Source organism: Alligator mississippiensis, chromosome 4 (assembly GCF_030867095.1).
Source record: "Alligator mississippiensis isolate rAllMis1 chromosome 4, rAllMis1, whole genome shotgun sequence".
Taxonomy (NCBI): domain Eukaryota; kingdom Metazoa; phylum Chordata; order Crocodylia; family Alligatoridae; genus Alligator; species Alligator mississippiensis.
The window spans coordinates 185,796,704-185,868,792 of record NC_081827.1 but is presented as its reverse complement, the minus strand read 5'-3'; the positions used below and the strand labels follow the sequence as shown (position 1 = coordinate 185,868,792).

At 45.0% G+C, this 72,089-nt stretch overlaps 1 protein-coding gene across 3 annotated transcripts; it reads right to left on the bottom strand.

Moving 5' to 3' along the window:
* Positions 1 to 43,228: 43,228 nt before the first annotated feature.
* ACKR3 (atypical chemokine receptor 3) lies at positions 43,229 to 71,784 on the bottom strand. Of its 3 annotated transcripts, none has more exons than XM_019492028.2 (2): positions 71,692 to 71,784; positions 43,229 to 45,212 (listed from the first exon to the last, which is right to left on the bottom strand). In XM_019492028.2, exon 2 carries the CDS (start codon positions 45,170 to 45,172, stop codon positions 44,078 to 44,080), a length of 1,095 nt encoding a protein of 364 aa, XP_019347573.1. In that variant the 5' UTR covers positions 45,173 to 45,212; positions 71,692 to 71,784; the 3' UTR covers positions 43,229 to 44,077. The 3 variants fall into 3 exon arrangements, with proteins under 3 accessions (XP_019347573.1, XP_014449743.1, XP_019347574.1); XM_014594257.3 differs by lacking the exon at positions 71,692 to 71,784 and adding an exon at positions 54,319 to 54,457; XM_019492029.2 differs by lacking the exon at positions 71,692 to 71,784 and adding an exon at positions 53,649 to 53,744.
* Between the last annotated feature and the right edge of the window lie 305 nt (positions 71,785 to 72,089).

The window sequence follows — 72,089 nt, the reverse complement described above, 5'->3', positions numbered from 1 at the left end:
ACTGGAAATCACACCTAGCATGCTTAAGCTACACAATCTCCCAGAAGAGGGAGATGTTGAAGATCAAGTGAAGTTTGTGTCAGAGAATGCCACCCCATTCATGGAGCTTCTAATGTGGTTTGAAGGCCAGCAGGCTGTAATCCACCCTGCATGCAACAAGCTGATAGATTTGACAAACTGGGTCGAAGACATGGCATCACAAGAACTGTCAAGCTCTCCTTGTAAAAACCAGCAAAGGCTGGTTCCAGGCAATGGCTGTGAAGTTGAACCAGTACTACAAGTACAGCTCACCACTGCCACCTCAGTTCAAACAACTCACTGCCTCCTTTCTTAGTGCTGTTCACATTTTTACCCCAATTGGGTACCTTTGCTGAGGTTTGACCCTCAGCTACTGATATCAATCCCTGGATGGCAGAAAAAGCATGACAAGGAAATTGCTGCTTACACAAACTTTGTCAGCATGCCAGATACCAGTAACTGTGTTTTGGGAATCTGTTTCCAATTGGCTTCCACATCTGTACACCCTAGCAAAACAGTGCCTCACTATTCCAACCAACTCAGTGGATGCTGAACATGCAATCTAAGTATACAGACAAGTGTTCAACCCACAGAGACAGAAGATGTCAGCAGCAACTGCTGGTGGATAATGCATGCTAGCATTTAACAGCTAACATGAATTGCCTGTCTCAAAGTTAGCACTGAGTATTGCTAAACTCCTTTTTACAATGTTAATAATAAAGTACAGTGATGGCATTAGTTATAACTCATGGTGTGTACAGCTTCAATTTCATAAGACATTTCAATTTAGAATTTAATTGAATGTTTAGATTACTTAACACATCAATTAATGGCTTCTACCAGCTTATCAGGGTAATTATGCTGTGGTTTTGGTCCCTTGGCCAATCAGTGGCAATGGGAGGGACCACCATGAAAGACTGTGAAAGACTAGTGCCATGATCCAGCCACGAATTTTGGATTCTTCAGCCATGATTTAGGTAGACCACTAAACATATGACAGCAAGGCTCTCTTAGAATATCTGAAACAAAATGGTAGAAACTGTTGGCACGTAACATTACAAAAATTGGTAAAGTTACCAGTATGGGCTAGGGGGCACACTACAGTTTAGCCACAATTGCCTTCAACATTCCCCAGTTAAGTTTTTGCTCAGGCAGTGCAAGGACTGCATTGGAGGCTACTGGCTTTGGATTCCTTTGTCTTTTACTTTAATACATTTCTACACTGCCCCCTTTCTTAGTTTTCCCTCCTGTTTCAAAAAGTCTCAAATTCATTGCTAAACTGAATCCTGTGCCAGTTTATAAGAGATACAGCTCTGGAAGCTGTCACAGTGGTTATTGGTGGCAGTGATCCCACAACCTTTTAATCATATTTAGTAGGAAATTGGCCTCCGTGTCACTAACAGAAATTAAAGCTTTACTTAACAGAGCCTATAACTAAGAGTGTAATAAAAAGGAATCTAAATGAGATGCCGGCTCACTGTCATTAAAGTGAATGGTAACAGAGGCCAAAGATTTGCCTCAGGCATAGGTCCTGCTTCCAATCCTAGAAGTTTCCTCCCAGGGCGCACAGCTACAAGTGTGCAATAAACACAGTGGCAGTTGAGTGACTGCCCTGCAGTATAGCAATACCATAGGCACCTTCACTTCAAAGAGCTATAGCTATCAGAGTACAAACTTAGCCATTACAGAGGAGCTTTAAGACAAAGACAGAAAAAGGCCATTCATCTGCAGGTAGTATCTACCATTTGTTTCAAGCTCTAAAGCAGACATGAATGTAGAAATGGTCCAAACTATAACATTTGGATTTGGGTTTAGGTACTTAGCACCATAAAACTATCATCACAAGTTTTTGTTTCTGCCTAATCTAAGCAAGTCAGAGTCCACCCTGTTCCCAACATAAGCTTTATAAAGTACAACTACTATGAAAAAGGCTTTGTAGAATTTACAACTAATTGTTTTCACCAGGACCAGCAGGGCTCAAAAATCTGTACCCATCAAGTCTGCAGTAGCCACCAATCCCATGCACCAGCTTGAAACATCTCGGTACTAGCCCTGTTGTGCCTTGCTCCAGCAGTGAAGAAAGGGTTTTTTTAAAGGAATGGAAACAAAGAACCTCCAGAGGGAGGATAAAGAAAAAATAATAAAAACATGCAGAGACAGGACAGTTATTACCTGACACTCCAATACACACAAACCAGCTCCTACAAAGCACTTGCATTCCTAAAATTCCTTAATGTGCACTTAGAGTCTTTCAAGTATGAGGTTCCACCTTTATTTCCCTTTCTAGTGCCCACCTCTTTCTTTAACACACCTTTCCTCACACTGACAGAGTCTGCTTTACATAGGACCACAGGCTCCTTTTCTTCCCAACATGTTTTGCTAAAAGAGCTTAATAATTAGCTGCTACTTTGTTGTTGTGCCATATCAGCACTCCAAATTCACTATTCAGAGGAGCAGTCGTCTAAGAATCAGCATCTTTATCCTGGAACCCAACAATCCCAGTATGGTGACACAGGGAGTCCTTGTCTGCAGACTCCATCTTTTGTTGGCTGTGACTAACAAATATGGCTCTTATTTTCCATTAAACTTATGCCTACCCTCACCCCCATCACTGTTACTGTGAGGTCATTTGGTAGTAGTATTAATGACGATGCAGTAACAGCATCACTGCAGGGGCATGTGTAGACACACCCAGTAAGGGTTTTTGGATAGATGTCTACAGATGCAGGGATTAGGGAGCAGATTTGCTCCTAGGCTCCTGCAGCCCTGTAATGGGCCTCCACTGCCACCAGAAAGAGCTCCAGGCTCCTCCTGGGTGTTAGTGCGGGGGCTGGCAGGGAGCACTGGACCAGGAGACAACCATCTCCTGGCCCTGAGGGGTTGCCTGCTGATGGTGTGGGGAAAATGCCCCAGCAGCAGGGAACTCCTGGCCCTGGCTCCCCAGTCAGGGGCGGAGGGCTTGGAAAGAGCTATAGGGGAGGGTCAGGACCCGGCCTCCTGCCCCAATCCACTGGTGGGGCAGCTAGCAAGGGACTTGAACCTACCCCACCCATTCAGCTCTTTCCAAGCCCCATGCCTCAGTCACCCAATCCTGTCTTCCCCCCCCCCCCCCCCCCAAGCTCTGTGCTTGCAGAGATGACTGGCTCCCCTACCCCCACCAGCAGAGAACTCGCAGCACCAGCTCCATGGTCATGGGGCTGGAAACCCTTATATCCCAACAGCAATTCCATGACCACTGGGCTGATGCTGGGAGATGCTGATCTCCCAGTCTGAGCTCCAGGGTCACAGGGCTCGGGCTGCGAGACCCTTACCTCCCAGCAGTGGCTCCACTGAGACAAGAGTCTTCCAGCCCCCTGCTCCCCTATTGTGATAGTGAAGCATGGGCTGGGAGATAAGGATCTCCCAGCCCCTGGTTCCCAATTGTGATATGGGAGCAGGGGGCTTGGAGCTCCCTGATGCTGGGGCAGGGGGACATAGCCCACACACCAGCTCCTGTGGCAGAGACTGCCCCAGCAGCAGGCAGCTCTAAGGGGCAGAGAACTATCTCCCACCCCCTGGTTGATGACTGACCAGAAGCAAATTTTGCTCCTGGTCAGGCATCTACACAAGCGCTATGGCGCCATTACTAATCTCTAGCAAATTTACTACTTGCATTTGTAGGTAGCAAATTTACTCAGTATTAGGTAAGTTTACTGTGAAGTAAGCATGTGCATCTGTAGACACACATGTTTACTTCACAGTAAACTATGCTAATACAAAGTTAACCGTCTTGTGTAGACTTGCCCACTGACTCCCTCTCAGACAGTTTCTCTATTGTGCTGGGGAAATGAGGTTAAATTGATCTTGGCAAGCTCCCTTCAGAAGGCAACTGCTTTACCTAGATCCATTGCTACAATAATTGACTGCCTGGGTATAAAAGTGATACACCCACCTCATGCTCAACATTATGTGGAGGGCAGTCCCCACAGCTCTGCCTGTAGAAGCAGCAGGGACCGATCCACAGCTCCGGATTGGTTTACTGCTTCGATCTGGCCAAAGCGGCTCTGAAGCTTCGGAGTTGCCTTGGAGATTTGACCATAGGGTATAATGGGGAATCAATTAAATATCTATAACTTTGTTGTTGTTTGTCTGATTTTGATTAATCTTGCAGGAGTGGTAGCCTCTGCTAGGAGCATGAAGCCTGTCAAGTTTCAAGAAGATCAGTGCAGGGGTTTGGGGGAACTGCATCCCAAATTCTTGAAAACTAAACTCATGTCACGTCTTTGTGTTACACCACAGGGGGGGTGAAAACTGCAAGGGTGGTAGCCCGTGGTGAGGCCACAAATCCTGCCTAGTTTCAAGGTGATAGGTGCAGGGGTTTGGGGGAAATTGCACCTCAAGCTGCTGACAGGCAAAACTCGTGACATAGATGATCCTGTGTGTGTTAAGGTGCCGCAGGCTGAAAGCTGCAGGGATGGTAGTGCCTGCTGAGGCCACAAAGCCTGCCAAGTTTCAAGGAGATGGGTGCAGGGGTTTGGGGGAAACTGCACCTTAAGCTGCGGACAAGCAAAACTCATGACATGGGTGACACTGTGTGTGTTAAGGCACAGCAGGGTGAAAGCTGCAGGGATGGTAGCCCCTGCTGCAGCCACAACACCTGCCAGCTGTCAAGGAGATAGGTCCAGGTGTTCTGAGTTCTGCAGCCTTGCACCCATAGCTGCTGACAGGCAAAACTCATGTTATGGGTGCTTGTGCAACTGTGTCTGTCTTGGGGCACTGGGTTGAGGGGGAAACTACTGCAGGCCTGACTGCTAAACTACTGTGTTACCAGTTACCAATCAATCATGATTCACTCAGGGACCAGCTCAATACACAGTAGCTAGCTAGTAGATAATTAGTTAATTAGCAACAATTAACACCTACAAAACCACAGGCTAAGGAGAGGAAATAATCAGTACAGACAATCAACTGCGCCAAGACAGAGACAGTCAGTCTCACAAGCACCCATGTCATGAGTTTAGCCTGTCAGCAGCTAGGGGTGCAGGGCCCCACAAGCCCTACACTGATCTCCTTGACAGCTGGCAGGCTTCATGGCCTCAGCTGGGGCGACCATCCCTGCAGCTTTCACCCCACTGCACCTTAACACACACACTGTCACCCACAACATGAGTTTTGCTTGTCCGCAGCTTGAGGTGCAGTTCCCCCCAAACCCCTGCACCTATCACCTTGAAACTTGGCAGGCTTTGTGGCCTCACCAGGGGCCACCACCTCTGCAGTTTTCACCCCCCTGTGGTGTAACGCACACACATGAAATGAGTTTTGCTTTCAAGAATTTGTGGTGCAGTTCCCCCCAAACCCCTGCACCTATCTTTTTAAATCTTTGTAGACTTCATGCTCTCAGCAGAGGCTACCATCCCTGCAAGATTAATCAAAATCTGACAAAAAACAGCAAAGTTATAGATATTTCATTGATTCCCCATTATACCCTACGGCTGGATCTCCAAAGTGGCTCCAAAGCATTTCCAAAGCATTTTGGAAGCTCCGATCCACTTCTGAAAGCCTAACAAAGCCAACACTTCAATCTGGACATGCTGCTTCAGATGCTGAAGCGTCTGAAGCTTCTCCGGATCCGAAGCACGGTCTGAAGCCTCACACAGCCCTAATATTCACCAAAAGCAAAGTGTATGGCATTATGGGTTAAATGCCCTTATGGTATATACATTCACATTTTCCTTTGAGCATTAAGAGCTACAAATCATACAGTTAAAGCAACCCTTTTACCATTAACCTGAATGATCCAGATCTGGTTGCTATTGAATAAACAGCTGTCAAAAAGAGATCATGGGCTTAGCATCATTCATGCAAATGCTGAAAAATGCCTCTAAACTGGTTTCATATGCTACCCACTGAAAAACTACAGACAGTACAGCCATTCATCTCAGTCTGCCACAAAGCGGGTTCTGGGTGTGCTGTAAATGTTACACTTTGTTTACTTTTCAGAGTTAGATAATTAAATGTGATGGTATTTCAGCAGGTCTGGTGAGTAAACAGAGAGGAAAGACATGCCTTGGACTGTCAACACACAGAGTACCTATTCATGGGAATAACTCAGTGCAATATTTTCAATTTCATTTCTCTTTAATCACGCTCAGGCACCAGGCTATGCTTGGGGAGTGATGACATTCTGGTGCCGTCTTTCAAGTGAATAGGGAAAAAAATTGCAGGAGAGAAAAGAAAGAGAAGTTCATGAATAACAACTTGTTAAGTTTACTGAGCTGGAACTTGTTTCGTGGACTTCCTGAAATGAGTCCTGCAGACTTTCTGAGGCCTATGAGTCACTGCTGGGCTCCATGCTGAAAGGTGCTGAGTTCCAGCAGTTCCCAGGGATAGCTGACAATTAATGGGTGCTTTGCTCCATGGGCAAACACCCCCCACCAACTGTCTGCCTATCACCGACTGGCAAACTGGGCTGGCATGATATGCTCTGGCAGCATGTAGCTCTAGCTGCTGTTCTCCTATGATACCAAAGTGGGTATCAAACTCTACCAACGCTCTTTATCTATGAAAAACGAGGCAAGACCTTCAGCTAAACATGCCTACTGTGGAGTTATCACGGAGTCCTGCTCCTCCACACCCACTGACAGGACTATACTAGGGGGACAGTAATAAGGATCAGGCAAACCCTGCAGGATGGCCAGATCACAACCCTCACTGTGGCTGCACATGTCTGTCTCTCCCCCTCACACTACTTGGTGTCAGAAGTTCTTACAATCCAGGAGCACCATGAACAGCATGTGTGCCTGGCAGCTGGGGGGGCACAGCTGTGCTGGCAGCCGTGGGAGTGCAGCAGTGGTGGCAGTGAGCAGGGAGCTACCGCAGACACTGCCAGCACTGTCAGCGGTGGGGAGTGGCAAGTGCCGACCACCTGCAGGTACCGCTGGCAGTGTCAGCAGCAGCCAGCATGGATTGCTGACTGCCTGCAGACACCACCAGTGGTGTCAGCAGCGGGTGGCAAGCAGCGACCGCCCACAGGTGCCGGCGTCGGTGGCGCCTTTTTGCAGGGGGTGCACCACCATAGCTGTGGACACTCTATCCAGAGCGCCCGTTAGGCAGCCACCGCACAAGAAGAAATATTTTCGAAGAAAGATGTTAAAATATATATTGACCTTGCTGTGACAGCAATGCCAGTATCTGCCACTCCAGCAAATTAAAAAGAACGATGCTTGCTAGAAGCTGGTTCATTTCTCTCAGAATGGATGGGGCCACAAGAGGCAGCTTCTGAAAGACCTAAAACTGTGTGGGCAAGACTGAAATGATTTACGCAGCGCAGATGGTCTATTTCTTGAAGGAAGGTGCATTGCAATCCCTCAGGTGCTTCAAGAAAGAGAAGCTCTCAAAGATCCATGGGACACATCAGCATATAAACAAATACAGAGCAAGACCACAGCAATCTATGTGGTGTCCCAGGCTGAGTAAGCAAATTCAAAATATTACAGAAAGCTGTGAGAAATATAACTAAGAAAAAAAAAGACAGTGCCCCAAACCATTACATTTTACAAAGATACAAGACAGATCTTGACAGCAGGTAACAACTGATTTTTTTCCTGGAAAGGATGTGTGTTTTTGTAGTCTATTAGTTTTCCAGATATATATACCTTAGTCTACTTACACAGACCTCATTGGCACAGGTCATTCGAAAATTGAAGTTCATATCTGCAAAACACAGAGTTCCTGAAGTCCTGAACAAGAGCTGGTTCAGACAGTAAGTTTTTTTCTAACAAGTACTGAAGAATTTCTGCTTGATTTTTATTCCTGAATTCATTTTTTAAAATGAACTAAACATTTTTGTAATTTTCTCTAGCCCATCTCTCTTCTCTAGCTCATCAGACAAAGGACCTCCATTTACCTCCAATTTATTCTTACAGTTGCAGAGAACTTTGATTTTAATCATCGTACTAGAAGTTTTTATTATCTCCAGAGCAACAGAGAAGCTGAGACAGTAGCACAGACCCTGAAACAGCTTCTGCATAAATCAAGAGATCCTTGTCTAGCACTCCTGACATCCATCTACATCATTTGCATAGGGACGTTTTCCAGATCAGCTGCTTGTGGGAAGATGACTTAAGATGTTATCCCTATGGCACCGATACAGCTTAAACCTAGATGGCACAATCTGAAAGAATTTAAGAAATTAGATGCTGAACTACAACTTCAGCAGCAAAAAAAGGTATTCAATGCTGTATGTACAGCAAAGCCACTATCAGAGGGGCTGCCAGGGGACAAGAGTTTGGCTCAAAAGTTCCCAAACTTTTAGAACTGTTCAAAACATGGCAAACACGCTGGGATCCTACTTAGTGGAGGCTCCAAAAGGCCTTCTCTGGCAGAATAAGGTTCATCCTCAATATTTTCCACCTTGACAAATAGAGGATCAGACCTCTACATGGACAGGATAGGAAAATGAAAATGAGTCGCCTCCTCAAGGAAGTCAGTTAGAGAAGCAAGCTCTAGAACACAAGAAGACAGCAGAACACCTCTGATTTTATAGTTATATATGTATATATTGCTAGGCTGGTATAGCAATGGTAAACAGTTTTAGGAATTACAATTTATTGTTACTCCTGTATAATGAGCTGTAATCTAATCTAATCTTGCTATTTGTAAAGAAAGGGAGATGTGGAGTGACTATCATAGAGTCCTGGTCCTCCACACCCACTAGAGACAGTTCAAAGGCTGTGCTAGGGGGATAATAATAGAGGTTGGACAGCACCTTGCAGGGGAGCCAAATTACAACCACACTATAGCTGTATGCGTCTCAACTCTACAGTTGCAGCCATCTTGAGACCTTTTCAGTTACTATTTCTCCCGTTTCTCCCCCATGCAGCTGACCAAGGAATTTGGGTTTCCGGTGAAGGCACAAGGCTGGAACTTTGCAGATGGACATTCAGTCCCTTGCTCCATTATTATTTCCCTGTGCAATCACACTTGCATGTAACTTAACTGGAGAAACAGTGTCCATAACAAACAGCATATTTTGCATTCTCTCTACCCAACCTTTGTCTTGTCAACTAAAACTGGATGCTTTTTAGGGCAGCAACAGTTTCTTACTTTGTATTTGCAGAGCATCAGAACAGTGGGGCTCTGATTGGAGAAGAAATGAGTTATAATTCCCAGCAGACACCATTTTTTATCCCCTTCCTTTGCCAGATTACATGCTTGAAGCCCCTTCACTGTTCTTCATTTGATTCCTTTTCTTCCCAGTTACAGTATCTCTGTCCTTGCACAGTTATAAATATTATCCTGAGAAAAATGAGAAACCGAAGTAACATTATTATTCAAAAGTAATATTATTATTTTCTTATTCTGCACCCTAGAAACCAGCTGGCAGGTCAGAGGGGTCTGATGAACTAAGGAATCTTAACTGACATGACACCAAAAAAAAGATTCAAGTCCCTTTTTGCAGGAGACCAATTTAAAAATCTCCTGTGTCCATTCTAAGTCACAAGAAATTTGAGTTTTGGATTTCAGTGTCACACTTTATTTAAATACAAAATAGAAGTTAATGGGAGGAAATGGGATGGCTTATTAATCGCACTATTGGGTTGGCAATGCTGAATGCTTCTAAAAAACAAGGTTCAGAACCTCATAAATCTGATTTTATCCTTCTGTCTCTCTTAGCAGTACTGGCACTTTTGTCTTTCTGGGTAAGTATATCCTGGCCCCATTCTAATAGCATCTGAGCACTTCAAGAAAAGCTCGCAGCGAACCAGTACCAGCTTCTCCAGTCCGACTGGTGAACAGGTACGAGGCCCTGGCAACCCTGCAGGAGATGGAAGGGGAGGAGGAAACCCTTGGGCAAGAAGAAACACCACGTTCTCCACACTCTGAACAGATCAAGAGATCCACGAGGGCCCAGAGGAGGAGGCGACGAGTGCTCGTCATAGGCGACTCCATCCTGAGAGGTACGGAAGGACCCATCTGTTGCCAGGACCCCTCGACACGAGAGGTATGCTGCCTCCCTGGAGCAAAGATTCGGGATGTGACAGAGGTAATCCAGGCCAGGATCAAGCCCACCGATTATTACCCCATGGTCCTAGTCCATGTGGGTACTAATGATGCGGCCAGGAGAACCCCCGATCACCTGATGGTGGACTACAGTGCTCTGGGTGGCGTGCTGAAGGAGTTCGGTGCACAGGTGGTTTTCTCTTCCATCCTACCAGTGACCAGACGAGGAAGACGGCAGGAGAACTGCATCAGAGAGACCAACTGGCAGCTTCGGCAGTGGTGTCTCGAGGCAGGCTTCGGCTTCCTGGACAATGACCCGCACATCACGACGAGGGACATGCTCAGCTGGGATGGGCTTCACCTGTCCCCCAAAGGTAAGCGTGTGTTTTCTACTAGGTTGGCGGATCTCCTCCGGCAGGCTTTAAACTAGGCTCGTCGGGGGGAGGGGAGTATGAGGGCAGGGGAAGCTGTGGACCACCAAACCATGTGGCACCCACAAGGACAGCCCAGCCTGAAGAAGGAGAACATTGGGAACCTGAAAGCCATGGGGAGGCCAGCACTACAGAACAGGTAAGAAATGAGAAGGTAAGAAACAATGGGCCCCATGGGACTCGGAGCGGGGGGGCAGCAAAGGCACCAGTCGCAGGGCTCAAGTGCCTATATACTAATGCTAGGAGCATGGGGAACAAGCAGGATGAATTAGTGCTCCTGCTTGCACTAAACACCTATGACTTAGTGGGGCTAACAGAGACCTGGTGGGATTCATCCCATGACTGGGCGGTACATATTGAGGGCTATAGATTGTATAGAAAGGACAGGTCGGGGAAGAAAGGGGGGGGGGGTTGCACTTTATGTCAGTGAGCAATTTACATCAACCCTCATCAAGACAGAATCCGAGGTTGAGGAAGTAGAAGGATTGTGGGTTAGGCTACATGGGGGGCAAGGAGAAAGGGATTTGGTGGTAGGGGTCTGCTACAGACCCCCACACCAAGGGGAAGAAATAGATGCGGGGCTCCTGAGGCAACTCTCCGAGACCATACAAGCTAAAGAGGCAGTAGTCATGGGGGACCTAAACTACCCGGACATCTGCTGGGAGACGCAGACAGCAAGGTCCCATCGCTCACACAGGTTTCTAACCTGTATACAGGACCTCCACCTGACACAGGAGGTGCATGGTCCCACTAGGGGGAATGCCATACTGGATCTGGTATTGGCAACAGGAGATGACATGATAGGGGACCTCCAGATCGGTAGCCATTTGGGAGACAGTGATCACCTTATAATAGAATTCAACATAAGACGGCGAGTGGGTAAGGTAACTAGTAGGGTGAAAGTGCTAGACTTTAGGAAAGCTGATCTCAATGAGCTCAGGCGATTAGTCAAGGAAGCACTGCAGAGTAGGAGTTTTGAACGGATGGGAGCCCAAGAAGGGTGGCTGTGCCTTAAGGAAACGATCCTTCGGGCACAAAGCAAGACGATCCCCGAGCGAGGCAAAAAAGGGAAAGGGGCCAGGAGCCTTCCATGGCTGACCAGAGAAATCCAGGGCAGCCTAAGGGCCAAAAGGGGAGCACATAAAAAGTGGAAACAGGGTGAGATCACTAAAGATGAATATACCTCCTCTGCTCGTGCTTGTAGGGAGGCAGTTAGGCGGGCCAAAGCTACCATGGAGCTGAGGATGGCAACCCAAGTAAAAGACAACAAGAAATTGTTTTTTAGATATATTGGGAGTACAAGGAAGGCCCAGGGAGGAATAGGACCACTGCTAAATGGGCAGAAACAATTGGTGACAGATAGGGGGGACAAGGCTGAACTCCTCAATGAGTTCTTTGCCTCAGTGTTCCTAAGTGAGGGGCACGACAAGTCTCTCACTGGGGTTGTAGAGAGGCAGCAGCAAGGCGCCGGACTTCCATACGTAGATCCTGAGGTGGTGCAGAGTCATTTGGAAGAACTGGATGCCTTTAAGTCGGCAGGCCCGGATGGGCTCCATCCGAGGGTGCTGAAGGCACTGGCCAACATCATTGCAGAGCCACTGGCAGGAATATTCGAATGCTCGTGGCGCACGGGCCAAGTCCCGGAGGACTGGAAAAGGGCTAACGTGGTCCCCATTTTCAAAAAGGGGAGGAAGGAGGACCCAGGCAACTATAGGCCAGTCAGTCTCACCTCCATCCTTGGTAAAGTCTTTGAAAAAATTATCAAGGCTCACATTTGTGAGAGCCCGGCAGGGCAAATTATGCTGAGGGGAAACCAGCACAGGTTTGTGGCGGGCAGATCGTGCCTGACCAACCTAGTATCTTTCTATGACCAGGTTACGAAACGCCTGGACACAGGAGGAGGGGTGGATGTCATATACTTAGACTTCAGGAAGGCCTTCGATACGGTATCCCACCCCATACTGGTGAACAAGTTAAGAGGCTGTGATGTGGATGACTGCACAGTCCGGTGGGTGGCGAATTGGCTAGAGGGTCGCACCCAAAGAGTCGTGGTAGATGGGTCGGTCTCAACCTGGAAGGGTGTGGGCAGTGGGGTCCCGCAGGGCTCGGTCCTTGGACCGATACTCTTTAATGTCTTCATCAGTGACTTGGACGAGGGAGTCAAATGTACTCTGTCCAAGTTTGCAGATGACACAAAGCTATGGGGAGAAGTGAACACGCCGGAGGGCAGGGAACAGCTGCAGGCAGACCTGGATAGGTTGCACAAGTGGGCAGAAAACAACAGGATGCAGTTCAACAAGGAGAAATGCAAAGTGCTGCACCTAGGGAGGAAAAATGTCCAGCACACCTACAGCCTAGGGAATGACCTGCTGGGTGGCACAGAGATGGAAAGGGATCTTGGAGTCCTAGTGGACTCCAAGATGAACATGAGTCGGCAGTGTGACGAAGCCATCAGAAAAGCCAATGGCACTTTATCGTGCATCAGCAGATGCATGACGAATAGGTCCAGGGAGGTGATACTTCCCCTCTATTGGGCGCTGGTCAGACCGCAGCTGGAGTACTGCATGCAATTCTGGGCGCCACACTTGAAGAAGGATGCGGATAACCTGGAGAGGGTCCAGAGAAGGGCAACTCCTGTGGTCAAGGGCCTGCAGACCAAGCCCTACGAGGAGAGACTAGAGAAACTGGACCTTTTCAGCCTCCGCAAGAGAAGGTTGAGAGGCGACCTTGTGGCTGCCTATAAGTTCATCACGGGGGCACAGAAGGGAATTGGTGAGGATTTATTCACCGAGGCGCCCCGGGGGTTACAAGAAACAATGGCCACAAGCTAGCAGAGAGCAGATTTAGACTGGACATTAGGAAGAACTTCTTCACAGTTAGAGTGGCCAAGGTCTGGAACGGGCTCCCAAGGGAGGTGGTGCTCTCCCCTACCCTGGGGGTCTTCAAGAGGAGGTTAGATGAGTATCTAGCTGGGGTCATCTAGACCCAGCACTCTTTCCTGCTTATGCAGGGGGTCGGACTCGATGATTTATTGAGGTCCCTTCCGACCCTAACATCTATGAATCTATGAATCTATAAACCTTTTCCTATGGCATAGGCTAGTCTCTGTACTACTGGATCATCCTTTCCCTTGCAGAATTCACATCTCTTTAACGCTTCTTGCACCATAACAACATACTGGATAGAAAAAACCAAGACCTGCAGGAAAAAGCAGGATGTTCCTGTTTATGATGGCAAGGGGAGAGGAAGAGAGGTGGGTGGGGGAGAGATGGGCTAGAGAGGGAGAAAGAGAGATGAGCTAGAGAAAATTACAAAAATGATTAGTTCGTTGAGTTTCATTTTTAAAAACAAATCCAGGAATAAAAGTTAAGCAGAAATTTTTCAGTACTTGTTAGAAAAAGACTTACCATCTAAGCCAGCTCTGGTAATAACTATCTTATTGACCTATGCACACATGCTATTCAGCTAATCACATTGTTTTTATAACTGCTGTTATCTAGACTGTGTGGTGAATTGCTTCAGATGAATGTCATATTCACTTCTGTGCTGCAGAGTGGGTATCTGATGGTTTTACTGGTGAAACACGTGAAATTGTATACCTGTTTGCATTGCAGACCCAATCTATGGCAGCTCTCCCCTGGGAGCCCTGTGAAAATGAGCTTTTGCACTGCAGAAGGCTATCCCCATGAACTCTTTAAAATAAATAACTCAGAGGAAGTAGCATATTGATAGTCTAATTCACCCCAGTGTCCAAAAATATGTTTTTGCTCCATGACTTGATTAACCCAGGTATCAAAATATCAGTGACACATCAAGTTAGCGATAACCCAATGAACTGCTAAAGGAGGAGTGAAAAACTTTCCCCCTCCTCTTCAGTTTGCAAAAGAGAAAAAATACTCAGATAATAGAGAAAGTTAGTGATCACACAGGAATGCATGGAGCATCTTAACTGCTGCTATTCAAATCTCTCATCTGGAATTCATTAAATATTAATATTATTAAGCTGTGGGGAGTTAAGAAAAGACATATTCATAGGAGGCATGAGGGTATTAAAGTGCTTGCTACCTGGATCTACAAAGGGGACAAACATCATTTGTATAAGTAAAATTACTGCTCTTGCAGACCAGCACTTCTGGTGAATAAATGTCATTCCCATGAGCATCATCACCTAGAAATACTGTTCTACAAATACAGTTGCATACATACGGGTTGCTCCCCAAAGGGAGGGTATTTTTGCCTCTCCTCCACAAACTCTTTAGCACTAGGACAAATGCAAAGCATCTGCATTTCACTACAAATTGCAGAGAACCAAAAACTCATCCATAGAGCAGAGAGAAATCAACCTCAGGGTGCTTGCTTTCCTGGTTGTGGGGTTCTCCTGTCTTCACTTTATTAATGAAGTAATAAAGTCTGCTGAAAGCCATGAGGGTTTCACCAAACTCCCTGGTTGGGAATACTTCATAGTAGTTTGAGGATGTGTTTGGAGTTTTATGTCAGTAAAACTGCTGATACAAAACTCCCAGCTGCTAATGCCCACAAAGGACTTCAAGCTACATTTTGTTTAAAGTTATATTCAAAATTTTAAACCTCAATAGAAAGCCAGTGTTGCTAAGACATTTTTAAGCTCCCTTTTAGATATGGTCTGGAGTCTGGTGGAAAATATAGAATCCTATTTGCATATTCAATACAATTGTTACCAATACAATTATGTATATTTGGGAATGCAACAAGTTTCTTCCACTCCTAGCTGCTACAGCTCTGAAAGACAGCAGGTATGTTCCTATATCTAGCTTCTCTAAACTATTTGCTAAGATCTACTTTCCCTACTTGTCCCATGGGATTAATTAAATACAGGAGCTATCTAGCAAGAATCCAAGTGTCTTTCAAGAACCACTCAGTGAAACTGTTGCTAACTCTACCACAATCATCTCTGGTAAACTCCCAGGATAGGATTTCAGTCATAAATGCTGTAGGAGTGGACCACACATATTAAGGCTGAGGGAAAAAGCACATGTAGGGATCATGGAAGTCTTGGGGCAAGTAAATTACTGTTAATTGTGAAACCTTTGATTGTAAGAGAGTCCGGATGGCCAGTCATATGTTTTGTATTATAAAATTAAATGGGATTAATAAAAACAGGGTTTCCTTAGCATGCCTCTTGATCTAGTTCAGGAATATATTCTTAACACCTTACTTGGCTACAGGTTTAGTCAGATATTCTTTCTTTCTTTTCTAGTTCTTCTTGGGCCAAATTCTGTGCTGATTTACACTCTATGATTAGAGGCATGGGAAGATTTCCAAAGGTGGTGTTTAAAAGATGGTTTACTTTGGAGAGGAGATCAATAAAGAGACACATCAAAGATTTATGAAATGCATGCAAATGAAGAGTGCACCTTTTTACTGTCTTACAACCCAAGACGAAGGGGATGGAAATTGTAAAACAACACATTTAAAACCAGTGAATTAGACTCATTTTCTATACAATGTCCAACTACCCTGTGGGACACCTTACTACACAAACCTATTGAAGCCAAGAGTTTGGCACATTTTTAAAAGAAGGATTTCAGGCTAGAGTTGACTGCCTGCTGATGGGATTACTGTAGTTAGGTATTTAAACAGATGTCAGACTTCGAACATCTCAGGCAATGCTTAGAGTGAGACATACGCTTAAAAACTTTGCTGAATGAAACCAAGATTTCTAAGCAGCTCTCTTAATGACAGATACACCACATAGATATGTAAATCTGGTTAAAATATAGCTGAGAATTGTACTGTCACTAAGAGGGGGTTGGTTGTCATTTAACAAGTACACTTGCAGCCCATGGCATTCACTTTTTCCTTTATGCAACATTCAGTTTTTAAGAGTTCTCTGTCACTGAAACTCAGTCACCTCCTTCCTTTCAATTTCCATGCTGGACAAAGAATGTTTTGGCAGTTTCAGTTTTGCCTCTTAGGATTACTAATCATAAACACAGAACAGGCCAGGCCTGTCCCTGCAAGGTGCTAATTACTCCCATTTCCTGTTGGCTTACGCCAATTCAGGGGCTAGTAGAAGTGAAACAATGGCTTGCTGGAAAATGCACGTAGACAGAATTGGCTCAGGAAGGGAGTTCTGCAAATCAGTTCAGAAAAGGGCAGGTCCAGTAATTGCAGGGTTTGTAAAATCAACTGCTAAACCTACTATTGCAATCAGCTGTCATTTATGCTTTACCAGAAGGTTAGAGGACAGCCAAAATACAACCACCTAGAGTCCACTCTGCTTCTATATGCACACATACCCATCACAACCTATAATCTCACAGCTGAAATTGGAATGTCACGTGTCTATTTACAAACTTTTATCACAGATAATGCCAGAATTCATTGGCTTAAAGCAAACAGATTATAAATATGTATTAAGGTATACATCACTGTGGCGGAGCACAGAGTGCTCCTGCCACTTTAAGGGCCTGGAACCGGCAGCCTCCAGGTGCCTGATTGCAGCAGCCATTTTGAGGCCTATATAAACCAGGCAGTTTGGCTGCAGGAGGGCAGGCAGCAACATCATCTGGCTTTAGGGTTGCTGTGAACACCTGGAGGTAAGGGGGAGCTGCAAGGGGATGGTAGGAGGCTCCTGGTCCTGGGTATGACCTGAAACTGCACCCTGCTGGGAGTGGGTGGTCTGGTGGGGCTCTCAGTGGCGTGGGAGCCCCCAGGAAATGCCAGGCCAGTTATCACCCCAGTGAAAGGTGAGTTGGGGTGCCTTAACCCCTAGCTCCCACCACCACCAGGTGGGTGACCCCTGAGTTGGATGAGGGCTGAGAGGGCCTGTGTTTGTGAGGGGCCCAGAGAGGGCGGACCCCGAGAGTGGGAGTAATGTGGGCGAGGTGCCGCGGTTGCTCCTCGGAGGAAAGGAGTAGTGGCACGGTAAGGCCCAGTGTTACGGAGTGGCTAGAGACCCAGCCCGAAGGGGAGAGTCCCCTCGACTGGCCCATGCTGGGGCCAGGACCAGTGAGGGTCAAAAGGGCCGGGGGCCCACCACAAGGGATGCCCAAGAGCCGGGGGCCTGGGGTCCCGACTGGCCTTGAGGTGGGCCAGGGCTAGGTAGCCAAAGGTTCCGGGGGAACCACACCCGAGAGGGGAACAAGGCTTCGGGTGGGTGAGAGAGCCCAGATGTCGGCGGAGTGGCCGCCTGAGTAGGGAAGACCGTAGTGGGGTTGCGTAGAAGATTCTGGGGCCCAGTGTGGGGCCGGTGAGATGTTGAACATCATGATGCCATCTGCGAGGCTTGGGCTGCAGTATGAGGGGAGGTCGGAGCTGCAGAGCGCCCCTGGGCATCGGGGCAGTCAAAGGGCAGCCTCCTGCTTAATTAACATCCTAACTGAACTCATTATCATCAAAGGCGTGGCGGGCGAGATGAGCAGGTGGTTGCCCAGAGACAAGTGGGCGGGCCATGAAGAGCTCGGCCCTGAGTAGGCCTGCTGTCACGGTGACAGGCGGGCGGGCCACCGAGTTCGGCCCTGGGAGGCCCCCCCGTCACAATCACCTATTGTGCTGTTCCCTTTGTATGAATGTCCATGGTCTGTTTCCAAATATGTTCTGAATGTATCAGTTATATTCAACTCCCATCTGAACTGTCTTCTCATTCCCAGTTAGCTGATGCAAAAAAAAGTGAGAGTCCCAAGCAGCTATGCATAGTCAACTAGATCTTCAACTCATGAAAACTAGAATAGCAATCTGAAATTAGCTTTGAATGTCTCTGTCTTTCTCTTACTTAATTAGCATCCTCTTACACAGGTGGCTCACTGACCCATACCCAAAACCAGGGGTTCTTGTTTGTTTCCTTTATTCCAGACAATAGGGGCAGACAGAAGAAGAAGAAAAGGTAAGAATAGGAGGAAAAAAGGAGTCATTGTCCCTGCCCTGGCAACAGGCAGCCCCCCAGAGACCTATAAGAGATGAGGGCAGAAATATCCATACTAGTCAACGGCAACACATAGTGAGGTGCATATGTACCCCCTGAGAGTGCCAGTGCACCCCCTGATCAGCCACACCTGCTGCTTAGGCAGTGGGCAGGGGGGGCAGGTGGAAGCGCCGGTGCCCCACCTCAAGCAGCAGCTGATCGCTGCAGCCACTCCCAGAAGCCGCTGCAGCAATCGGCTGCAATGATTGGCCACAGGGGAACTCCCTTGGGGGGGGGGGGGGCATCCCCCACAGCGAGATCAGCTGCAGGGGACCTCACCCCTGGCAGTGAGATTGGTTGCATGGGGGGCACATGCCCCCCCGACTAAGGCAGCACCAGTCGCCCATGATACCAGTGATTCTCCCCCAGGATGCTGCAGTTAAGAGGATCATTGTAGGCACTTCCCTTCAAGTCATTCCTCCTCTTGTAGTAGTAAGGATTAACTCCCGCTCCCCTGCTCCTCGGGGTAAGGTTGAGGCTTTCCTGCCCCTTTTGCAAACAGTTCTTGCAGGCTGGAACTCAGCCACTCCTGCAGGATGCTGCACATGGAGGCATGGAGGCTGCTCGAGCTGATGGCAGCAGCTCTCATACTCCCCCCCCCCCCCCACTGTCAATACACCTGCCTACAAACACCACACTCAAGCCCACCCCCACAAACCCCACATCCAATCATATATTGTTATATTTATTTTAATTTATATTTTTTTTAAGAAAGCAATTAATTTTGCATAATGTTGTTGAGGGCTGGGGGGATGCAGTGGGGGGAAAAGGGGGCATCAGCAGGGCTGGGAAGGCCATGGGGGTGGGGAGTGAAGGGCACCATCAGGGCTGGAGGACTGGGGGGGACCTTTAATTTCAATCAAGGATTTTGGGGGGTTTATCAGAGAAAACCAGGATCCCTGGATATCCTTCACAGGAAGGGGTCAGTTGACCATTTTGAGTCAGGGGAAGAGGTTACAATAAAAGCTTAATAAGGATAAAGAGTCTTCCTGCTTCTTCCTAAGATCCAGAATAACACCCCCAACACAAACACACACTCAGTGCAGTACAGGCTGTTTTCTGCCAGCTGTCCCTCTTCCTTCCCAACCTGCTTTCAAACAGATAAGCACCATACTAAATAAATTAGGCTTTGAAAAGGGATGCCATTCAATTTCCAAAAGTTATGGAGAGGTGCCTTAAGTCTAAAAAGGTTGACAACCACTGGTCTATACTTATTAGAGCACAGACCTCTTTCAAAGCTAGACTAGAACCCAAGGTTCCTCTGTCCCAACGTTCCTCTGTAAACAGCCCCAATGCCCACCAGTAAAGTAAGACGTTTCTTAACCTAGTGGCTGGCCCACCTAAAGGATAACAACCTACTATTATTACCAGTTGTTGTTAACTCAAATGGTCAAAATCTGTTCTGTGGTTGTGAAAATTTATATTCCTACTTTTGACCCCCAAATGACTAAAAGATGGTTCCACATAAAATAATTTCTTATTAGGTTGGCATTTTTAAAAAATTAGGAAGCTACATCCAAAAAAATCAGTAACATCTGGATCAAGATGTAACCATGTTAGAAGATCATTCGGCTTGCAAAAAAAAAAATCAAGCACCAAAAGTTTTGGAATGCAAGGCCATCTTAATTCATCCCTGTTTTATTTATATATATATATATATATGCATTATATTATATGTTCAGGTATATAAATACATACTATTTCTCTTCCTGAGAACTCTACATCTTATCGTAGTAATCTGATCTTTCTTTTACATTGGCTTTACACTACTCTGACTCCATTCACTCCAGTAGAATTACTTTAGATTTGCACAACCATGGGAAAGGGAGTAGACCAAGGGTGTTTAATATTGGTTGTTACACTGGCCATCCCCACTATGCAGAACCTACCTTACAAAAGAATATAACCTGATTATCTCCATTCATATAGTCTAGTGGTTGGCACAAGGGAATGGGATGGGGAGGGGGCTGGGAGTCAAGGCTCCTAGATTTTGTGGAGAGATCTGGGATTGATCTGCTGCACAACCAAGCCATCATAGCTGTTTATTCATATATAAAACTGTCATAAAATCATAACCCCATCCCCCTCTCTGGAACATGAAATAAGTTGATTTTTTTTTTTTCATGTTTGTAAACCTCTTTGAGCTCAACATGAATGTATACAAAGCATAGTTAGTATTGTGAGTCCATAGGCTGAGCTGCATAACTGCTGCTATGACCCAATCCCAGTAGTTGAAGAGCAGAATCAGTGATGCTGGTAGCTTTTGCTCATCTAACACCTGAACCCATGCTCACTCCAATCCAGGTGATTCTTCCCTTAAATGTCATTAGACATTGGTTTAATAGCTATTCCAAACAGGTCATGCCAGGGTCCTGGAAGAAATTCTAGACTAGCTTTAACTCACTACTCGCCAACATACTGAAGAACAGCTTTATGCATTTTGTCTCAGGTATTTTCCCATGATTACATGGTGCAGAATTTCCTGGAAAAGAATTCTAAGGCTGGCTGGAAGCACGCTGTGTTCATCCCCTTCACTCCCACTTCACATCTCCCCACTGGTCACCATGGCATTCCACTCCAAAGCAGGAATCCACCTACAATGAAACCCAAACTCCGGCAGCTCTTTTTAGTCCTCAGACTCTTCTTGGGCCTGATCCCCAGCTAGTCTATCAGCTTTAACTCCAATGATCCCACACTAATTTTCAATGTCCAGGAACTTGCATTAAAATTAATGTATTCATCAAGCAGTTCATCCCAACTGGTGGCTACAATGATTGCTGCTCCCAGGTGTAACTCAGAATGTGTTCTGCAAAGCATTCTGAGTTACAGCTTACCCCAGACCAAACAGAAGTTCACAATTGGTTTCAGGGAGGAAGGGAATCTAACTGCTGGCTGGGAACCTGCAGCCAGGTTCCCACAGCAATACCCAGGTTCTCTGACAGCTCACTATTTTCAGAATGGGGCGGGGGGAAGAAGGTAGTGGAGGGAGCTCATTCTTGGGGCTCCCCAGCTGGTGCTAAAGGGTGGGGTAGATAAATTGGGGGGGCTCCAATATACCCACCCTACTCTCCAGGGATGACTGAAAACCCCCCAAACTGAACTCCCTCTGCTCCCTTTTTCCCCCTCCCATTCTGAAAACAGCCTCAGGCTGAGAGCTCCCAGAAACAAGTTACAGAAGATGCTACATTTTGAAACAACTTTAGCTGACACTTCATGCACTGAGGGGTCAGATTTTCTCTGGATCAGCCATTTTCACAGCTGTCTGCAGCCCTGCACTTGTGTTTGATCACAGCTATAGATTACTTTCTGTTGCTGGATCAGGTGAAAATTGTCACTTCTCTCTGCACCCACTCATCTGGCAGCTCATCTGTTTGTCCAGCAGCTCCTGCTGCTGCTCCTGCCACTCGTCTGGGAGGGCATGGGGGGTAGTGCTCCCAGATCTATATGGGGCAGGGCAGGTTGGGGAGAGGGCTGCATGGGGCTCTTGCCAGCAGGGGCTGTGCTGGGCTGGGCTGGGCTGTGCTGCACTTGGGGTGGGTGGTGGTGGTGCTGGCAGGGAGTCTATGGGGGGAGTACAGTGAATTTTGGGGTGGCTGCAGCTCCCCCCAGATATCCCTTCCAGTCCTGCCACTGCCCACCACAAGCACAGCCCAGCCTAGCCCCCACTGGAAAGAGCCTGGCACAGCCATGGCCCCTGCCCCAGTCCACAGTGGCAGTAACTCCACCCCGTGCAGATCCTGGGGGGTACACCCCACCGTGCCCTCCTGGGGTGTGTGCAGTGGTGGGAGCCACCCCCCCACCTCCCTGCATAAGCCATTTGCAGCTTTGTCCTGAGTCCTGCCACAGCCCCACTCCCTCCCTCACCACAGAGGCCTCAATCTGAACCCCCCACGCCCCTTCCTTTTCCCCTCCCCTTCCACCACAACAGACTTACCAGGTGGACACTGATCTTCAAGCTGCCAGGCTGGTATTCGAAACCAGATCGGTATCAACTGATATGCCTCCTTGAAAAATCAGCTATTGATATTGGTCCCCAAAATCTCTATCGGTGCACCCCCTACTGCTTTCCCATTACAAAGCTTCTAGCTTCCTATTTCTCTGCTTAGTCCTAACTGTTCCTCCTAACTTTACACCAGATCTGCCTCTCTTCCTCTATCTTGCCCTACTACTTGCCAGTTGCTCTGGCTCCCAATCCCAGTCTCTGTCCAGGCTCACCATCCAGTGTCATCACTCTGGCCCTCAACTTCTATCCAGATCTTTTTGTCCACCATCTCTTGTCAGTTATTTCCATTTCTCCCCACCACATACCAACTCTACATCTTTTTCTCAGTCTCCAGTATTTCTACTCTAAGTTCTTTGACTCAATCTTTTCACTCTGACCAGGAATGGCTCTTGAAAGAAACAGGGTCCTCCTCCTCTCTGTCTGCACCTACAGAAAAGGCAAAGAGTCTACCTACTCTAATTTCCACTTCAGAAACCCAGCCCCCTCTAAAATTGAAATAAAAATTCCACAACCCCCAAACTGGAGCATGCCCAGCGTAGATTATGTTTTTAGGGAATTTAGCAGCAAAGCTCTAACAAATCGTTAACTGTATACTTCAGTTTATTGAATGGGTTATAACTGCACCAGATTCATTTGTATTTTCATGAGAACAGACATTAAAAAACAAGTCTCTTACAAAGGCCAAGCTCCTGACAAATTTCTGGTTCCTGTTCCAAAAACAAGAAGGTACTAAAAGAAAGAGTCATCGGGATTTTGTCACATGCAAAAAAAATATTTTTCTTGGCTTTGTTTTCAAAAATGGCTGCACCATTCTGGCTGAAACTTTCTAAAAATAAGATGGAGTCTGAGGCAGAAATCTAGCATGGAAAATGTCAGCCTAAGCAGTTAAACTTTGAGAAAGATACAAGCAAGTGAAAACAGCATTTTATGGAGGGAAGCTCTGCGTGTGCTTAATAAAAAACAGAACTCTCAATCCACTTATAATAATACATCCAAAAGGCTAGCTTCTGAACTAAGCAATCAGATGCTCTGAACTGGACTTTGTGCAAAGTACTTCTAGTACTTACAGAGTAAAGAGAAACAGACATTAGGTCACAATTCAAAAACATTTATATTGGTGTAATTATTGGTGTATTATACTGTAATTATATTTGGCTTTGTGTAATTGGCATCATATCAGTGTAAAAGAAGGCATGGACAGAAGAAGCATACCCATGAATTGGGGGAGTTTCACATAATCCAGTGAGGAAACTATCCCTTAAAGAATCAGGAGCAAAAATCAACATGTATTAGTGGGTGTGTCTACATATACACTTGATATGGGAACAGTTTACTCATGAATAAACTACTCACGAGAGAAGGATCTCCCAGCCTGGGTCCCCTCATAGGATTTGGACTGGGAGTTAAGGATCTCCCAGCACTGGCCCCACAATCATGAAGCAGGGCCTGGGAGCTCCCTGCTGCCAAAACAGGGGGACATTGTCCTCCTACCCCAACAGCAGGCACTCCCAGGGACAGGGAGCACTCTCCTTCCTCCTGCTGTCCAGCTGACCGGGAGCACTTTTGCTCCCAGTCAGGGATCTATACATGCACTACTGTGCAGTTACTAATCTCAAGTAAATTTGCTACTTGCATTTGCAGGTAGCAAATTTACTCATGATTAGAACCAATTACTATGCAGTAAGTGTCTACATGCGTAGACACAGACGCTTACTGTGCAGTAATTAGCTCTACTGCACAGTAAAGTGTCTCATGTACACATGCCCAGTTATACCTATTTCATCTGTCTGCATCCACCTTAGGGTAAGCTAGGGTTGCTAAAAGTCACCAGACTATTATCTGCTCCTTACCACCTACTGCTCCAGCCCCATACTTACTTCCTACTGTGCCATTGTTCTGGAATAGCTGAATTTCTCTCCCATCCAGCTTCTGTTGTAATCCACACTGGTGCACACTGTATGTATAACCATGGCCTCAGTCTTCAAAGGCAGCCTGATTGCATTAGCTGATGAACTCAGCTCAGAGGATTCTGTTACCAGTTTTTATTTTTCTACAATGTAGACTTACGGAGTCAGGCCCAGCTGGAACATAGTTCCACTGACTGCACTGATGTTGCATCCATTTATACCAGGTGAAAAATTGACCCATCAGGTTTCTGTATGTGTATATGTGCTTAGATTTTTTTGGTGGGGTGGGCAGAAACTCTAATCAAACCCTTTTTTTGTATTGTTTCTTTCAGGGTTTTTTAAGGCATTAAAAGAGTGATTTTTCTGTCCTGGGTATCTGCCCTCACGTTTCCAAATGTCTGGCACTGGAGAAAAATCTATCATTTTTTCCTTGTGATATATTACTGAACCATATTGGATTTGTGAAGAAACCACCACAATTACAATAACCAAAAATAATAATAACAAGCATGTGAATTACATAGTAAAATAAAACAGACCTAGAATATCTATGGTACATCTCTAAGGAGTCTATTATAGAGGAAGGCCTGCTTTATCAACCATCAGAATATGCATTTTGGAACAAGAGAGCCCTACCCTGCTAGAGTTCTTCTGAAACATTAATATGAAACTATATTGTAAATGAAGCTTTATAGCCAACAGAGTCAGCCAGGATCTACTGTTCTTGCTCAGTCAGTGCCCACTGACTATGGCTTGAGTCTTGGATGTATAAAGATTAGGATCTATTTGATTACTCAGTGACACAGTGAATTTAATTATGCATAGCAGCAGGTTGCTAAGCATGACAAGTCTATCATATTAGGGAGAAAACTTGATCAGGGTCTTTCCTGTTTTATTAAAAAACACCTTCATAAGTCAACTACACAAGAGAACTGAGTGTTTATATTCGTTTCACAGATCAGTCTTTAGAAAACAGTTTGGGAATTATAGTGGATTACCTAAGGAATAGTGATTTAAGTCCTGATCCTCAAAGGTTTTTAGGCACCTAACTCTTATTGACTCTTCTGAGGACCTAATCTGAAGCCCCTTGAAGTCAGTGGGAGTTTTTTAGCAACTTTAATGGATTTGGGATAAGGCTTTTTTATATCATTACATTTTATATCATATCCCACAGCATAAGACTGTCTCCATAACCATAATGTTTTTTCTTTTATCATTCGACTTCATGAAATGCACTCAATAAGAAAGTGTGTTTGTTCAAAACGTAGCTCTTTTTCCTTCGTTGTTAAAAGTACAAAACAGTTTGTTACAAAGGATAATCACTTGTGTGTTTGGCAAAGAATCTACAGAAATGACTCTTTACAAAAAGCTAACAGTGTGAACAAATACTAATGACCATGAATACAATTCCCTGGCTAAACAAGCCATCCTTTTAGGTTGTCGTGTCTATCTGTCTTTATCAAGCTTTTTCAAAATAAGGATATGCGCCTTCTGTACCGTTTTTTTTCTGCAGTTAAAAGTTTTCACTGCTGGTCAGGAAATGAAATTTTCTGATTCAAGACTGTAATTAGATACATTAATGGAAAAACTCTAGGGTGATGACTGAAGTTAGACAGGATAGAGTAACCACCAAGAATATTAACTCTGCTTGACCTAAGTCAGAAGCCATCAGATCTCTTCCAGTGACCCGTAAGCATAATTCAACCCCCTGCAATCCCAGCCACCTATCTCAGTCTGGGAAGCTGTACTTAAACCAATCATGCCTACCCCTCTCTGAGCCATGTACTTGAACAACTGCTGAATAAATGGCTTTACATTTAATAAATAACTGAATGCTCTTGACTTTTTACAAAAGAAAGCTTAGAACTATGGAGTTCTAGTTTACAGCTAAAGTTTGCAAATGAATAAATAATGATAATGGAAATCTTTGTGCTTGTCACTATGCCTACTGTTATGATTCTAACAGGCAACCTTGTGATTTAAGCTGTGTACCTGTTACACTCCACACCAGACAGGTTGATTCTCCATGCAGATAGTAACTCCTTGGGCAATCCAAGACCATGGCTTGATGTATCTCTCATTTTCTGCTGTAAATTAGGAATTACTCCACTGAAGTCAATGGAGTTACATTGCCATAAGCAAGGAGATTAATCATGTTCTGTGTGTCTAAGTGACAGGTAGGCAGGAAAGAGGAAGGAAAAGGATGCAGCATGGATCTAGAATGGCTAGAACAAAGCAGAAGGCAAATATCTTACCAAAGTAGGTATCTATGTATACACAGCACAAGATTTCATGAGCTAAAGCAATTAGATGAAATAATGAAATGAGTTTTCACTTGGTGAGTCTAAGGTATAAATCTACCCTGTCTTCTACTTGACATCAAACTAACGTAGCTAACTGTGTCTCTCTGCTAGAGCAAAGCCAAACAAGAGCTTCAGCTAAGTCTATACATATCTTAACAACCATGGAATTTATCAACTAGATGCATGTGCATGTACGTGTAAAATAACAAGGAAATACCAGCATTTTAATTCAAGATCTTTGGCCCATCAAAAACAGACCACTGCCAAGAAAGTTAGCATAACAACAGTTGGCTCAGAAAAGGCTTGTTGTTACAGGGAGCTGCATCAGACTTAGTAAAAGAATGGTTGTTTATGATCAGGTCCATCATAAAAGAGTAAAGATCACTGGGAGGGCAGGGGATGGAGAGGAGGTCTACATGAGATGCTAGAAATGCAGTAGACTAATTCTACTGTGCATTAGCATATCATGGCAAAAGCTGTGCTAATGTATTAATGCATAGTAGAACTAGTTTACTGCACATTAGCATTGCGTAAAAAAAATGTGTGCTGGCAGTACTGTGCAGTAGTGGTGATTACACAGGGTTACCAGATTTCCAGTTTCAAAAAAGAGGACACCTGTGGGGGGGGGAGGTGGGGAGTGGGAGGAGAGAGGAAAGGGGTATATGATTGTGGGCAGGGCAGTGATATGCCCATGCCCTGACCCTGCCCCTCACTCCCAGCCACAGTCCCCCCAGTCCTGCTTCTTCCCCTCACTCCTGACCCACTGTACCCTGCTCCCCAGACCATGCTAGTGCCCCTCACTCTCAACCCACAGCCCCCTGCCCTCCCCAGCCCTGCTACCCATGCAGCGTGCGCGCGTACACACACACACACACTCTCTCTGTCTCACCTGCCTGTAGCTGCTGGGGCCCACACGCAGAGCACATGATACCCCAGTCTCCAATCACCTTCCCCTGCTGCCCCCAGCCCCAAGCAACAACTTGCTTGGGCAAGCCGGAAGTGCCAGGGAAAAAGCAAAATCCCAGACATTCGTTTGCATTTTCAAAACCTGCCAGGACAGAGGACCAAAAAAGAGAATATGTCTGGGAAAACCCAGACATATGGTAACATTAGATTACGACACATTAAGTTAGAACCTGTTATTACAGGTACTAAATGCGCTGTAATTATGGCACATTAATGCACGTGTAGATGTGCCCACTGTTACACAGTGTAGATTACAGGATGTGTGGATTATGAGATAAGTGATGCCCAAAGGATCTGTGAATCTTCTATCATCTTTGCCTTCTTTACTGTATAGAGCAGTGCCATGCTGGAAGTTATGAGTTACCTTAGTGTCTTAAACAGAGGTATCTGCATGAGCTGCATCTCCTGCTGATTTTCCTTAGTTTAGAATTTTAGCACCCTGGATGGGGGGGTTTATATGGGCTTGGCAGAGAAGCGATATTGGAATGCAGTAATGTAGCAGGAATTTAACTATTTGCATGTTACTGAGAGACTCTTTTTACATCACTGTATGGGCTAAAAAGAGTTTTGCATTGTTAAACAATGTGGCTGTAATCCAATGCCTTGTAAAATGTGAGCATTTAGGCAGTCAGCTGAGGAAGACAGAAGTTCTGAGTTACTGCCTAAGTAGCACTTTCCTGTGCTTTATGTTTATGTGGTTATGTTTCCTTCCTGCTTTTTATGATTGCCTTGCTATTATTTTGACCCAATCTTAGCCAATGCCATGAATCTTCTACCTTTTGGATCTCAGGCTAGATGCAGGAGCGTGGGCACAACTGGTCAGTGCGGCAATGCTGCATAAAGTTCAAGGGCTTGCGGGCACAGTGGAGCCACCCACACCAGGGGACCACCAGCTGCCATCATGCCTGGGCGAGGCCCCTGCCTGGTGAACTTGCAGTGGTGTGGGCACCCACAGGGGAACAGCCAGAAGCTGGGGTGCTGGCCCCCTGCCCCAGGCTCTGCCCCCTACTTTCCTCCACCCCACGGCCCCCCACCCTGAGATGGTACACAAACCCCATTGTAAATAGTTTGCACAGGGAAGAGGCTGTTTTATTGTTGGTTGGGTGGTGGAGGGACTCTGTTGGGTGGGGCAGGAGGGGAGTCTCTGTTTGTTGGGGAGGGAGTGGTCTGTTTGATGTAAGAGGAATAAAAACTTGTTCTTCAGAGATGTGTCTGCAGTGAGCATGGTGCTGGCAGTGGGCAGGGCAGAGGGGGAGGGTCCATGGGCAGCTGTCCAGGCAGGCTACAGCAGGGAGTGCTAGAGGAGGTGGTCAGCCAGCGCCTCTTGCACCCCGTGCCCTGGCCCCCACGGGCGGGTATGCAGCTTACCCGGGGCCTCAGCAGGGGGGGCCTGCTGCTGTTGCTGCCACCGCAGGTGGTGCTTCCACTGCCAGGTGGTGCTTCCACTGCTTTGCTCTGCCCACTTCACCTCCTCTGCCGACCTTAAGGAAGACTTCCCCTGGGCCCCACAGATGTTATGCAGCATGCAGACTGCAACAATGACCCAGAGGAGGTTGTCCTTGGCGAGCTCGAGGTGGGCAATGAGGATGAGCCAGCATCCCTTGATGCAGCCAAGGACAATCCATCAGAGCATGGGTCTGGCCCAGGAACCAGTTGAAGTGGGCCTGGCAGGGGTCCAGCTGGCCGGTGTCAGGCTGCATAAGCCAAGGCACAAGTGGCGAAGTGAGGTCCCCAGTGAGGAGGGGTGGGACCACCATGGTACCCAGATGCAGGTCCAGCACCCCTGGCACAAAGCGGCCACTCTGCACCAGTGCTGTAAGGGCAGAGTTGCAAAACACACAGGCATCATTAGCACTGCATGCCCAGCTGGCACTCATGTTTGTCAAGGTGCCTTGGTGGTCAAAAGTAGCCTGAAGCATCACAGAATGAAAGCCCCTCTGACGATAGTAGAGGCAGTCACCATGGGGCAGGCAGGTGATGGAGATGTGAATCCCATCCTTGGCCCCAATGTACTGGGAATCCCAGGGCATGAAACCCTGCCACCACCACCAGGGGGTCATGCACATGGAGTGCCATGTGCCCCAGCACATCCTGGAGGGCACTGCACACCTCCAGGATGGCCTCTGTAGCTGTGGCCTTGCCCACCCCAAAAAGATGTCCCACATAGTGGAGGCTAGCAGGTGTGGCCAGATCAAGCAGGGCAAGGGCCAGCTGGGTGTCCATGGGGAGGGGTGGCCACATGGTGATGTCCTGCTGCTCCAAGTGTGGCTTCAGGTGTTCCCAGAATGTGGCCCAGGTCATCTGGAAAGCCTCCATCCACTGCTCATCATCCCAGGTGTGCTGGACAACATGCAGCCATGAGTCCTGGCTGGCCCAGTGGGCCCAGAGGTGGTGGGGCTGGAGGCCCAGGAGGGCGAGGTGGTGTTTAACAGCCAGTGGTGTCTAACAGCCCATCATTGTCATACCTGCCAGGGTCCAGCCACCTGGATGGGGCCCAGGCAGCAGCTGCAAGATGGCAGTGGTGGCCCAGGGATGGCACTCTGCGGGAAAGCAGGCAGTCACTGCATGTGGGGAAGCTGGGAGAGTTCAGACAGCCATAGGCCAGCTGGCAGGCCAGCAGGCCTAGCGTGGTGGCCAGCAGGAGCCTGGAGATTCAGAGATTCAGAGAGATTCAGAGATTTGGCCATAGACTGTACAGGCAGGCACTAGGCAGTGCTGGTGAGAGCAACTGGGGGAGCAGCCGGATGAGCCACAGCTTGAGCTGGCAGCCCCATAAGAAACTGTGCCTCATCCAGCTGCTCCCCTGGTTGCCCCTCTTCCCCCCCCCCCCCGCCAGGGCGAGGCAGGCACTACTGGCAGCCCCAGGAGAAGCTACAGGGGCTGGGGGGGAATGATTGGGAGCTGGGGGGAAGCCCCTGCTCATTCTCCCAGCTCCCCAATCATTCCCCCCAGCCCCCGCAGCTTCTTCCAGGGCTGCTGGCTCAAGCTGTGGCCCGTGCAGCTGCTCCCCTGGTTGCCTCCCTGCTGGGGCAAGGCAGGAAGTGTCAGCGGCCCCAGGAGAAGGCCTAGGGGCATGATCAGGGAGCTGGGGGATCGAACCAGGAACTGGGAAATCAAACTGGGAGCTGGGGGAAATGATCAGGGGCTGGGGGAACAAACAGGGGCTTCCCCCCAGCTCCCAGTTTGATTCTCCAGCTCCTGGTTCAATTCCCCGCAGCTTCCAATCATTCCCCCCAGCCCCCGCAGCTTCTTCTAGGGCTGCCAGCACTGCCTGCCTCACCCCAGTGGACAGGGGGCGGGCAGCCAGGGGACCGGCCGGATAAGCCACAGCTTCTCCCAGGGCTTGTCTGGCTGCTCCCACCAGCACTGCCTGTCTGTCTAGTCTATGGCCTAATAAGATTCAGTACCGGATACCTTTGGATTTGGACAAATCGAACCGAGATAGTGATTCAAATCCCTCCGAATGACTGAATCTGAATCTGAAGTGAATACTTTCTGCTTCGTACAGGCCTGCTGTCCTTCTCTCAGGGATTCCCCATCTGCCTTGTTTAGACCTCCATTTCAGCCCCTGTACTACAACCCCAAGAAGCTGCACCACAGCACTGATTTTGTCCCCCTGATATTAGTTTTAATGCATTTTCTTTTAATTTAATTTCTTATAATAACTGTTAGCATTTGGGGATTTTCTGTCCCCAAGGCAGCCCTTGTCCAAGTAGACTGCATTGACATGCTGTAAATGCTGCTCCAAAGCAATAGCTTGACCTAGCTTGACTTGAACAGGAAACAAAAACCAAAATCTCCCAGGAGGTCCTAAATACACTGTAGGCAAAGACTCATTGTTATCAGATAGCAGAGGGAGTACCCAGTGGGCCGCATATACAAACCCCTGGAGTCAGGGGCCTGAAACTGACTCACTAACACCAGGAGAGAGAAAAGGTCATGAGCATATGAATTACAAAGACTGAATCACATTCAACATTATCATCACAGGCCTGTGTATGCTCATCTACAACACCATTAAGTCCCATCTTTGAGTCAGATCCTCCAGTGGTATAAAGCAGGATAGTTATACTGCAGTCGGATATAAAGCAGGATAGTTATACTGAAATCAATGGAGCCACAACAGTTGACACCCACAGAAGATCTGAGCAAGCCCTTGAATATGAATATCAAATCTAGGCAGGTAAAATAGGAGCCTTCTCCCAGCCAGCAAAGAATTTGTTTAAATGTCAGTTTAATCTTGGAACTGAATTTGCCTCAAGGTCTGTTTTTTGTTCTTTATTAATCATGTTCACAGGCCTTTGCACTTCTGGATCCCAGCCTGACTGGAAGCAGCAAATGCTGGAAACCTCACAAAGATTTCTAGCCCCATATCACAAACCCAAGAGGTCTATGTAGTTCAGATTTGCATTCAGCTGTACGGGTGCTGAGCCAAACAGCTTTCAAACTGTGAAACATAGGAGGTTCACCTGTCATTAATGGCTTTCAACCAGAAGCATGGTTTACAGCCTAAACATCATTTTTAAACAGGGGACCAGTATCAATAGTTATGCCTACTTACCCTAGCAAAAATTTAGACCCAAAACTGCTGAACAAGAATGCAGAAGCTAAATTTTTCCTCTAGGAAAACTCCTTCTAGGAGTTCTGTTATGCTAGCATTAAGGAGTAAAGAGTCTGATGCAAGGCCTTGAGACCAACTTCTTCTCTCTCTCTCTCTCTCTCTTTTAATAAAAAGTTTCTACCCTCCTTTTTTCCCCCTCACAAAGTGTTCCCTCTCCAAGCCTGGAATCTCCTAAGGATCCAAGTCTCAATCCTAATTCTATAACTTTATTGTACAAACAGTGAGTGGCATTTGGGTTTACAATGGCAAATGATTGTCATGCAAGTTTTGGAAAGCTACAAGCAGAGCCCAAAGTCAAAGCCTGTTGAAACTTGCAAAGCAAAAGCTGCCTTTCTTAGCCAAAACAGCAAAAGGAACTGGGGTGCACTGGGAAGAGCTGATCTGCTATTTTACTATCCAAATGTATAATGAGGGGTATTCTCATCTGGAACAAGGAATCTGAAGCATTCCTCTTCTTTTATCAATTCACTGCAAAGGGAGAGAGAGGTGTACATTCCAATATTCTGGCCAACTTTTTCATTAAAGCAAAACCTTCAGGCTCATGATGAACCAGTCGAGCTGAAAGGAGTCCACAGACAGTGATCCTGAAAGCTTGCAGAATCAACATTTCCAAATGACTGCCTTACTAACTCCCGAGAACTTTTCAACTAAAAAATGCTGCAGTCCCCAAGTCAGAAAGAAGGGGAGATAGCAAAGAAACTTTATTCCCATCCCACCCTGTTTGCAAGCCTCCCAAACTGGAAGCAGCAGGGCAAACTTGAACTTCAAGCCACTCATAGAACAACTGCCATTAGGGCTGGGTTTGTCACTGGCTATAGCTATGTATATGGTTTGTCACTGGCTATAGCTATGGCTATAGCTCCTAGCACACTGGAGCCCCAATCTCATCTGGACAAAAAGGCAATGGATTTAAAAAGCAGCAGAACAGACCTAAATTAAATCTCCAGGGGGCAGGGGAGGTGGGGCAGGGAAATAAGACTGTAAGAACTGTTGTCTGCCCCTGTTCCTGCAGATTGTTGTCTGCTCCTGCTCCTGCCCTTGGGCTGGGGCAGCATGTTAAGGCTTTCAGATCTGAAGGAGGCTGTGGCAAGGGTGACCCTGGGAGCCCATGTGGTATAGACATAGGATGGAATGAGCTACCCAGGGAAGTTGTAGCATCCCCCTCATGGGAGGTTCTTCAAGAAGAGGCTAGAGAGGCATCTCTGTAGGGTTGTTTAAAAACAGCAAATCTTGCATTTGTGCAAGAAAATGAACTAGATCAGAGCTGTCCAACTAGTGGCCCACAGGCTGCATTCAGCCCCCTAAAGCTAGGGACAGGCATTCAAAAAAGCCTGAGCTCGAATTGATTCAACCTTTGCAGGTTAGTCTAACTCAGCTAGGCTGAACTGGTTTCCAACCATACAGGCAATCCCTCTGGACTGAGGAAATGCAGGCACATGCCTGCAGTGGCAGAGGCTGGAGGCCAGGGGGCACTAGAGAAGCCCTTCCTTCCCTTGCAGAGCTGAGCTGAGAGGGGTGTACCCAAGTCCCAGCAGGAGGCTCTGCAGGGGTATAACCCCCAGTCCGCCTGCAGTTTCAGGTTTTTCTCAGCTCGCTGCGTAAGGGGCGAGACTGTTGCCAGCCCCCAGCTAGCACTGAGGCAAAGGGAGTGTGTGCAGTGCATGCATCTGTTGATGAAAAGCTCCATATCAATCTCCCTCCCTGCTTCTGTATACTGTCTGCAGCAAACCAACAGGCAAGCAAGTGGGGGGTGGGAGGTTGATAACAGTATCACCCCTATCTCACTGTTTATCACCCCATTAAGAAAACAGAGGGACATTACCAGCTACCTGTTGATGCTGCCTGTTGATTCAGCACTGACCCAGCATGTGGTCTGCTAGCTAACACATGGATACCTTCTCCGCAAGGCAGAGGGGAGGGGGGAATTCCTGTTTAAAAGGGAGTGGTGGGGTGGGGTGGGGTGGGGGGAGCAAACAGGTCTTAAACAGCTTTTCGCAGGAAGGACATTAAGCTACCTGTTGAATAGCTCCAAGAAACCTATCTGCCTCTATCGTCTCCCAGTCTTCCATAATGCAGACTGTAGCCAGCATGTGGTCTGCTAGCTAATGCTGAGGTGTCTGTGAGGGACGGGGAAATGCCTGCTTAGCAAAGAGTGGGGATGGGATGGGGGTAGCAGAAGCCAGGCAGTTACCTGCAGAGACTGCCAGGCAGCAGAGGGGTGGGGCCAGCCCTGCTGTGGAGCAGAGAGCCCCACCCAGCCAGAGAGCATGCTGGGATGCTGGGGGACTTTGTTTTATCTTAATCCAGCAATAGGTCTGGGATAGACTTGCATAAACTGGTTTGAGCCAAATCAGTTAAGTCTGCTACTACATTCAACCAGGTTTCAGGCATTTTCAAACTGGTTTATGTGCACTGAACATCTGTTCTGTTACAGGTTTAAACCAGTTTCTGATCACTTAAACCAGTTTAAGTGTAATGTCTGTCCCTAGCCCAAGGGTTAACCTGTGGCCTCTGGGCTCCCTGTCTAGGTGCTGCTCCCCCCATCACTTGTGCTGCTACTGCTGGAGTCTTTGCACTCTCCCTCCCTTCACCAGCATCTGTTGTCTGCCCCTGTTCCTGCCTTTGGGGTGGGGCAGCTTGTCAAGGCTATCAGGTCTGAAGGAGGCTGGGGCAAGGGTGACCCTGGGAGCCCATGTGGTATAGAGGGGGCTCCCCCAGCACAATCCAGTGCAGTGGGACCCACTGGCATGGAGCAGGGGTACCATCACAGTACAGTGAAAGAGGAGAAGCCAGTGATGTGATGTAGTGGAGAGGGAGGGGACCCCTGCCTCTTGGCATATGTCTGACATGACATGCAGCCCGGGGAAGTCATGGCATGCACAACACATGGTCAAGGGCCTGCGGCCCCAACTGCCCAACAATTGGATAGCCCTGGTCTAGATGACCCCTAAGTCCCTTTGAGCCCAAGAGTCTCTGATTCTGTGTCTCAGTGCTGTACAATAAATATTCTCGAACAGTAACTTGTAGACTTCGGCTCAAAGAGCCAGTTTCACCCTGATCAACCATTTGGGTGCAATATTACCTGCTGTGATCTTCTCTGAAAGAACAATCCCAGATTGAATGCTCATCTGTGACCCCCGTACTTCTCTCTCAGCAGCCTGCATAGGTGTTTGCTACAATTGTTCTCCACTGGGTCAGTGCCAGTGACCACAGTTAGGATTTTTCTTTTTTGGTGGTATAATTTATACTTCTAATATTGTAGCATAATTATTGATAGATTAATTTCTGTTCACTCACAGATAAAACGGTAATAAGACTTAGCTCATCTTTGCAGTTTTTATCCATTCATCTCCAAGCAAGGGCTGTTATTCCCTTTTATAGCTGGGGAAACTGAGGCATCGGCGTGCCACTAGCCTAAAGCTATACAGCAGGTCAGGATAAACATTTTACTTAGAGTGTAAAACTGTGAGACGGGGACTTTTTCTGACTATGAGTTTGTAGAGCACCTTACATAGTAGGGCACTGACCTGGGTTGGAGTGTATTGTTACTGCTGTGTTACAAATTATAAACAACATTTCAGAGGGAAATGTCCTTCCAGGCCATGCCTCTGCCCGCTCCCCCAGCCCTCCTTCCTCAACAGGAGCCACTTTCTCTGTTGGGTGATACTCCTCTGAACTTAGTTGAGCTGCATCTACTTTGCATCAGCAGCTCTGGTAGTGTAGAAACCAACTTTGAAAAAAAAATGAAGCCATTTATCCCAGAATCCAGGTTTATGCATCTCAGACATACCTTTAATCATTGTCACTAACACCACCTATTGGGTTTTATACAGATAAATTGAAACAGTACTGCTGAATAGTCAATATGGAACAAATTGCAAATGACAGGGACCAACTCCCTAAAACTAGTCCAAGTTGGAGTATCGCCAATGAAATACATGGCTCCACTTTGATTTACACCAGCTGTGGATCTGGCTTATTACATATCCAGTTTCCATGCTACAGAATCTGTAAGTGCATCTGTAGGTCACCCCAAAGTACGGACTTAGATACTGAATGAAACATCTGTCACCCTTCTGCAGAATTCCTTTTTTGTGTTTGTTTGTTTTGATTTTCAAAGGATTTACTATTTTTTTGGTGCACGTCACTTGCTTTTCATGCATTATTGAGACCTTCTGGTTTGAAATTCAAAACACTTGTCAGTCACGTCAATCCTTCCAGACAAAACAGAGCTGCCACTTGGATGGGTAAAAAAACAAAACCCATTTTCTATCAAGCTGTGCCTTCACCACCCCACTCAATGCAATTTAGACGACGTTTAGAGAAAGCAAATAGAATGCTCTGTGTTTTCGTACTCATCGGTGGAACTAAATTGATTAAGGTCATTTCTAAGTAGGTTTGAAATCTTCTGCAACAATTTTTTTGAGAGAGAAAGAAAAAACCCCCAAAAAGAAAAACTCATTGCTGCAAAAACATTAAATCTGCTTGGATAACTCAGAATATATGTTGGCAAGGCAACATACCGCAGCTTGAACAGTAAACCTGCTATGCCAGTGACTCTGCTATGTATGAAAGAGACTTGGGTTTCAATATATCATGCTGAATTTGCTGCTTTTCAGCCTTTCATGGTGAAGTATTTGATGTTAATCCTTTCACTGTTGCAATCGATAGGGTGACCTTACTTAAGAGTTCTCTGACCTTTGCTGTTGTCTGTGTTGTTCTGTTAAAATGGAATTTAATTCTCTTCTTTATTCTGAAAATAGTACTGTCCAGGACATTAGCTGGTTTTAGCCTAAACATAAATTTAAAATTATCAGTCATCATGATCTGGTTTGAACTAGGAGATAGAAAGAACCCAATGTGTGATACAGAAAATAAGACAAGCAGGCCAGATCCTCAGCTGATATTAATCATTAGCTTCATTCACTTCACCCTTTGCATAGGAGCCAAGTCAAATTGCATCACCTGTGTATCTAACCTGTTACCTTCTTTTTCTGCATGTGTTTCTTTAGCTTGTAGGTGTACAGAATTCCCCGGGGAATACCCTTTCTAGGGTATTCCAATGGCATTATACCTCACTGCTTCCATGGAGTAAGGTACAATTCAACACTAGTTTGAGCATCAGAATCTGAAGATAATGCCATAAGAATTGGGGGTATTAGTATGTTTAAGCAAGAGTGATTGATCTAGGGAAGCTTTGACATTATTCTCATCTGCCCTTAGAAAAATGTTCATCAGGACAATCAGTGTTTTGAGTGAGACAGAGTTAGGGGTCTGAACTTACATCCCTCATTCAAGGCAGTCTCATTAGCTTCCATGGCACTGTTTCCAGAAGGAATCATAACAAGTAATGTTTTCAGGATCAGTCCCCTAAGTATTTGGTCCATGGGCAGCAGCTGTAGGAACTTTGGCAATTAATGCCCTTTTTTTAACATAAACTATTGGTTAGCACAAGGAAAAAAGCAGGCACCCTGGAAGAAGAATAAAAAGAGCACAAGAAGCATAAAGATTTAGCCAAACTATAACAGTAATCCTATGGAGGGCAGCAAGGATTATAAAAAATCCTATTCTTTACAGCTGTAGCTGGGATATTCCCTAACAAATTCTTTATCATCATTCTGCACCCAGTTAACATGTGCACATGCTTCAAACTGCTTTACAAAACCAAATTAACATCATCCTAGGACCCCTAGTTGTACACCTAATCACTGTTGTGCGAGATACTGTATACGCATACACACAGAAACATATGTAATCTCTCTGGATTATTCCTAGAATTCCAGAGGATTAATCCTGCTCAGTAAAAATTACTATAAATTATGGATGAACTCCAGTGAATTCAGTGGGGCTATGCTAATTTACCTGATGGTGTAAAGCAGAGTCCAACGTGTGGGCCAGGCAGCTCCTGTGTGGCACCCGGAAAATGTGGGTGGGAGCACAGTAGTAGGTAGAGCAGAAAGCAGAGCATCAGATTGGGCAGGGGAGAGGAATCAGTGTGGCACTCAGGGAGGATACAGGTCTAATTGGGGGCACACCTGCTGAAAAGGTTGGCCTGCACTGGTGTAATGAGAGCAGAACAGGGCCCCATAGCTCTGTAGCTGCACGCTATGTGAGTCTTGAAACAGTATAATCTGGGTTTGGCTTTGCAACTAAGAAAATGTCTTCCAACTTTATATTTAACTCCCCAGTTCTGTAAGCTGACTCATGCAAGCTGTTCCTGGTGCAGGGGCCATTGTCCATTCACAAAGATCTAACTGCAGGCACATCTTAGCATTCCACGGCTGACTTTATCCAGTAGCTGTCTGAAATGGATTAGAAGTCTAGCCTTGGCAGAGCTTCCTTGGACATGTGCTTAAATACTGTTTACAGCTGAGTAATTTCTTCCTTCCAAGTAACTTGAAATGGCTTTTAGCCTCTGTAAAATCATCACAGGCTAGTACCTAAAGTAAGCAGCATACAAACCAGGAATTAGCCAAAGGAAAAGCAGGCCAGTTAGTTTGACACTTCTTACAATCTCCATGCCAGAGGATCTGATTTAAAATCACAGTGCTACACCTGAATGTCATTTATGGCTCATAAAAAGAAATCTGTGTTTGAATAATAATAAAAAGGGACTGTACTTTGTAGAAAAACCTATCATAGAGCAGATGTATTTTTATTTGGTAAGCCCATGCCTCCAAGGCATGTGGAATCTGACTGCTCTGGAATTCTTTCTGCCATAAAATAAAACAGTTAAGCAAAAAGACATGTTCCAACACAACTGATAACACGTTGCTCTTGATTTTTATTTATTTATCCATTTAGACCTTTCACGCATTTCTCACCTCCTGGGTGACTGAAGACCTGAATTTCAACATCATCAAGCACCTGCAGCTGTGACTGAAGTCAATAGGATTTTGAGGGTGCTCAGCTTTTCTGGGAATTGGATCATAAGTCACCCTTTTAAGCTGCATTCCTGCAGCGTGCTGAGCTCATGCAGGGATCCATCTGCATACTCCAGGTTGAAGGGTTAGGACCTGTATTATTAACAAGCTTTCAGTAACCATCCTTGAAGTTAATGTTGCAACTTACATTTACTTTCAATTTAACACCCCTTTTTTCCATTGCTTACAAGTTTCTGATACGTTTCATTTTTTTGCAGTGTTCAAGTTTGCCAGGTCTCTGATGATCCTTGTGTGGTTTCCAGCTGTGGAGTTACTCTGCATGTACACCTGTAATGAGAGTTGGCTAGAACTTCTTGCTCAACTTTGTTTTGTTGATTGGCTGGTTTGTGTGGTTTCCTGCTCACTGACCCAGTTCCCTAACACAGTGGGAGTTTGCTGACATTTCTCAATAATGAGAGCTAAACAACAAAATGCATATAATAATAACCAGATCACATATTCTTTAAAGTTTGGAGCATTGCAGCTCCTGGAACTTCCCTCTACTCTCTCTGCTAACTAGCATTCCGCTTTCTGGATCTGTCCAAGTTAAGACCAGATCATAGTCATGCGCTCTCCATAGTCATCCCCAGTTCAAGGCACTTCTACATCTTTGCACCTCTTTAATCAAAACATAGTTAAGTGCAGGCTTTGCTCCCTACTGATGCTTCATGGTGCTTGCAAGGGTTAGAGTCACGACCAAACTATTCCCCACCACTGGGCAACAGAACAGCTAGATGCAGAGGACATCCACTGCACCGCCATCAAATGAAATTAAGCCACCTCAATTTAATCCCATGGAAGTGACTGAAAGAAATCATTGCAATATTCCTCCTAGAAAGTTCAGTTGTAGTGTTACCTCTCTACACCCCTTCCTCTCTGCTTCTGACTGAAGGTAACAGCATCTAACCTTTACATTGTCACTTCTATAAGGCAGGGAGCTGTAAAATACCATGCTCACCTTTTCTAATAAAGGCCATGGGCAGATCCTGAGCTGATACACAGATCACTGAAAAGTAGGATCGCATGTGCCTATGACAGAAACATGAGTAAATCTACAGGCTACACTGTAGCTCTGTCGAATTACAACATCCCAAAAAATTACATGCAGGGAGAGCAACACGTATATCCTGTCTCTGTGCTGACCAAACAGAGGAGGGTTTTGACACATGGTGATAAGCTCTGGTCCCTCTCATTCAGTCATACCAGGAAGCTCTTGAATGTCAGCTAGTCCATCCCTCTGATAGAACAGACAAAGGCTGTGAGCCGCCTCAACTGTAGGGACAATAGGGACCAATTTGAGAGAGGCAATGGTCAGTATCCTCCTGTTTATTCCAAGACTACAAAATGCAGAATTTAGCAAGCTGTGAATTTCTAGATGACTTTCCTTGGAGTAAATTTGGTCCATAACCCAATAACTGGATTTTATCCTTCTGTACAGGTATCAATGGGATGACAGCTTTTAACACAGACCACAATTTCTCAACAAAGGAATCCAAGTCTAGTCCAAACTAACTAGTAATATCTTAAGAACTGTGTTTTATTTCACTGGCAAACAACCATGAGAGCAGGATACATTCCCATTTCTCCTCCTCTCACATATGCTGTTTGAACATGAATGCTGAAGGGAAGGCACAGTCTGGTGTCCATGCTCTATCACACTGTATAATGGACCTAGCTTTCAGAGAAAGAGGTTTCTTCTGAGATTCATCCATATACAGAAGAGGACTAGAAACAAAAAAAAAAGTGAACAACTTTTGAAACTATATTTTAAATCAACCAAAATTGTTGTTCCAGGTGCTGTATCTTAGAATGTATGTACTTAGGAAAGTTATACCAGGCTAAGCTATGGTGTGAATTTAAACACACTTAATTACATCAGTGTTTTCCTGTCCCTCCCATTTGGGTGGGCATTCTTATTCCAGTGCCTTTTTTCCAGGTTAATATGCACCTTTTTTATAAAGGGAGTTAAAGCCAAATTGAAAGAAAGTCATTCTTACTCTTATATAGGGTGTATACTAGTACAGTATTTCCCAAACTTCTGATACCTAGGGCACACTTTGTCCCTGGATTACAATTGCTGGCACACTTCCCTCTTACATCCTAAATGGGGGGTGATATTTTCTCCAAAACATATAAAATATTCCATTCCCCTGCCGGAGGAAATCATGCCAGAGCTGAGATGTTCTGTTAAAAAATAATTCCATAACTTTTCCGAATGTCATGGCCCTCCAGTTAAAAATTATTGAGCTAGATCTAAATTCAGAAAAGATCTGGACAGAATCTTGAGGCTAAAGAAGTTGAGAATCACTCATCTAGCTGATACCATTCATGGTGGGGGGGGGCAGGGCCTCACCCTGCTGTGCCCTGCTTTTTCTACTGTCTGCCCCCTCATGACCCGTGGTCTGTACCTCAGGGAGCAAGGGCAAGCACTGCTGCTGAGACTGCAGGGTTTCACATGCTGACAGCCCCAGGAGCATGGGAGGAGTGGAAGGGGACAAGCCAGGCTGCCAAATGCAACTGTCTGTGCATCTATAGCAGAGCATGACAGCACCTCATGGCAGAGCAGCTTATTGGGAGCATGGAGAGTGGGGACAGGTTGTGACTACAGGACTGTCTCAGGACATGCCATGTAGCAGCTTGAGCAAGAGCAGGGTGCCAAAGGGAGGGGGAGGAGAGCATTTACCTTCTCGCACAGGAGGATCTCAAGTAGGGTGGCCACTGATGTATCTCCAGAATACAGGATATCCCCTTGGTATGGGGCAGGCCCACTGTCCCCCTTGGCCAATCAGTGGTGAGGAGCAGGGCCATCACTTCTTTGGCCAATCAGAATAAAGGGTTGGGTCATTGGGTCCCTTGGCTAATCAGAAGCAAGGTGCACAAGGACCTCATCTCCTCCTTATCAGCATTCAGCACAGATGCTGGGCACTAGGGATCTGCCCTGGCCACATTCTGTTGCTGGGCTGAATGGGGTCAGTGGGCATTAGATGCCTGTGACAGCATGGGCAACTGGTGCCTCCTGAGTTAGGGGGGCACTTGTCCCCCCCAGAGGACAGTCAGCAACCGGGGGGGGGGGAGAGCCCCCCCACGGCCAATCCTGCCAACCTGCAAGTGGCAGTGGCGCGCCACTGACACTTCCAGGCACACTGCTGGCACTTCCGAGTAAGTGCGATCAGCCGCGGGGTGACTGCTTCTGCTGGCACCCCCACTCCCCAGCTGGCACTCTCAGGGGGGGCAGGCTCGGGGCAGCTTCACCTGGAAGTACTGGCAGCAGGAGGGGGAGGGCCACTTTCCTTTTGTGCTGAGCAGCAGTTTCTCTCCCACATCACCACTGTGTGGGGTGAGGGCTGCGTGCACTGGTCCCTACCTGTACCATGGAGAGACCTGTACCTGTACCTGAGAGATTTCTCACCTGCTTTCTAAGTTTTTATTTCTTATGACAAAGGAGAGAGGAAGACAAGAGACTTTCAAAACTCCAGCAAACATTAAGGCACCATAGTTAGGAAGCCTATCTCCAAATTTTGTACAAAAACTTTCCCCAACGGAAAAAAATGCACACTTTACTTATTCTGATTTACTGATCAGATATTTACTTGGCAGAAGGATGAAGAACCACTGTGGTACAGTGAACTTCAATGGTTCTGGAATGTCTCTTTACACCTCTTTGGCCGTCCAATTATGGCCCATAGCTTGGAAGTTTGATGTTGTAAATAGATACAAATAATTAAAGGAAGCATTACAAAGGATTCTATTCCAAGGTTTGCAAGTGCTCTAGAATCCCAAGCAAGCAGATAAAAAGTTGTAAAATGTAAATCAGTTCCGAATACCATTCCTTTCTTGTACTCCCTTATTTTAAATTTTGCATATATATATATATATATATTATTGCCAGAGTTCATACTCAAGCCCTTTTTATTTTTCCAGCAGCTTTTACCTCAAAAGACCATCTGACTCGCCTTCCAATAATCAAATATTCTAAATAGATTGTACGTGTGGTGCAGGGCTTTGTTTTATAAATTGCTTCCCCACCTGCCTCCCCACCATCTTTTTACCATTAGCTAATTGCAGCTGACATGCCTGTTAAAACTTGTTTCTAGTTAGTATACCTTTAAGGAAAAAAGAAAAGCAACTGCCACTTCTGAAGTTTTCAAGATTTTATTTTAAAAAAATAACTTACACTTAGAAAGAGAACATATCCAAAGTAACATCATTTCTTTTGTGCATAAGATACAGTTTGGTGAAATATAAAAAACAGAAGCTGACATTACTCTTACAACGTTGTTAAAATTTTAACATGGTGTCAAAATACATTACAGTATATACACCTTAGTCTACACATATGAGTGTAAACCACCATATAAAGCTATTTGTACATAAAGTGTGTGATCCAAAGTCGATACACACATATATATAATTTTTCCAGGCAGCTATTAATGTCATCCTTACTTCTAGGATAGTCAAAGAATGAATGACAATTTAACGTTCAGACTACAGCACTCTGGATACACTTGTCAGCAATATATTTCAAATAAATGATAAAAAATATATTTACCTTTCAAATACAATTGTATAAGGTATGCCAATAACCAGAAAATAAAGTCTTGGTTTTTAAATACAATACACTATGTATAACATAGACAATGAAACTAAGGGGAAGCCTATTTTACATGTGGAAGCAAAAAAAGAAAAAGCTTATCCTGGAGATATGTATTTGTGATACACAATGGCTTTGTTTATTACAAATCATTTGCATAGCATTTGCAGCCGTGTCAGTATTAGAAAAGTCAAGGGATTGGCCAGCAGTAGACAAAACACTTAAAAAAAAAAAAGAAAAAAGAAATGCTTAGTTTTTGGTACCACTGCTTATTTTGCTGTGGATTCTAGATTTAAATTAGGGTTCTTTATTTTTCTTTTGCTAGCTGAGATTTCATGCTTCATTAATGACGAGCATGAAAAGGTCCAAAAAAGTCTTTATGAAGTTGCAATCATTTGGCATTTTGTTCCAGGGCAGAATACTCTGCTTCCGACACTCTGGAAGCATCAATTAGTTTGGTGAGGCCAGTTTTGGCTGAGTACTTGAAAATAAAGGCTTTCATGAGCTCATATCTGTAGTTGCGGTTGATGAAGCTATAGAGTATGGGATTGATGCAGCAATGGACAAGGGAGAAACACTGAGTGATGTGAAGAGCTGCATACAGGAAGTTCTCCATTTGACAACTAAAGGGTATAAAATGAAGGACAGAGAAGATGTCAAGCAGGACAACTGTATGGTAGGGCAGCCAACAGACAAGAAACACAACAACATAGGAAAAAATGATCTTCCCATTACTCTTCCTTTCTTGGTCGCTAGAGGAAGAGATGGTCCTTGCAAGGAGGAAATAAAAGAGAGCAATGATGGGGAAAGGGATGAAAAACCCCAACACAACAGAAATGAGTTCCATGCCAATTAACCATTCTTTGAAGGTCTCTTCTGGATAGAGAGGGCGGCAAAATGTTTCATTGTTTGAAGTGACTGTCTTCAGGTAATAGGTGTCTGGGAGAGATGCACAGAAGGCAAGAAGCCACACGAAGATACAAATCAAGCGACGGATTATTTTCTTCTTGCGGTTACTGGAGTTGGTGAAGTAGGCAACTGAGAGGTAGCGGTCCACACTCATGCATGCCAAGAAAAAGATGCTCCCATACAAGTTGATGCAAAATATGAGGTGAGTGATCTTACACACAAATTCTCCCATGTGCCACTGGTTATGTTGAACAAGGGAAACCACCCAAACTGGAAGGGTAATGATGACGCACAGATCAGCGACAGCCAAATTGAAGATGTAGAGGTGGGTTTCATAACCAGTTGTTTTGGCCTGGAGATTGACCCAGACCACCACTGAGTTGGCTACCAGCCCTATTACAAAGATAAAAATGTAAAAAATGGAGAGGGTATACAATAGGACACTTTTGTTAAGTGTGCTAGGGCACACTAGTGTATCAACTATGATACAGTCTCCATTGTTGCATGTCCAGTTGATTTCAGTGAAGTTGCCCGTTTCCAGAAGTTCAAAGATGTTAGGCAAGTCATTTGTACTCATGGCCAGTCAATTTTGAACCTCAAAAACCTAAAAACAAAACCTAAAAAGAAAAAAAGAAGAAAACCTCTTGGTTAGCAGGGATTAGCATTTAGTACTACTGACGTCTTTGTAACAAAACATTGATGCAATCAACCCAGCATTCTTTGTACATGAGCTACTTAAGTGATGTAGTATCCTTGTAAAAATACTTTCAGTTAAGGAGAACAGGTCAACAAATTATAGCTGTGGAATAAAGACAACCCCTCCCCTCTAGGGTTGCCAACCCTCCCGGACTGGCTGGGAGCTTACTGGAATCAGCATTGCTCTCCCAGTGACTCCTGAAAGCAATCCAGGATTGATATGGTGAACAACTTCAACAGTGCAACTAATGACATTACACCATGTTGGGGAAAAAAAAAAATCTCCCAGAATAGCTTCAGTCAGAGTTGGCAACCCCTACTCTCCCCCCCCCCCCCCGCCCCGCTGCAAACAAACAAAGCAAAAACCAACCTCTCCCTCCCCTCACCCCCCCCAAAAAAACCCCAAAAACCAACAAACCAGAACTCATTATCTGGTCTACAAAAGAGGAATGACATTGGATTTGTGCAATTTTTTTTTTTTTAACTACAGCCCTTGTCTGACATCATCAGGTTGGCTATAGTCCCTGGGTGTGAAATCTATCAAGTGCACCACAGTCAAATAAATGTCAAGTGATTGACTCTGTCTTCTACAACAAAATGATGATGCTATCACTTTCAGCAGGGGAACCTTTAAGCTATTTTATCTACGCTCCCTCAAGCATAGTAGAATTGATCTGGCTGATACAGAGGACTGTAAAACCATTTACCACAGGCCCTGGAGTAAACAGCACATGAAGTACAGCTCCAGAAACAAGTGTGCGGGGGGGGGGGGGAATCGAACTAGGAATTGTGTACATCTCAGTTTTAAATTTAAATCTAAGACCACAAACCACCTTCAGTTAAACATTATTTAGGTGTCATTCAGATTCTTCTAAATTGCCTGATTTTTTGAGTTCCAGCTTCTATTTTTAGTTTAGACTGCTCTGAATAAAAAGGAAATCCTGAACCACTGGCTGTTCCTGGGAGCATAGGCAATGCATGGAGGGAAGCACAGGGGGAGGAGAGGGCACGTGCTCCCCCTCCAGATTTCTGTGCTGATGATGGGGCTGCAGTCTGGTCAAAGGCAGTGCCCAGCAGCAGTGGGGACAGTGGTGGCAATGCACAGTTATGTCCCCCCCACTATCAACACTTACATATCATCTATGCCTCGGAGCAGTCAGACTTGTAAATAACAACACAGCACCAGGCCCCACTACCTTCACTAGTAATACCCCCAGTTTATGAAGCCATGCAACTGAGAACAGGACCAGGCCCCTCTAGTTTTGTTTTGGTTTTTTCAGCAAACTTCTCAGCAATCATGGCAATGTGCTGTCAGATGGTAGCAGACCTTCAACCAACTGGGGTATTCCTCAGTCTCCCCCCTCAAAAAAGAGAAATGTGGCATCACTCTTGGGTGTTATATAAACTCCATTTGACCACTAGAATATATGTCAGGCAAAAGAAAACTTTCAGTGGCTTAGAGAAGTAGCACTGTGTCCTCTATAAAAAAAAAAAGAAGGGCAGTAATTTACTGCCAGAGTCCAGGGGGAAAAGGACTTGTGTTCTAAGGCTCCTTTCTTTCAGCTGCCTAAATCTTAACAAATCTCTCTTCTCTTTATCTACTGGACTACGCAAAGATATGGTTTTGCATGGGATTAGTTGAGGGGAAAAACCCACACACATTCCTTATTAGCCTTTGCTTTACATTAGGGTTTCAGTTTGCATTTCCCTTTCCTTTTTTCCCCTCCTTCTGCAAGATATAACAATTTTCTGACATTCATGCATTTTGAACTGTTGCCAGGCACTAGTTCTTTTTAAGACAGCCCATCCAATTAAAGGAAAAGGGTGTAACTAAGATCCACTCCCTTCTGCTCTTTGCTTCTGCCTTCAGGGCAATGTTAATTTGATTTAGTAAACTGTTGCAGTGCCAAGCCAGAAAAGAAAAAAGATACTTACATGGTTGTCTACATTTTTGACCATCCCTGATTCCCCTCCAAGTATCTTATAGTTAGGGTAGAAAGATCAGTGGGGTTTGCGAGGCCTGCTACATTAACAGCACTAACTAACAAGGGGGAAAAAAAGTCAGCTAAAGCTGAGATAACATTAGGCTGCTGGCACCACTACCCTGTTGGGGACTGAAACTGCAGAAAGGGTATTATGAGAGGTTGGTCCAATAGGGAAATAAAACCTACAAGACACTGTTCAATTGACATGCTCCATTTACATAATTAGTACTGACCAACCACCACCCTTCCAGCGGGTACTGCTGCTGATACAAGCTGAGAAAGAGACAAGAGATAAAAGAAAAAGATTATGGAAGTGTATTAAAGGGTCTATTGTCCTCTTGCTGGTTACTTAGTGGTGCTAATAATGAGAGCTGCATACACATATTAAGGAGAGATCAGACCGCTGTGCAAACAGCAAACAGACAGCCCTGTGATGAGATTCTGACTGTCACTTTAAAATCCACATAGCCCATCAACTTTTTACCCCATTGACATTCTGAGTACAGAGTCTGGGGGTCAAAATGTGCTTTGTTAAACAAAACATATTTTGTGCTAATAAGGATGCCTGTGCTTCAGTAAAAACAAAGCAGTTACAGCTCACACAACACACGCAGAAACTCCAGAAGCATGTTTGTGACTAGTTGCGGTGAGAGCAAAAGAAGAGTTCTTTAGAAAACTGCTTCTCTTGTTGATTTATATTCAGTTCTGGGCATGCATTAAACTGTAACATTTAAATACAGGCTCCAAGAGAAACTCTATCTTACAAAGCTGTCCACTGTGGAAAACAGTTTTTTCAGATATGTTAATAGCCCTGTTACTGGCAGGAATGAGCATGTGTGGTTCACCAGAGGTGGATAGACATGCAGAGGTACAGTGCCCACTGCCAGCACATAACCTTCCACAGGTGCCATTTGACTCCTCTGGTATAATCCATCTAACAGAGAAGTCAGCAAGATGCAACCAGCCAGACCCTCAGCTGGCTAACACTACTTAAATCAATCAAGCTGCCCCAATTTAACACCAGCCAATGAACCTGGCCCTGTAAGTTCCCTCCACTCTGAAGACAGAAAATGTTTAATGTTACACAAAAGACAATTCAATCTCTCATTGGGTGGGAATGAATTTTAAAGGATTCATTCAGCAATTCCTCTTCCAACAATTCCTTCCTTAGGGAGAACCCAGGGTTAGGACACTAGCCTGGATTCAACTCCCTCTTCCACCAGAGATTTCATGTGTGACCTTGAGCAAATTACTCACTTTGAGAGAGACTGCCATTTCTGAAAGACGGGGATAACAACACTACCCTTACACCACCTTGGTGTTGTGAAGTAAAACAGAATGGGCACGTCTACACGTGCATTAATACACTGTGGTTACTCCACATTAAATGTAGTACCTGTAGATGTAGATGTAATAACAGGTACTAACGAAATGTGCAGCAACTGGCGCTACTATGCAGTAGCACTGGCGCACGCTTTTCAAGTGACATTAATGCACAGTAGACTAATTCCTACACAGTAGCGCAATAGCAAGGCTTTTGCTGTGATGTGCTAATGCACAATAGAATAAGTCTACTGAGCATTTACCATCTCATGAAGACACACTCACTGAAATCTATCGACAGGCTCAGATACTCCAGTAATGGGACCACAAATGCATCCTTCGGGTTGGAATTTTCTTAGGTGACAAGGACCATAGTTCTTTACTCACCTTGGTTGAACTTCTGTTTGCTCAACAATTTTGACATAGGCACTAGTTTTGTAACTGCTGGAAAGGGCAGGGAGAAGGCTGACACCAACCTCTTAATTTATTCTGACATGTAAGGTGGTAACTAAGACTAGCAAGAGATTTCCCTGCGCTTTGCTGTCAGAACATCTCAGAGCAGACCACCCTCAGCTGGAATAACTGACCCCATCTGACCTGCGTGCTTGAGAGATTTTACAAAGGATTTCTCATCCATGACTGCCAACAATGTCCACCTGCATGCTGTCTGTTCATGAGCCAGCTGCCAAAGACAGGCCAAAGCCATCACTAGTGCGATGCCATCTAGATCAGTAGAGTGGGAACAGCAATGAATTTGGTCCAAGCAAATCACAATATAGGCCTAAAGCTACAGGTTCTAAAGTGTCTTACATGGAAAATAAATTTAAAAAGAATGAATGCTCCTAATACACAAGATACCACGTCAGCACGAAGACTTTCAAAGGCATTGAAGGATGGGCACTAAGTCTGCTTAGTAAGTAAAGTTAGCAACAAAACCATTTTAATCCTGGGTATTCTTTTGGGCCGTGGCTATAACAAGACATGTTATGTATATGAGCAATAGCATGTGAGCTTTTAAGTAGATCACACACATACAGACACACGCACCTTAGTCTAGAAGGTGCAAATCTACATACTTCTATAAGTGAGAAAGCATTATCAGTTTTCTGTTGTCCACAATTCCAAGTGAAAATATTAAAGTTGCAACCACCACAGAAAGTATAGTTGAGGTGGCCCCTTTGTGACACTGACAGCATCTTGTCATTTGATTGAGAGCCTTTTAGTAGTCTGTGGATTTTTTTTTAAAGTCCAAATTCCTGGAGTCTTGTGATTATGTGAGAAACCCATAGGGTAGTGAGGAAAAGGTTGATAATATGACTCCTGCATTAAAAAAAAAAAAAAAAATCTTTTTTTTTTTTTTTTTAAATTAGGGTGGTTAAGCTCATCACCTGTTTTTGGGGAGGGATCTGCCCCAGTTTTGAACTCAGGGTAGCCAACACCACTCTGATTCCAGCTATTTATCATTAAAACTATTTCCTGTTATTAAGCAGCAAAATTAACTCCCCGTTGCCTGGCACAGTGCTAATGTAGACTAGAGGAGCATCACCAGACCTAGTGATCTGCATTATAATTTAAAGCAGAACAAAGTGGTGATTCCAGAAAGACAAGGATCCAAGCTAACTGCCAGGGTGAAGGCATCAGGTCTATCTATACGAAGCCTCCACTTCAATGAAACAAAAAGAATCCAGCCTACTGTAATACACAGCATTAGGTCATCAGTGTCTTTAGACACCAAGAATAGGTACTTCTTGGCAAAATATATGCAAAGATGGGATAGCATAATAGCCTTGGAAAGCAGAGGGCTTAAGCAGATCCTAGTACTCTTTGGCCACCTGCCAGTAACTCAGCCTGGAAAAGCTAGGCTGTCCAGTCTAGTGTGCCAGCTAAACAAAAAACAATGCAATCCTGCCTGCTCATTAATTAATGACTTCGGTGATTTTATTGAATGCAAATTAAGGCTTCTCTGGTACAGATAATGAAACTTAGCATGCCACTGTCTCTTTAGTTTGTCTGTGTACACCTACCAGCCCATGTGCCTTTATACAAATTGACACATACCACATAGTGTGGAAGAACCCCACCCAGTAAAATGATATGGCCCATTGGGCTCACATCTCTGAGAGGCAGATGAGGTGCTGGTACTGAAATTGTAACAGCTATATTCAGATATTACAACATTAAAAAAAAAACAAGTGTGCCTACAGTCTGGGATTATCTATGTAACCAGAGCTCTGCTTCCCATCCATTCAAATCTCAGGGGGGGAAAAGTATATCAACCTTGGAGTCAGACGGATTAAAGCCAGTTTGCCCTTTCTCTAGTCAGATCTCTTTCCAGACACTGTAGTGGTCAGTCTAGGAGCTGCATAACTGACATAAGATTGAATTTAAAAACCAAATTTAAAAGCTCTCAAGTAGCTCCCTGAAACAGTCATTATACATTGGACCCATGCAAAAAAGCAGTTTGGAGATTCTCCAGATTGAGTCCAGAGTGCCATTTAAGCAACTATTCTTGCTAGCTGTGAGTTAGTCATCGTCACACTCCACCCATCTTTCTACACTGGTCGTACCCATTTTTTACCTTTGTCATTTATGGGGCTGGTAAAAGCTATACCAGTGATTCTCAGCTGGAGTCCCACAGCACCCTGGGTGTTGTGAATGTGCAAACTTCTTCAAGCGTGCCACCCTGCCATCAGGTGGAACTGCTCCACCACACTTCTTGTTTCCAGAAGATGCCATGCAGGGCTGGACTGGAAAGCAGCCGTGGCAGAAGGGGGCGCCCTTCTGCAGCCCGGCCTGAGGGGAGAGTCCAGACCAGCAATGCCACCACCATGGACAGGATACAGTAAGTGCCACCCCTGCCCCTGCACTTCCCCATGGGTAAGGGGTTGCCCTCTGGGCTTCATGTATTGAGGCAAAGGTTGGGGGGGGTGGGGGATGTCTTCCTGACTGGATGAAAAGGAGGGGGGCTCCCTCTGCCCACATCTGCAGAAGGGGCTGCTCACGTTCTGGAGGGAGGCCTTGCGTCTAGACCAGTTGAGAAAGGAGCTACACACCATAAAGAAGTGCTTAGGGAAGTCAAGTAATTTTGCTGTACCTCCTGTTATGGCAATAAAGCATCATGTGATATTAGTGAGCAGTCATATTAAAAATTCCTCTTCAATCATCAGTAAAAGCCTGGAAGATAATCCTACTGATCCCTGCATGTGGCTTTCCAGCACCCTCGTTATCTATGGCTTGATTTTTGGGGCTCAAAGCCGTAAACACTACTGAATGTGTAAGACTACTCGTAGTAGCCAACATTATACTCAGGAGCGCATGCTGGACTGGAGACTCCAGTGTCTCCTTTAAAGCAGGGAGCATGGTATCAACACCTAAATCAGCCATATTCTGCTCTTGTGCGGTGCAAGTCACAGGAGGCCAAAGGAGTCACTCTGGATTTATACCACTGTAAACATGAGCAAAATCTGGCCCCAAATTTCACTTGGCAACAAACTATTGCTGTCAACTGCCACCTTTTCAAAATGAGGTAAACTGAATGCCTTCTGATAAAAGTTTGCATTGCACAGTCTGTGCTTCTTTTGACCTGTAAAGCACTCTTGGAAAAGCAGGTCTTGCAGTGATAAAGTGCTATCCCTGCCCGTGCCTCAGTCCCATGAGAGTCATTTCACATAAACAGTAGTGATATTAAAAGGGACAGTTGCACTCTGATACTATGGTGGGGAAGACCCTATAAATAAGATCAGTGCTAATTTGAAATTTAACACGGATAGAAGTGAGAAGACTGTTTAATCAAGTTTCTTCAGCAATAAAGAGCCTCCCCATTCAGGAAATTCATCAAATATTTTCAAGGCAGATGCCAAAGCATTTTACAATTACTTGCAGCTCCCTTTGGCTGCCCGGCTCATGTCTACTAATGTCTCACTGCATTAGCAACCGCCTGTCTTAGTTCCAAGCACTTTCCTCATTTTCTCCCTATGGAATAAGAGAGTTTGGTTTTCTGCCTGCAACTGTCACACAAAAAGCTACTGTTCTGAATGTAAAGGTAAAGTTGGTGGCCTGATTAGGAGATATTTATAGATCCTCAGAGGATTCCTAGCTAACAAAGGGCATTATGCATTTTTAATAGTGCTACCTAGTGTGAAATATTTCATAAAACAAAGCAATAGATCTTTAGACTTCATCAGGCTGACAAGGGTGGGGGAAATTGTTTTCCACTGCACAGACTTATTTCTAGGAGGGGTTGCGTTCCCCCACCGACCAAGGTGGTAGTGGGGTAGCCAGGTTTTGCATAACCATTTTAAAATTTAGCATCCAATTTCTAGCGCATTGATTTGCATTTGAAAAAATACAAAAAAAACCAACTGTGGCACCTCCTTAGAAACTAAATTAATTATTTTTTTCATAATGCAAGAGGTGAATTGCAAAAACATTCCCCCCCTCCCCCCGCACCCTTTTTCTGGGCCCGATCCTTCCCCCATTAAAATCCTTGGATTGAGCTGTGCCCTATGATGGGCACAGTAGGAGGTGACTCGGGCCCCCTGCTGGTGGCAAATTAAAAAACAGAAATCCAGCAGCACTTCGCTTCTCTTCTCTAAGAATAAAACTAAAACGCTGTTCAGTTAAGGCCCCCGTTCTGTTTTCATAAAAAGACAGACACAGAGGCAACATCTGCATCTCTAAAAGGAACAACAAAAAAGAGTTGCCAATCCTGCCCCTGAAACTTTGCAGAACGAAAGTTTTGGGGAATGTCACCAAATTCCTTCAAAGGACCATAAACCTTTTAATGAGGTGCTCTCCCATTTTTAAGCCCAATTATTCCGCTTTTAACAACTGAATGGAATAACTTTACAGCTCCTCATTACCCTGCAGGCTTCAGAGACCCCTGATTACCCATCCATCCTTGCTTAGTACAGGACTCCCTGCTACCCTACCCATCCCTAATGAAGGGCAATGTTAAAAAAGGAGCCTTTTGTACCCCTCCAACACATTTAGCTTATTAAAACGGTAATATTTCAAAGCATCTACCACTAATGACATTCGTTTCCTTACCTTTAAAAGAGAGGTCAAGGCAGAATGAAAGAGAAAAAGATCGACTGAGCTGGCACTTTAACACTGAAGTCTGCAGCTTCCTGAGCCAGCCTGGTCAACAAGCCATGAAAGCCCTGATTGTCCCAAAGGTCATAGGTTATCATCAGTGAGTCACCCCTGGGACTGCCTGCCTGCTACCCAGGCACATCTCTGCCCTGCGCACATCTAAACGAGGCGCTTCAAAGGACTCACTGGTGCCAAGCTGGGTATCTCTGCCTAGCAAGCCAGGGTGCACATGCTGAGAAGCTGGAACAAAGTGGGACGGTTGTGCCAGGCTGGCTGACCCAGCTGTCAGCTGGATACAAATGGTGGGCAAGAGATGGGTGTAGAGAGCCCGCTGGAGACTGTAGCAGCCAGGACTCCCCCCACCCCGCACAACTGGTATCTGACACTCACTGATCTCGGATGACAGACAAAGAAACTTAGGAAAGAGCCCTTGTCTTGGGGGCTTGGGGAGAGGAGAGCCCAGCCCCACTGCAATAAAGCATGTCCAGCTTCCTTAACAAGCATCTGAAGGCAGATCTCCAGCACCCCCCTCCCACCCCTCCAGCCCCAGCTCCTGCAAACTTGCCCCTGTGCCTCCTTAGCCCTCCCCAGCATGCTGAGCTAGGATCAGGGATCATGTCCTTACCTCCTCTCCTGGCTCTCCCTCTCCCCTTCTTCTGGCTGCAGCTGCTGCTTGCTGAGCAGTTTTCAAGAGACTGAGTGCTCCTTCTAGCTGACTCGCTGTTATATACACTGCAGACAAGCGCCCCTAGATGGCAGCTGTGTAAGTAGTTTTCTGCCCAAAACACTTGGGAGAAAATAAAAGGGGGGGAGGGAGGTGTTGTTTCCTGGCTGGGCGATGCTGCACCACATCCCTGGGAAAGCCCAGCTTGTCCCCTCTTCCCCAGCACATTTGAAGGAGGAGTGGGTGTATCACCTGCATCCTGCCAAAAGGCGGGGAAATGCCAAGTCAACATTAGCCTCTCCTCTTAAATCACCAAATATTGATCTTGTCTCAGGTGTCTATAGATCTTTAATCCCTTTAACACAGGCAGAGGTGCATTTCCTAGCTCTGCTAGAGACTTTTATCCTCACACAATCATGTCTTGATCTGTTCAGAGCCCTCTGCCTGTGCATGGCTTGGCAATACAGACTTTTTTTGTTGTTGTTCCTGTTGTTTGGCACGAAAGGAGGTCATCACTGCACAAAGCAGAACTCACTTTTTCAGGTTGTGCTGATCAACTGCCATGATCTCAGGGAAATAGCCTCAAAATGTGTGAGATGCTGTCATTCTGCTTGTGAAGACACCCCAAGTCCCCCAAAAGTAAACCTAAATGCTGATGTTCTTTCCCTGGCCCAGCTAAGATTAATACTTGCGTTAAATGTGGGATATTTATTTTTCCTGTCCATGGAAAAGAATTGTTTCAGTTTTTACTTAAAACTTAAAAGACTTCAGCTTAAAGAAGCCACCTTTCCCTCCACAGTGAAGCAACAAATGTGTCATAATTTCAAACATGTAAACATCCCAGCAGTGGCTTTTGAGCATCCAAAAACTGAGGCACCAAATTCAGCACTCTTAAAAAAGCCTTATTTTCATAAAGTTTTAAGTATCTATACAAATGAAACCTTAAAGAGTTTCAAATTGGAAGCTGAAAATTATTTGTCACTTCTAAAATTTAGACTAGAGGGTCTTATTCAGCATTCTAGGGGAACGATCATATAAACTCAGGCCACATAAACTCTTCAGACAAGATAAGGGGTGTTGGTTTTTTTCCTTCGTTTGTTGGGGTTTTGGGGTGGGGTTTTTTGGGTGGGGTTGCATGTGTAAATAAAAATAAATGTAAAGCAACTCAAAGCTTCACTTTGAGGTCATGCTCTGTAAAGCTTTGCAGAAATAAACTGCAATCTATTCTAGTTCCACTGATTTCCAATTCTAGCAGTGTCCTGCAAAGACAACTGCATTTATGTAATGTTAGCCCCACCTCTACTGGTGCCTGGTTCCTAAAATACAAAAGCTTGTGAACACTCAAGAAAAGTGGGGGTTTTTTAATACCTCCACTGCAATTAAGGCAGATAGAGCTAAGATTGCATGGCTCAGACACTAGAAGAACAGAAAGCCTCAATCTTAATAAAGCAGCAACAAAGGGAAAAAAAAGATTATTGTCTGGGATAGTTGGGTGGGGGAGGCTAACAGTTCTCTCCTGACATAAGAAAATGTTGTACAGTCAGAGGCAGTAAGCTCACACCTCGTTTTCTACACCTGCTGCAAGAAAAGATAACACCAAAGACAAGCCACATAGAGTAAGATTCTTGCCAACTAAAGTCACCCTATCACTTTCTGTGTTACTGAAGGTAAATCAGGTCATTCAAATCTCCTCTTAAGCACAAAAGGCCACATTTTTGCAAAACCCAATCAAAGTATGAACAGACAACATTTTCAGGCATTTGGTTTTGCAAGTCAGTTGTCTTTAACAGCTTGCTGTTTTTCTTCCTGGTGGAAGATGCAGTAATCTACCTGCCAACAAACCAGTAAATCCCTTGAGTGAAAATACAAATGGTGCAATGTGAGTAAGTACTCTTAGCTGCTGAAGCTTGAAAATAGTGCTGACAGCTGAAAAGGCTCTGACTCATGTACTCCCAGTCCTGGGCATTTATAAACTATGGACAACAAAATGCAGTATATATATTTAGACTATACCATTTCCTCCACCCAACATGGGATGTGTAGAATATACACATACACCAGGATTTTGGGGGGCACAAAAGTAAAACAGTTCAGCAACTTGGGACCAAATTCTTCTCTTTACTCAGAAGGCACCCAGGCACCTTTGTAACAGAGCTCCTGCCTAAACAAGGTTGATAAGTTAGCTAATACATTTTAAGCAGCACATTTTGAAACACAAACACAAAAAGCCTTTAGCACTTCTAAATATCTTGGCATTAGCCACCAGCTGCAAATACATTTTAAATGCAGCTAGCCCAAACTCTAGTAGTGGCTACAGAAGGTTAATTAAAACATGTTTTTAAAATATAACCCATTTTTCTGGTCAAAAAAGAGCTGGAATGAGGACTTGGGACTTTTAAGAGATTTTCTGGTGCCAACATCTATTCTTCTAGAGCAAAAGTAAGAAGGGAGCTCAGATACTTTATGTCTTTAAGAAGAGAAGTCTAATCAAGAAACCACTTATTTAGTATTGCATATTCCAGGTTTCTAATTAAGAAAAAAAATCTATTATCCATCGGGACACTCAATTCGTCTAAAAAAAAGGATCTCTATTTTAACTGGACTTTTTACTGCTTCATCCTTTCCTAGGAAACTTCGGAGGATGACCTTGGGAAGGAGTCACCCCAAATTTATACCATCATGAAAGAGAACAACGGTTGTCCCTTCATGCTAACTGAGCCTGATTATCTCCTTGATGCCTGCATGGTTACTGCAGTTGGAGTGAGTGGATCAGGGGTGTGGCAGGGCAGAGGGGGGGAGGAAGAGGTGGGGAGGAAACAATGATTATACTAGCCCTCAGTCCTGTGAAAATCAAGGAGAGGATGAGGTTACGGAACAGCCTGAGTTCATGCACATATGTATATTTTGCCTACTGCTTGAGGAAGCTCTGCAACATGCATACAGAGTAATAGGCAATATATTTTTTATGTGAAGGTACAACCCAACCTCTGCCCTACTAATGAACATTATATAATTTCCCTTTTCCTGCTTGAATTGTTCCTGAGTAGGGGATGATAGAGCCCTTTGATCTGTAGCTCCAAATTAGCAAAGCGTTTCAGCACCTGCTTAACTATAAGCACTTACCAAAATCCACTGACTTCTGTAATTAAGTTCAAAAAGGACTGGGAGTACTCACAAAGCTCAAGTGCTTGGCTGAAGCAGAGCCCAAAAGCTATAGACAAAAATATTCTGGCAGAAAACCATAATCATTAGGTCGAAGAAACAGACAAATTTTCTTTACCTGCAAGGCAAGAAACAATGAATTCAGTTTTATATCTTCTTCCAAACAAAGCCAGCAACTAGCATCCAGCAATGCACAACAAAAGACTGTCTTGTTTATGAATCACCTGCAAGTTCCTTCCATACACAGTGCACAACCCTGGCTGTGCCTAACAATTTTCCAGTTTCCTCCCTTAAGCTATCATTTACAGGAAATGCGTTACTCATGCAGGATAGACAAGTATGTCCCTTTCCCTTATGAAAGCCAGATTGTGTTGGCATTCACAGATGAAATGCTCAACAAAAAAATTACAAAACAAATTAATGTTAAATCACTCCATTGCAGCAGTAAAAGTGAAAGAGAAGTTGATGCCCAATCTAGGGTCATTTGGGGGCTATACCGGCAAATAGCCAGGATACCAAAGGCCTCATCTCATTCACATAAGAATTCTGTCTGCTGCTACCTGGACCATGTCAGTCAGTCAGGGATGGAAGGTGATGTGAACCTGATACAGCTATATTGGACAGAAACCTCCAGTATAGATGCAGTTATACCAGCAAACTGAATTCTTGCCAATTTCTTTTGCTCGTGGGAGGGTTGTTTTTATGCTATTGGTAGACAGCATATCTTTGCCAGATTTCATGAGTATACCATACCACACAAGCTTTTTGCATAGCCACTTGGGAAAAGAGTAGACAGTTTGGCTACCAGTAAGGCATTTTAGTATAGACATAGTCCTAGTGTCTACCAGCTCCACAGACAATGTTGGCATCTCATGTTTTTCATTTGGTTAGAAAAACAATCAGGAAAAACTTCCCTAATTTTAAGAATAGATGCCTAGGGAAACAGTGCAACTTCCTGCATTGGAGGTTTCTAATATGAGGATGGACCCATGTACATATGGGATGGTTTAGGAACAGTGCATCTATGCAGAGGGTTAGACTAGATGACACTTGAAGACCCTTCCACCTGTCTTAGGTGAGCATCCATGGGGCTCCATGGTGTTAGGTGCTGTGTACAAACGTATTGATAGGTAGTCCCAGTCCAAACAGTTCATGACCTTAATAGATAAGGCAGGAGGGGATGGGAGAAAGGAAGCATTATCCTGTATCACAAGAGGAGAACTAAACCACTGAATGACTTGACCAAGGTCAGGCACTGATACTGTAAAAATAAGTAGGGCTTGAACCCAAGGTTTTTTTTCTACTAGCTAATTGCCTTCACCACATAGCCTTCCATTGCCTCAGAAGAACAGAACTCTCTACTGCTTGTATTAGAGAAATACACAAAAAAGCTGTAATGCGCTCTATCCACCCACCTGCCTCTCCCCTCTTTTCCTCACCCATCTTCTCCTCTTACCTAGAATCAAGGATTAGAAGCTGTATTTTATGTTCAAGCTTCCCTTTCTAACACAACATAGAGGAGTGCTGAGTTTTAGCCTGATCTAAGCAAGTACAAAAATGTAACTTGGCACCGACAAGCACTTGAAAGATTTTTGGAGTGATAGGAAGTACATAACAGAAGGGTGGGGGAGTTTTTCAAGACCACAGAAATACTTAAAAGCGACAAATGTTTGTAAATTGCACAACAGGAGGGCTGACACAAAGCAAAGACAAGACTGCGCAGTGTCACGCACACATCTGTGTAAGAGCGTCTTAGAGAGAGAGATGTCATCATTTATCTGAAGACAGAGCATAGCACTCTAGCCAACACTGTTACTCAGATCCAAAGCATAAACACACCCAGCAACCAAGTCTCTCTTAAACAGAAAAACAAAGCAAAAGTCTGAAGGAACAAAACTCACAGGCAATAAACTGGAAATCAGGCTCCGTGCTCTGCAGGTACAAGGAAGTGAAATAACCTCCCATGATCTTTACAATAAGAGCTGCTAGGGCACCATACCAAAAATCAGTATTAATTTCCTCCCGCTTATGAACCAGCTCATTTTCTGTTGTCTCCCTGTCACAGACCTTATAATGTGAATGTGATGATGGATGTGATGATGGAAGAACAGTACAAATGACCAGACTAATAAAAAAGGAATCACTACATAAAGAGCCATTTCTTTAAAGATCTCTGAGGAGAGAGACTAAAAAAGTAGTAGACTTTATCCAGGTCAATAATTGTCGTGGTGCTTTTCAGAGCCATTTCACCCTACAGTAGAAAATAACCCATGTCATTTAATACTAAGCCAACATCTAAATCAGGTTAAGCAGTCACTAACCAAAGTCAGGAAATCCAAAGTTAGTACTGTTCTCCTGTCTCACTCATGCCACATGGGATAAAAAGAGGTATAAAAGCATGAAGTGAAGGTGGAGTGTCAGTTGTAACAGTGAAATTCCTGGCTTTTGTTGGTTAGCATTAAGACCTTAAAAGCAATTTGATGCCTCTTGGAAAATTTCAGTCACATTCTATTTAGGTTTTGTCCTATAAATTCCTACTGTCGCAATCACCAGAGTGGGGTAATGCTAACAAAGGGTAGCCACCAACATGTTTGTTCAAGGGGCAAAATAAGTGAGACAGTCTCAGAGGCTAGTAGTAGCCCTGAAACTGACCTGTAATAGTCAGTGAGCACATCTACACATGCATTAAATGTGCCATAATTACAGTGCATTAAGTTTAGTACCTGTAATAACAGGTACTAAACTTAACACCGAAATTGGCAGCACCATGCAGTAGTGCCAGCGCACTTCTTTTATGTGATGCTAACTCACAGTAGACTAATTCTACTGAGCATTAGTACATTTACACAGCTTTTGCCATGATGTGCTAATGTACAGTAGAATTAGTCTACTGTGCTTCTAGTGTCTTGTGTAGATGTGCCCAGAGTACAGCTCTAGGAAATTGTAGTTTGCAAACCAGCCCTGCTCAGGATGCTGTCTAATGCAGATCTGGGAACAATTTTTCAAATTCGGGATGAATATCCCATATTAGGGCATCCTCAGGGACATGGGGGCCCAACCCTGAAATGAGGGACCATTCTAGAAAATCCCAGATAGTTGGTCATTTTTATTCTAATCTTGCTCTGAGCACTTGTATTATTATTATTATTATTATCATCATTATCATCATCATCATCATCTGTATTAGAATGGCATTTAGAGGCTTAAAGGCCAACAGAGATAAGGACCCTAAAGCACTAAACCTTATGCATAGTAATAACAGTCCTTGCTCCAAAAAAATTTACAGTGTACATAGCCAAATGTCACCCAGTAGATCAGTGGCACAGCCAGGATTAGAATCCAGGGGAAGACCTATAGCTGGTGTAAATCATCATAGTTCCATTGACTGAGGAGATGGGACAAATACCAGCTGAAGATCTGACCCAGTATCGCATATGCTAGCTAGGCCAAGCACCTTCACTTGATAGATGAGCTGGTGACCAGCAGCCCCTTGCTTCTGCTGAACTTTTATTTATTTCTATTACCAGTAAAGCTGTGCACATTGGTGATGCATAGGGGGTGCACATGCACCCCCTGAGATTGGTCACACACGCCCTGAGACTGGCCACTGCTGATGCTGCCAGCAGTGTCTGCGGGTGGTCACTGGTCACCACCACACCCTTCTCGCCACCAATACTGCCGGCAGTGTTTGCAGGCAGTCACCAATCACCAGTCGGCACTCACCACCTCCCCACCCCCTGCCACTAAGACTGCTGTGGCCGGTTCCCGCTCACTGCAGCCATGCCCCTGCTGCCGCCGTCTGCAAGTGGTCACTGTGTCCCCACAGCCTCAGGAGGCACGAGGCATTTACGGCTGCACATGGAATAATAAGGCAAAGCAAGTCTGATGGAACTGCCCACATTCCTTGTTCCCACTGGAACTGTCTGTTGCAAAATAACCATCCCCTTATACTAGAGCAGAATAGACTCTGACGTGACTATTAGAGGGCATGTTTGTTGTATCTACTGTCCTTATGCTGTTTACCTTAATCCAGTGGTTCTCAACCTTTTTTGTACTAGGACCTATTTGTAAACATCAATGGCCAGTCCTGACCCAGTACCCCTCACTCCCAACCTGCTGTCCCCAGGCCCCAGCCCTCCAGTGTGCGGAGTAGGCGGTGGGTGTGTGTGGGGCATGGAGGGCCCCAAGCAGCCCTTCACAACCTGGAACTCTGCCCGCCAGCCAGGGAAAAACTAGCATTTCCCACCTTTTTCTCCTTTAAAGGAGAACCCATTTTTAAAGTTTCTTGATCCGTTTTTAAAGTTCGCTCATGACCCTTTCATATATTCTTGTGACCCACTTTTGGGTCATGACTCATGGGTTGAGCCATGCTACTTTAATTACTTTTGTGTCCTGCTCTAAAGCCCTCTCCCTTGTACTCAATGGACTCATTTTCTAAAAGACTGGTAATTTTGGGGTCAGAGCTCAGTACCCAGAATCAATCAGATTTTTAGAAGAGCTCAACAGATTTGTAAGCAGTCTCACAGTTATGACCTGTGCCACATTGAAATGAGAGCTCAGGTCCCTGAAATGCCGACTCCTGGGGTTAAACAGCTTGACCCTCAGCGTGTCCTGCTTACTGGAACAGACCCTCCTTTCACCTGCCATGCCTTGTTCTTGTATATTGTTGGGAGGGTTTCTTGTCATGAATAGGAGTCTCACTCTGGCCACACGCAAGGTAGTTCTGTGGGGCTCCACCTCTCCTCACACCCTGCCAACTGGGTATGATGATATTGGCCAACCCCACTTCCTGCAAAGAGATACAACTACAGTTTTGACTCACTAGATGTTATCAGTAGACTCTCAGAGTGAATGTCATCAGTTTGGATAGCCATTTAGCCTGTCAAAGTCTCTGCCTACCTAATCAGTCAACTATAAAGAAACGATGAACAGAGAAATCAAAATTGTATGCTGTCGCAGAGCACTGGGGTGCCCTGCTCCTAAAGAGGAGAAACTGCTAGGGAAAGAGCCCTAGCAGTGAATAAGGAGCTCAGCTGTTGGTTGCCAGGGCAACTGGAGTCAGCAAGCGACCCACACCTGCCAACGGTCAGCTGACTGTAAGGGGCAGGGCCTGGCCCTTATAAAGCCCAGGAGCTGAGGCCAGAGGCAGTTCCCTGCCAGCAGCCAGAGAGGCAGCAGCTCCCTAAGCAAAGATGCGAGAAGAAGCCTGACCACAGGTACAGCTCAAGCCGAGTAAAGAATGGCAGCTCTAAGATGTCTGAGCCATGTGGTTTTAGCCAAGCGGCTTTAAGTTATGTTATAGCCTAGGGGCTTGTGTTTTGTTTTGTTGTTACACCTGTGGTTTGGGTGAGGCTATTAGGGGTTGGAGGAGGCCTCATAGGGGACTCACGGTAGTGTGAGGACCCCAGCGCCGGTGAGGGCACAGTATTTGGGGTGTATAGACCCCAGCCCCAGAGAGGGGCAGCTGAGAAGCCCCAGAGAAGGGGGCATTGTGGAGAAGCCCCAGGGCGGGCATGGTGAGCCCCAGAGAGGGGGCATTACTGAGAAGCACCACATGGACATGGCGGGCAAGAATTTGAGGGTGCCCTTGGGCCAACTTGGCACGGGAAGGAGGCCTTGAGGAGATCACGGCCCTCCTGCAGGACCCTGCCGTGACATATGCAAATCATTGGTCACTAAGAAAATCAGTCCATTGCATTGCCTACTATACTGCCTCCCATAGGCAATCACATAACAACAGTCAATGAAACAAGAACCATTTGCAATTCATTAGTCCATAAGAAAATCAATCCATCCAATTAATTCTCCTAAATAATCCAATAATGATAATCAATAAAATCAAAATTATCCACAATTCATTAGTCATTAAGAGAATCAGCTCATCATATTAATTCCATTGGCTCATCAAATCACTCTCAATTCATTACATGCTAGGTCCATCTATCAAGCAAAGTTCTCGCTTTTCCAAATGTGCAAATCACACAACCTAATTAATTCTTGCTGGTTGCTTCCCAATCCTCTGACCTAATGCTTCAGAGCCTGGAGCCACAAGCCTCCCCCTCCTTGACTGGTCTTTCTTATGGTGGGCACCTGTTCACTTCCTCAGACCCTAATCAGGAACGAGAGATCCTCCCTCTCTCGGTCCAACTCCATGGTGGCTTCCCGGGGCCTTCTCTCCCCTCCCCTACTCCCGGGGCTCCATGAAACTCCTGCATCATGGAGACTCTCCCCTTGCCAGTTTCAGTGGCATTTACAGCATTCTCAGGGCTGTGCAGCTCTGCAGTTCATCATCCCATTGCTCTCTCTCCTCCTTCTGCCTGCACTGGATGTCTGGTTATGTACTTTGGGAGGTGCCCAACCAGGTGCCTGTGCTGGATGTCTGGTTATATACTTTGGGAGGTGCCCACCATAAGAAAGACCAGACAAGGAGGGGTAGATTTGTGGCTCCAGGCTCCGAAGCATCAGGTCAGAGGAGTGGGAACCAATGTCTGGTTATACAGCCAGCTCTTGGGTGTCCTCCAATATGGAGGGAACAGGAGCTTACAAACTGGGACCCCTACTTCCTCTGCCATTCAGCCACCACCACCATCCCTGTAAGAACACAAGAGAACTCTCCAGCCCTTACCGGGCTATGTTACTTCCCCCAGGTACCAGAAGCAGGGTTTCTCAGGGCCCCTACTCTCAGGTTCCACTTTGGAGGGTGCCTCCTGCTTCCACAAGGTTGAATGATCATCTGTTACCAAGGTCTTTAAAAAATCAGGCCAGCAGCACCTAAGGTAAAGTTGACACCAGAACCCCTACCACCCAGTACTAGTGCTGAACCTTGGTGTTGCCAAACCTAAATACTAAAAATCCCAACATCACAAGATTATTTTAAAAAGTGTGAGATTTTTTTTCCCCTTCTAGTTTTAGGAGCCTTGGTTTTGGAGCTGCTCATGTAAAAAGCGAGCATGGAAACTTTATTTTTTTTAAAAACACAAAAAACTCAAGAGTCTTGTATAATTACAGGACTCCAGGGACTGAGGCCTTAAAAAATAATGCCAAATATCTGGGAGATTTGGAAGTTTGTAATACTGTGAATGCTTCCTTAAATATGTGTATTACCTATATGATTTGAGTCTCTTGAGTAGGGATTAACTTCTCCCACACACATCAACATTTATACTTCACAGATAACAACAAAAAGGAATGATGATGATTTATAGACAAAATGCATATATTATTACATGTATATCAAATCAGTGGTGCAGCCCATGCTTTGGCTCTACTTTCTCTTTCTTTCATTATAATTTAGTTTAGCAGCTGCAGGAACCCATGCTAGAGAGGTTAATACTTGTTTCCAGCTGCCTCACAGGACACTTTCCATCAATCATGTATGGAATTGCAGCTATGTCATTTTTTAGCGAGTTTCCAAAAAAGCCAAATACCAGGTGTGGCAAGCATTCCAATACACTATGAAGACAGAAAAATCGATGTACATTCTTAATGCAAGGACTTAATGCAAAGACTGCATACAAAGACTGCTTTAAAGAAAAATCTATTTTAGTGTAATTAAGAATATAACCCATGTAGCTAATAATTATTGAAAATAGTTCTCTCCTTCACAGTCCATTTCCACTTTACTCATCTTCCGCTAAGTAAAGATGTAACCTATAGGTGTTATTTGTAGCTTCATAATCTACTCTCATAGACATTATTGTAATTTATTGAAAAGGTACTGAAGTGTGACTCCGTGGAAGATAAAATAAGTCTTTGAATGAGAAATCCTGCTTTCAGCAGTTACTGCAACTATCAATGAAGATATAAACATTAGTTTTAAAAATTTTCTCCTCCAGACTTAAAGGCTATTACATGGTTGCCTGTGATTGTGAAATAGGGGACACAGAGACCTGAGTGGTTCCTTTTGGTTCTTTGTTCCTAATGAAAACAATCTGGCACATACATTTAGACAGTAGCATAGCTAAGGGAGAATAGAGGCAGTGAATGGGGAGAGGGCACAAACATAGCAGCCACTGCACTGCCTGCCCTCCTGCTACTGCCAGCAACACAGGCACTGATGCTGCCACCTGCCAAGGCGCAGAAGTGCCCAGGATGGACATCTGCATTTGGATTAATAGCATACATGGACAGAAGCCAGCCTATAGCAAGCTCGGTTCCAACTTAGCATAAGCAACAAGTGATACAAAAGAAATTCTGGTGGCACAGGGCGGGGGAATACAAAGAGGGACAGCCATTAGATAAACCATGCTGTTGGTCTCTTGGCCTGGGGAGTCTGAGAGTCAGAGTATCTGGCTTCTGTTTCCAGTTCTGAGCAGTGTGGGGAGTGGTTCTTTAGTGGTTAGTCACCAAGTGGACCAGGCTTCCTAGGGTCTCCTTCTAGCTGCCACTGACAAGTCACATGCCTTTTCCTTCTAGTTTTCTTGCCACAAATGAAAGGACTCAACCCACCCTGAAGGATGAACTAAACTTCAGTATAACATCTCCTGGAAGAACAAAGAAGAAAAGCAGCAAGTTGGTGCTTGTGGAGAAGCTTGAGAGAGTCCAGAGAAGAGCCACGCGCATGATCAGAGGTCAGGGAAGCAGACCCTACGATGACAGGCTGAGAGCCCTGGGGCTCTTTAGCCTGGAAAAGCGCAGGCTCAGGGGTGATCTGATGGCCACCTACAAGTTTATCAGGGGTGACCACCAGTATCTAGGAGAACGTTTGTTCACCAGAGCGCCCCAAGGGATGACGAGGACGAATGGTCACAAACTACTACAAGATCGTTTCAGGCTGGACATAAGGAAGAATTTCTTTACTGTCCGAGCCCCCAAGGTCTGGAACAGCCTGCCACCGGAGGTTGTTCAAGCGCCTTCATTGAACACCTTCAAGATGAAACTGGATGCTTATCTTGCTGGGATCCTATGACCCCAGCTGACGTCCTGCCCTTTGGGCGGGGGGCTGGACTCGATGATCTTCCGAGGTCCCTTCCGGCCCTAATGTCTATGAAATCTATGAAATCAAGTTCACCCTCTAAACAAGTTTCTGTTTGTGCTGCTCCTCTTACCTCACAGCAGGCCACACAGATGGATAAGACACACACCTGTCATTATCTTCTCAGCTGCAGACCCACCAACCCAACAGGTTTCTCCTAATGCTGCAGTTCTACAGACTGGCTATGAAGAGAATCACAGGCCTCTGTGGAAACCCCCAGAGGACTGACTGGTGGTTACATGTTAGGACCCCTTATCCAGCAAGGTGGTTGAATTTCCATCCCTGGAAGTGCCAGTCAGACAAACACTAGTTTGGGACAGCTTGGACACACAGGCTCCCGCCTCAAGCAAAGAGTAGGACTAGATGATCTTCTGAGGAGCCCTCCAGCTCTATTTTTCTATGATTCTATGACTTTCCCCTGATATCCACATCCCAAGCAGGGGCAGCCCAGGTAAAAACCCTGGTAAAGTGTGTAAAGAGTGTAAAAGCCCTGGTCAAGTGCTCCAGCCATTTGATCTGCCTGGAGACATCTCAGCTCTCTGAAGCCTCCAGCACCCTGGAGAAGGCAGCATCTCAAAAGGTCCCAGAGGGCAAGATGCACAGGAGGAAAGGATAAATGGCAATATCCAACACAGCAGAGAGGTCAGAGGAAGAGCTGTTGAGAAAGGGTCAGCAAGGACCCTAACAAGAGCCATTTCAGAAGAGCAGGCTCATTGGGAGCCCAAGTGGAGTTGTCCAGGGTGGGGCAGGGGAGAGGAGTTCAATCCATGTGCTAAGAGGGAAGAAAAGAGAGAAATGTTATTAGGGTAAGCAGGTGTAGTCAAGGGCTGGCATCTGAGGGCAAATCAAACTGTAATATGCTTCCACTGTTAGAGGAAGGGACCAGGGGCCTATCAGCGGCAGAGGAGTAGGCCAGAGTGGGGGTCAGTATTGGGACAGTGGAGATGGGAAGGTGTATGGGAAGACATACCCCTGCTCAGTGACTTCCATTTCCTCGTAGCCTTGTTCAGAGACCTCCATTTCCTCATGCCCTTGCTCAGTGACTTCCATGTCCTCATACCCTTGCTCCACCACTTCCATCTTGACCATCTCCATCTCTCTGAATGTTTTCCCCTACTCACCTAGCAACCCCCTGCTCTTCCATCTCCATGGCACCTGCTAGCACTGTGACATAGCCAGGTTCTAATTGCTCTGCTAACACGTCAGCCCCAATAGCCCCATTGATAGCTGGCAGGTTCAGTTTTGCAGAGCTTGGGGTAAGGTTTGCTGGCATCTGAGAAGACTCACCCATTTCCCAGAAATTTTTAAAGGCCGTGTTTTCAGGCTTGTTTGCTAGGGAGGGATATGCCAGAGGCCTTGCCTTGTCTGAGCCCTAGCTGGTCTGGGAGATCCCTGAAGCCAGTCAAACTGTAGATTGGTTCATATTGGAACTTGGACTATCTAGTAACTCGTGTCAGACCCACCATTAGGGGAATGGAGAGTTAGTTTAGAACCCCCTGTGACCACCAACTGCTGCCCCCTTTTCAGGCATGGAGCAGTCCACATGGTCCCCCTACAAATCAAGTCTCTCTCACTCCCACGTTCCCCACCTGACTGTCCTGCCACACCTTGATATCAGTGGGAGAGAGAATTGTACCATGCCAGCTGGCTCACCTATCCTCAAAGGTCAGTTCTGGACCATACCTACCTGTCCTGACACCACTGCACCTGGCAGGATGTAGCACCCTTTAGGGTTTCCTGGCATGTGGTCTATCCCCTCTGCAATGCCCTATAGGGTTTGTTACCTGTTCTTGCTGGACGCATTCCCCTATGTTCTCTTCCCTCAGTGTCAGCTGGGTCCTTTCCAGCACCAGTCTTTTCCTAAATCTCCCTTCAGCCCCAATTACAATAGAGAAAAGGGGGAACAATCAAATCCAGCAAGCAGTTTCAGTCAAAAGTGGAATATTTAGGAAAAGTCAAAATGTTCAATTTTAACACTTTTTGAAATTCATTATTTTTGTTGCAAGCCCAAATTTAGCTAGCATAAGACATTACGTTTGGGAGGACATATTGGGGGAGATAGTTCTTTGTTTTTTACATGCAAGAAAGAAACATTATCTTTAAAAAAAGAACAGTTTGTTTTCCAGGACAAATTCAGGAAGCTAAAACCTAGTGATGTTTGAGTTCTGAAACCTCAATGTATTTTTTGTTGCTTTACAACATCAATCTGTAATGACACTGTATCCAGCAGGACATCACAAGAGTTCTCCACTTTTCTGTTTCTTTTTTTTAAAAAAAGCAAGAATAAAGATTGTTTTATTGGTCTTTCTCAGCTCTTACACACAAAGCCATAAAGGCAACACATTGATCGTGCACATCACACATAAATACATATCTGCCCTCTTCTATACAGCAAACAAGGGACTGCAATCAATAAATTTCATTTTATGAGAAGTCACAGCTATGTGTAGAAATCAGTCCTTGAGTTTCTTCAAGTGAGGGCTCTTTTATGAAACCAAAGGAACGGCTTAGGGACTCTGTTGTACTGAACTGAATCCACGAGCTCGTTACAATGTCACTCTGTCTTAGATATCCTGTGGCAGAATCTTCTTGGAATGTATTTTGGTTCAGACTTGGGTCAAAGACAGTTAACTTGACCTTAAAATAAATCCAGGCAATTTCAAGCCAGCAACCCATTGACTACTGTTTGCAATATAATAACGGGAGAGATTGAGCTCAGTTAAGTCTAAAGTTAACATAAATTTAGGGAGAAAGGAACAATATTCATTCGCTATATGATAAAGGGGAGGTTTTTTATGTGGGCAGAATTCAGAGCATTTTGAGTACCAATTTTAGTACCACATATGGTAAATGCATCTTGATTCTGTTAAGTAGTATGCTGATGTCTTAACCAGGATGGCAGTAAGACAAGAGGTTTGGAATTGTATGGGTCTTTTTCTTACAGTGACTGGATGGGGATCCTTTGTTTACATATAGGCTAGTTTTTGTGAGAGGTATTTTATATAGATCCCTAAGGAAAGATCTCAGAGGACATGCCTTAAGTACTCTGTGCACGTGTGTGCAATAACTCTAATCATTTTGTTTTATGGTCAGGCAACCAAGGGGGAAAATCTGACCCTGTGGAAGCCAAGAGGAGCTGCCCCATCAGCTTAAATGGGGACATGATTTCCCCTTCTTTATTGTGCATTTTATTTTTGTTGAATAAAGCTATATATAAATCATCCAGTATGTACCAGTTCCATATTGTGGAGATAATGGGAGATAACCTTTTCAACCAACAAGTGAAGTAACATAACATTAAGGCAGTGTATTTTCTCCCCATTTGCAAAATATCAGCAAAAATGTTGATTTAAGAGAGGCTTCATATATAAATCGTTTATCTTTTATTCAATCTACCTATGACAGATTTTTACGTGATTACTCTTACGACAAGCAAAAGCAAGATAAAATAAAACCCTTTACTTACACAGGTACAAATCAGGAGTAATTTTAGTGAAGCCAAGGCACACTAGAATAAAACTGCCATAGAAAATTGGGTTCTCTGTATACAAGAAAAGAACTGAAGATACTAAAGGCAACAAAGAATTAACTCAGGCTTGCTACCATGCCAGCTGACTCAGATGAGGGCATGCCTTAAAATCCAAGCTAGGCTTTCTACTTGAACTAATAACCCACCCACTTTGCAATGAGAATGCAGACTAAATCTTGAGTGCTGATAGTCCTCCAGTGCCCTCCCTTCATGCTCAGGGAATAGACTTGACAAATACTTCTACAATTCCCTGGAAAAGATTCAAAGCAATTCAGTTTACTGCAACAGAAGGATCCCCGGGATGTCCCCCAGATGCCCTACCAAATATACAGGGAAATGCAGCATCAGTAAGGACACAGCAAGTTGGAGAACATGGCTCCTCACACTTGGACAAGGCTAATTCAGAGGCTCAGACCTGGGTACTAATCACCCAAACTTACTTTGTGGAAAAGACTTTCTAAGGCTGCATACATGCAATGCACCATTACACTACACTTGTCATTTTCACTATGCAAAATAGCTGTAAAACTTTATTATATCAAAACAGCAGTGTTTCCCATTATTTTTGTACTGGTAAAGATGATCAGGCTGGGCAGTGCTGAATAACATTTTTTGGGCCTAAGCAGTCTATCAAATTAGCATGGGTAAAGCATGCCCTTTTCTGAAGCTAATGGCACACAGGAAGGTGATGTCTGGCTGCCTTTGACTCCCCTGCCTGAATAACCAGGTACACGTTCACAGCTGCATCACAGCTGTGAGCTGCCATCAACCAAAGTTCAGTTTCTTACCTGTGGATCTGGAATGAGATGCCTAAGCCACTCTGCCACTGGGCATCAAAGAGTACCACATCTACCCAAACCCTGTAAGCAAGAAACAGACCCCCTCCACAAGTGATCTGTCCTAGGACATCTGCAACTCTTCCAGCACTACTCGCATAGCTACATCAGAGCTAACAAAAATACAAAACGTCTGCACATCTCTTTGAAAAAAGTCTAAATGACATGATGATGTCTCATCTACCTCAGTGATTAGACTTCTTTGATAATCCATGGAACTGCACTATACTACCATGGGAAGATTTCCCTTCAAAATTATAGCATGGAAAAAGCCTCCTTATGGTTTCATTTTACTGGCTATGTCAGTGCCTATTGTTCTGTCATAATCTCTTTTACACAATGCCACATATGCCCTTTTTTAACCTGAGCAGGGAAACTATTGGTATGTTTTTCTATTAAAAACATGTTTCTACTAATGCAGCTGTTTTCTAAGCAAAGGTCTCATTTACATTAAAGCATAAATTATTCCACTACTTTTCCACTCCTGGTTGACTACACAATTCCTAGTTATATGGCATAACACTTGAACCTGAAATATATAAACTGAGACAAAGCAACAATAAGGGTTTAACAGTACATCAGGATTTTACTTGTTATTCAAAGAGGTTAGAATTGCCAATATAACACTTCAGAGAATCTTGAAATCTTTCAGAGGAGATAAAATACGTTTAAGGAATGCAGTGCTCAAAGTCAGCATTTCACATGCCTGTATAGTTTAAACTGTTGATAACTTCAGTACTGACTCAAGCTAAATCTTAACTAATTGGGAATTTTTTTTTTACTACTGCCTGAAATATAGTGTGAAAATTAACACATTAAATTGCAATTAGTACCGTTATGCTTCTCACAGCAGTTGGTGCTTCATTCCAGATGTACTTTACACTTGAATATTCACAGCTGATCAGCTTTCTAGTAAAGAAATTCACAGAACGAATCTTTCCTTGAGGGATAGAGGGAAGAAAGAGAAACTGTTAGCAAGCTCTCTACATCTTTATCCACACTCTATAGAACATTATTTTGTTCTGAGAAATGCAACACTGCATCAATATTTGGTTTTAAAAGTTACTTAAAAACCATCGTGGAACACTGAGTATATCCAAGATATATTTGGAATATAGCAACTAGCATACTAAATCAGACCAAAAACCCACTAAGCCAGTATCTTGTCTCAGGCCATACCTAACACCTGCTGCTTTGGAGGGTAGTTTTTTGGAAAAATCTGCTGCTAGGG

Excerpts from the sequence above, each read along its gene's own strand:
- ACKR3 (XM_019492028.2), bottom strand. The coding sequence starts at position 45,172 with ATGAGTACAAATGACTTGCCTAACATCTTTGAACTTCTGGAAACGGGC.